We start from the raw sequence: 72,089 nt of genomic DNA, 5'->3' as shown, positions 1-72,089 counted from the left end.
GCTTCATCCATGTCCCTACAAAGGACATGAACTCATCATTTTTTATGGCTGCATAGTATTCCATGGTGTGTATGTGCCACATTTTCTTAATCCAGTCTATCATTGTTGGACATTTGGGTTGGTTCCAAGTCTTTGCTATTGTGAATAGTGCCGCAATAAACATACGTGTGTATGTGTCTTTATTGCAGCATGATTTATAATCGTTTGGGTATATACCCAGTAATGGGATGGCTGGGTCAAATGGTATTTCTAGTTCCAGATCTCTGAGGAATGGCCACACTGACTTCCACAATGGCTGAACTAGTTTACAGTCCCACCAACAGTGTAAAAGTGTTCCTATTTCTCCACATCCTCTCCAGCACCTGTTGTTTCCTGACTTTTTAATGATCGCCATTCTAACTGGTGTGAGATGGTATCTCGCTGTGCTTTTGATTTGCATTTCTCTGATGGCCAGTAATGATGAACATTTTCTCATTTGTCTTTTGGCTGCATAAATGTCTTCTTTTGAGAAGTCTCTGTTCATATCCTTCTCCCACTTTTTGATGGGGTTGTTTTTTTCTTGTAAATTTGTTTGAGTTCATTGTAGATTCTGGATATTAGCCCTTCATCAGATGAGTAGATTGCAAAAATTTTCTCCCATTCTGTAGGTTGCCTCTTCACTCTGATGGTAGTTTCTTTTGCTGTGCAGAAGCTCTTTAGTTTAATTAGATCCCATTTGTCAATTTTGGCTTTTGTTGCCATTGCTTTTGGTGTTTTAGACATGAAGTCCTTGCCCATGCCTATGTCCTGAATGGTATTGCCTGGGTTTTTTTCTAGGGTTTTTATGGTTTTAGGTCTAACATTTAAGTCTTTAATCCATATTAAATTAATTTTTGTATAAGGTGAAAGGAAGGGATCCAGTTTCAGCTTTCTACATATGGCTAGCCAGTTCTCCCAGCACCACTTATTAAATAGGGAATCCTTTCTCCATTGCTTGTTTTTGTCAGGTTTGTCAAAGATCAGATGGTTGTAGATATGCAGCATTATTTCTGAGTGCTCTGTTCTGTTCCATTGGTCTATATCTCTGTTTTGGTACCAGTACCATGCTGTTTTGTTTACTTTAGCCTTGTAGTGTAGTTTGAAGTCAGGTAGCGTGATGCCTCCAGCTTTGTTCTTTTGGCTTAGGATTGACTTGGCAATGTGGGCTCTTTTGTGGTTCCATATGAACTTTAAAGTAGTTTTTCAATTCTGTGAAGAAAGTCATTGGTAGCTTGATGGGGATGGCATTGAATCTATAAATTACCTTGGGCAGTATTGCCATTTTCACGATATTGATTCTTCCGACCCATGAGCATGGAATGTTCTTCCATTTGTTTGTATCTTCTTTTATTTCATTGAGCAGTGGTTTGTAGTTCTCCTTGAAGAGGTCCTTCACATCCCTTGTAAGTTGGATTCCTAGGTATTTTATTCTCTTTGAAGCAATTGTGAATGGGAGTTCAATCATGATTTGGTTCTCTGTTTGTCTGCTATTGGTGTATAAGAATGCTTGTGATTTTTGCACATTGATTTTGTATCCTGAGACTTTGCTGAAGTTGCTTATCAGCTTAAGGAGATTTGGGGCTGAGACAATGGGGTTTTCTAGATATACAATCATGTCATCTGCAAACAGGGACAATTTGACTTCCTCTTTTCCTAATTGAATACCCTTTATTTCCTTCTCCTGCCTGATTGCCCTGGCCAGAACTTCCAACACTATGTTGAATAGGAGTGGTGAGAGAGGGCATCCCTGTCTTGTGCCAGTTTTCAAAGGGAATCCTTCCAGTTTTTGCCCATTCAGTATGATATTGGCTGTGTGTTTGTCATAGACAGCTCTTATTTTTTTGAGATCTCTCCCATCAATACCTAATTTATTGAGAGATTTTAGCATGAAGAGTTGTTGAATTTTGTCAAAGGCCTTTTCTGCATCTATTGAGATAATCATGTGGTTTTTGTCTTTGGTTCTGTTTATATGCTGGATTACCTTTATTGATTTTCATATGTTGAACCAGCCTTGCATGCCAGGGATGAAGCCCACTTGATCAAGGTGGATAAGCTTTTTGATGTGCTGGTGGATTCGGTTTGCCAGTATTTTATTGAGGATTTTTGCATCGATATTCATCAGGGATATTGGTCTAAAATTCTCTTTTTTTTAATGTGTCTCTTCCAGGCTTTGGTATCAGGATGATGCTGGCCTCATAAAATGAGTTAGGGAGGATTTCCTCTTTTTCTATTGATTGGAATAGTTTCAGAAGGAATGGTACCAATTCCTCCTTGTACCTCTGGTAGAATTTGGTTGTGAATCCATCTGGTCCTGGACTTTTTTTGGTTGGTAATCTATTAATTATTGCCTCAATTTCAGAGCCTGTTATTGGTCTATTCAGAGATTCAAATTCTTCCTGGTTTAGTCTTGGGAGAGTGTATGTGTCAAGGAATTTATCCATTTCTTCTAGATTTTCTAGTTTATTTGCATGGAGGTGTTTATAGTATTCTCTCATGGTAGTTTGTATTTCTGTGGGATCGGTGGTGATATCCCATTTTTTATTGTGTCTATTTGATTCTTCTCTCTTTTCTTCTTTATTAGTCTTGCTTGCTAGAGGTCTATCAATTTTGTTCATCTTTTCAAAATAACAGCTTCTGGATTCACTGATTTTTGCAGGGTTTTTTCTGTTTCTATTTCCTTCAGTTCTGCTCTGATCTTAGTTATTTCTTGCCTTCTGCTAGCTTTTGAATGTGTTTGCTCTTGCTTCTCTAGTTCTTTTAATTTTGATTTTAGGGTGTCAATTTTAGATCTTTCCTGCTTCCTCTTGTGAGCATTTAGTGCTATAAATTTCCCTCTACACACTGCTTTGAATGTGTCCCAGAGATTCTGGTATGTTGTGTCTTTGTTCTCATTGATTTCAAAGAACATCTTTATTTCTGCCTTCATTTCATTATGTACCCAGTAGTAATTCAATAGCAGGTTGTTCAGTTTCCATGTAGTTGAGTGGTTGTGAGTGAGTTTTTTAATCCTGAGTTGTAGTTTGATTGCACTGTGGTCTGAGAGACAGTTTGTTATAATTTCTGTTCTTTTACATTTGCTGAGGAGTGCTTTACATCCAACTATGTGGCCAATTTTGGAATAGGTATGGTGTGGTGCTGAAAAGAATGCATATTCTGTTGATTTTGGGTAGAGAGTTTTGTAGATGTCTATTAGGTCCGCTTGGTGCAAAGATGAGTTCAATTCCTGGATATCCTTGTTAACTTTCTGACTCGTTGATCTAATGTTTACAGTGGGGTATTAAAGTCTCCCATTATTATTGTGTGGGAGTCTAAGTCTCTTTGTGAGTCTGTAAGGACTTGCTTTATGAATCTGGGTGCTCCTGTATTGGGTGCATATATATTTAGGATAGTTAGCTCTTCTTGTTGAATTGATCCCTTTACCATTATTTAATGGCCTTCTTTGTCTCTTTTGAACTTTATTGGTTTAAAGTCTGTTTTATCAGAGACTAGGATTGCAATCCCTGCCTTTTTTTGTTTTCCATTTGCTTGGTAGATCATCCTCCATCCCTTTATTTTGAGCCTATGTGTGTCTCTGCACGTGAGATGGGTTTCCTGAATACAGCACACTGATGGGTCTTGACTCTTTATCCAATTTGCTAGTCTGTGTCTTTTAATTGGAGCATTTAGCCCATTTACATTTAAGGTTAATATTGTTATGTGTCAATTTGATCCTGTCATTATGATGTTAGCTGGTTATTTTGCTCTTTAGTTGATGCAGTTTCTTCCTAACCTCGATGGTCTTTACAATTTGGCATGTTTTTGCAGCAGCTGGTACTGGTTGTTCCTTTCCATGTTCAGTGCTTCTTTCAGGAGCTCTTTTAGGGCAGGCCTGGTGGTGACATAATCTCTCAGCATTTGCTTCTCTGTAAAGTATTTTATTTATCCTTCACTTATGAAGCTTAGTTTGGCTGGATATGAAATTCTGAGTTGAAAATTCTTTTCTTTTAGAATGTTGACTATTGCCCCCCACTCTCTCTGGCTTATGGAGTTTCTGCCAAGAGATCTGCTGTTAGTCTGATGGGCTTCCCTTTGTGGGTAACTCGACCTTTCTCTCTGGCTGCCCTTAACATTTTTTCCTTCATTTCAACTTTGGTGAATCTGACAATTATGTGTATTGGAGTTACTCTTCTCAAGGAGTATCTTTGTGGCATTCTCTGTGTTTCCTGAATTTGAATGTTGGCGTCTCTTGTTAGATTGGGGACTTTCTCCTCGATAATATCTTGCAGAGTGTTTTCCAACTCGGTTCCATTCTCCCCTTCACTTTCAGGTACACCAATCAGATGTAAATTAGGTCTTTTCACATAGTCCCATATTTCTTGGAGGCTTTGTTCGTTTCTTTTTATTCTTTTTTCTCTAAACTTCTCTTCTCACTTCATTTCATTCATTTGATCTTCCATCACTGATACCCTTTCTTCCAGTTGATTGAGCCAGCTACTGAGGCTTGTGCATTTGTCATGTAGTTCTCATGCCATGGTTTTCAGCTCCATCAGGTCCTTTAAGGACTTCTCTGCATTGGTTATTCTAGTTAGCCATTCATCTAATATTTTTTCAAGGTTCTTAACTTCTTTGCCATGTGTTCAAACTTCTTACTTTAGCTCAGAGTAGTTTGATCATCTGAAGCCTTCTTCTCTCAACTTCTCAAAGTCATTCTCCATCCAGCTTTGTTCCATTGCTGGTGAGGAGCTGCGTTCCTTTGCAGGAGGAGAGGTGCTCTGATTTTTAGAGTTTCCAGTTTTTCTGCTCTGTTTTTTTCCCATCTTTGTGGTTTTATCTACCTTTGGTCTTTGATGATGGTGATGTACAGAAGGAGTTTTGGTGTGGATGTCCTTTCTGTTTGTTAGTTTTCCTTCTAACACTCAGGACCCTCAGCTGCAGGTCTGTTGCAGTTTGCTGGCGGTCCACTCCAGACCCTGTTTGCCTGGGTATCAGCAGCGGAGGCTGCAGAACGGTAGATATTGGTGAACAGCAAATGTTGCTGCCTGATCATTCCTCTGGAAATTTTGTCTCAGAGGAGTACCCGGCCATGTGAGGTGTCAGTCTGCCCCTCCTGGGGGGGGGTGCCTCCCAGTTAGGCTACTCGGGCATCAGGGACCCACTTGAGGAGACAGTCTGTCCATTCTCAGATCTCAAGCTGTGTGCTGGGAGAACCACTACTTTCTTCAAAGCTGTCAGACAGGGACATTTAAGTCTGCAGAGGTTACTGCTGCCTTTTGTTTGGCTATGCCCTGACCCCAGAGGTGGAGTCTACAGAAGCAGGCAGGCCTCCTTTAGCTGTGGTGCGCTGCACCCAGTTCGAGCTTCCCAGCCGCTCTGTTTACCTACTCAAGCCTTGGCAATGGGGGGTGCCCCTCCCCCAGCCTCACTGCCGTCTTGCAGTTTGATCTCAGACTGCTGTGCTAGCAATGAGCAATCTGTGGGCATAGGACCCTCCAAGCCAGGCGTGGGATATAATCTCCTGTGTGCCGTTTGCTAAGAAAATTGGGAAAGCGCAGTATTAGGGTGGGAGTGACCCGATTTTCCAGTTGCCATTTGTCATCCCTTTCTTTGAATAAGAAAGGGAATTCCCTGACCCCATGCACTTCCTGGGTGAGGCGATGCCTCGCCCTGCTTCGGCTCATGCTCGGTGGGCTGCACCCACTGTCCGACACTCCCCAGTGAGATGAACCTGGTACCTCAGTTGGAAATGCAGAAATCACCCAACTCCTGCATCACTAACTCTGGGAGCTGTAGACTGGAGCTGTTCCTATTTGGCCATCTTGGCTCCACCACCCTTTTTACATTTCTTATTTTGTTTTGTTTTTTCCATGCTCCATTGCCTCCCTTACTATACCTGGTCCACCAGAAACATATATTTGGAATGCAATGTTAGTAGAGATTGTATGTATAAGGTAGGAAGAAAAATAGAAACACATCCAGAAGACAGGGAAGTTGAGCTATGAGAGAAGGTTGGGGTTTTGGAGAGAAAATATTGGGGAATATTTATAAGAACAAAAATAAGATGTTTGTCAACCTGTTTGTTTTTTAATGGGTAGTTTCTTTTGCAAAGAAAAAAAGACTTTGCATTGCTTCATCAGTTTAGATTATTAGAGGTCTATAAAACATGGACCACATGTGCCAAAATACAAAAGAACAATGGACACAAAGTCAGAAAGCCCAGCCCTGCTCTCCTACCTTGGGGAAGTCACTTTACCTCCATTCATTTATAAAATGAGAATAAAAATTATCTGTGTAACTTACATAGAGTTAAGTTGCTTCATGGGGCATAACATCACGTTATTTAAGTGTAAATCTGGCCAGGCGTGGTGGCTTACACCTGTAATCCCAGCACTTTAGGAGATGGTGGTGGGCGGATCACGAGGTCAGGAGTTAGAGAACAGCCCGGCCAACATGGTGAAACCCTGTCTCTACTAAAAATACAAAATTAGCTGGGTGTGGTGGCACACACCTGTAGTCTCAGCTACTTGGGGGGCTGAGACAGGATAACTGCTTGTGCCCGGGAGGTGGAGATTGCAGTGAGTCGAGATTGTGGCACTGCACTCCAGCCTGGGTGACAGAGTGCAACTCTGTCTCAAAAAAAAAAAAAAAAAAAAAAAAAAAAAAAAAAAAGTCAATCTAACAGCCTAAATATACTGAAAGGCAACTTTGTTCTTTACTGAAGTCTCATTAAAAGATGAAGAATCCCACTCATACCTTATAAAACTTATAAACTTCTTTCCCCATTTCCCTTTTATTATCCCCACCAAAGAGCAGCTGCCTTCAATCTCTAGTCTTTCCACCTTCAAAATTCCAACGCTCTCTCAAAACAACCTCCTCTCCTCTCCTCTTCTCCCCTCCGCTTCTCTTGTCTCCTCTTCTTTCCTCTCCTGTCCTCTTCTCTGGTTATTCTTCTTTCCTTCCTCCCTCCTTCCCTCCTTCCTACACTTCTCTCCTCCCACCTTACACACATTGTCTGCTAAAACAACCTAGGCTGCCAGATTTCTCCAGTTCTCTGCCTCACCTATAATCACAGGCATCATAAGAAAAGGGTCAGGCACTGGACAAGCTAATGGAGACCTCTTTTCAAAAGACCAAGCATAGAGGAGATAGTGAATATATACATATCACTGTGTTTTATCCTTGTCACATGGTTATCACACTAGACTGTTGTGAAGGCCAGATGACATTATGCTACAAAATGCTCCCACCAGGAAAGGATATTGATTATTCTTTTCTCCTACGTGATGACCCCTCAGCACACTTTTCTCCATTGTGCTTTAAGAGTTCCATACTTCAATTTGTATTTGGAAAGATGCCTATAACTACTATATCAGAGAGGAAAAATATCTTTTCCTCTATCTTCCTACGTTCAGTATCTGGAGGTCAGCGAATTAAATTGAAAACAGGCAGATTAGCAGGATAAAAGTTTATTGATGTATGCTGCATACATACACATGAGGTGCTCAGTGATTAGTAAGTCAAAGGGATGGTTAAAATTTGGGGTGGATACACCTAACTTTGTAGGGAAAAGGAAGGAGAGGGAAAAGGCTCCAATGGGAAGGATATGTGGGTTTCTTTAGGAAAGACAAATGGGTTTTTAAAAGAACAAATGAGAGATAAGAAAGTTTGTGATAATTTTTGCTATGCATATACCATTGGTCTTTCTATCCACTTTAGGGCCATAAAACTGCTCCAGGAAGAGAACTGTGGTAAGTTTTATTTGCATTTTTCATTCTGAGAGTGGATTCAGTCTGAATTTATAAAAGCTTCATTTTCCAAAAGTTGCTGCTTTTAGTCAAAGAAGGGAAACTCCAAGAAGTCTTCTTTCTGCATCTGTCTTCAAATCTCAGATGTCTTCAGCTTAAAATAATCATTATATTAATGATATCAAGAGACAGAGTAAAAAGATATGTCTCAGCTTATCCTTTTTTAAAAAAATGTTTGAGTAAATGATAGTAGAAGAATATAAAGATGTCAAAATCATGATGATGGTTCGTGAGTTACCAAGTGAGAGATGTCATCCTCAGCCTGTTATGAAACAATGCATTGATAGAACAATCTGAATTAATATCTTGACTCATGACTGGAGCTGCACCTGAGACAGATGGTGAGGCCTAAGCTGTCGCTCCTTTGCTCTTAGAGAAGAAAAGGCAATCACGAGTCTTCTCTCTAGCAAGGACAACACCCAGGACCACCCTTTTTAGATCCTATGAAACTTTCAAGTCTTGCAGCCTCCAGTGTCCCTTCCTCTGAATTAACACAGTAACATTTTTGCTTTTATTAGCTTTTCTGACACATTAATCCCCCACATCTGAATTACCAGATAGGTAGAATTTGCCATATGTGAGCCAACCATACTGGGTGATTATAAAGCTGTAAGAGATTAGAATTCACCCTGGGATTCTTTGAAGAGATCTCAATGTTGATGAGCCATAAACATCCTCTTTTTCTTTCCAGCTAATTACTGAAGTGCTATCACCTCTTTGATAAGATACTAACAGTGATCGTGGCTGTGGACATAATTAGGAAGCTCCCCAAATATTTCATGTTGTCCAGGGATGCCATATTATTCTTCTAGACTGTGTCAACACAGCTGGGTATAAAAAGCAATGCTACTAGTTCCAAACTCCCTGTTGATGGGGACATTTTGTTTCATCATCAATAAGAATACAGAAATTGTTCAGTCCTCAATTCTTAAGACCATAACTGTCTTTTAAATGAAACTATCACATCACCTCTCAGGATTTCTAAGTTTCTTGTTTTCTTTTTTCTTTTGCTGCTTCTGGAAATTTTGCTGAGGGGTTTGTAATTGCTTAAACACAGAGGCTGTAGCAATAAGGACTTTAAGCTCATGATAAAAAAATACATTTAAAATACACACATACTGCCAGATTGTTTTTGTTTGTTTGTTTGTTTTGAGACAGTGTCTCACTCTGTCACCCAGGTTGGAGTGCAGTGGCATAACCATGACTCACTGCAGCCTTGGACTTCTGAGCTCAAGCCATCCTGCCTCCTCAGCCTCCTGAGTAACTGGGATTTACAGTCATGTGCCACCATGCCTGGCTATTTTTAAAAAAAAATTTGTAGAGATGGGGTTCCACTATGTTGCCCAGGCTAGTCTCGAACTCCTGGGGTCAATGAATCTTCCAACCTCAGCCTTCCAAAGGGCTGGGATTACATGTGTGAGCCATGCTGTGCCTGGCTTTTTTTTTTTTAATCTTACTTTGGTTTATTTAGAAAACTGATTGTTTTCAAGGCAATAGAAAATATTTTTTTCATCTTTGACTTAGGGCATTGTCTTTGCTTACCTGTACATTTTTTAGAAAAGTTGCAAGGTTTTATAGCTGACCTAGTTCTTCATAAATACCTTTCAGGCAAAATTCAAAAGTATTAATGAAATACGAAACACTCCATTATCTGAAATTTGGTAAAAAGGATAAAATACATACATTTCTGGGCAACATTTTTGGAAAAGTTGCTCTTGGTGACTGAATTTTAATCACCTGTTTAGAGACTTCAGTTTTCCCATGCCAGTCCTGAAGACCCAGAAAGTATTCTTAGCAAGCTGCACTGCCTCACATTTTTTGAGTCTTTGCATTTTCTAAAGGACTTCCACATGTATTATAATGTTTAGGTGTCACACAGGCCGACCAAGGTACCAGTTTGTCCAGGACTATCCTGGTTTTGCACTGAAAGTCTTGTGACCCAGGAAACATTCAGTCCTGGGAAAATTGCGATAGTTTTTACTGTAGCACAGCCACCTCATGAGTTAGAGAGGGAAGAGTTTATGCTCATTTTAGACTGCTAGCAAGACTAATAAAGAAGAAAAGAGAGAAGAACCAAATAGACACAATAAAAATGACAAAGGGGATATCACCACCGATCCCATAGAAATACAAACTACCATCAGAGAATACTATAAACACTTCCATGCAAATAAACTAGAAAATCTAGAAGAAATGGATAAATCCCTCAACACATACACTCTCCCAAGACTAAACCAGGAAGAAGTTGAATCTCTGAATAGACCAATAACAGGCTCTGAAATTGAGAGCAATAATTAATAGATTACCAATCAAAAAAAGTCCAGAACCAGATGGATTCACAGCCAAATTCTACCAGAGGTACAAGGAGGAATTGGTACCATTCCTTCTGAAACTATTCCAATCAATAGAAAAAGAAGGAATCCTCCCTAACACATTTTATGAGGCCAGCATCATCCTGATACCAAAGCCTGGCAGAGACACAACAAAAAAAGAGAATTTTAGACCAATATCCTTGATAAACATTGATGCAAAAATCCTCAATAAAATACTGGCAAACCGAATCCAGCAGCACATCAAAAAGCTTATCCACCATGATCAAGTGGGCTTCATCCCTGGGATGCAAGGCCGGTTCAACATACGAAAATCAATAAATGTAATCCAGCATATAAACCAAAACAAAGACAAAAACCATATGATTATCTCAATAGATGCAGAAAAGGCCTTTGACAAAATTCAACAACTCTTCATGCTAAAAACTCTCAATAAATTAGGTATTGATGGGACGTATCTGAAAATAATAAGAGCTATCTATGACAAACCCACAGCCAATATCATACTGAATGGACAAAAACTGGAAGGATTCCCTTTAGAAAGTGTCACAAGACAGGGATTCCCTCTCTCACCACTCCTATTCAACATAGTGTTGGAAGTTCTGGCCAGGGCAATCAGGCAGGAGAAGGAAATAAAGGGTATTCAATTAGGAAAAGAGGAAGTCAAATTGTCCCTGTTTGCAGATGACATGATTGTATATCTAGAAAACCTCATCGTCTCAGCCCCAAATCTCCTTAAGCTGATAAGCAACTTCAGCGAAGTCTCAGGATACAAAATCAATGTGCAAAAATCACAAGCATTCTTATATACCCATAACAGACAAACAGAGAGCCAAATCATGAGTGAACTCCCATTCACAATTGCTTCAAAGAGAATAAAATACCTAGGAATCCAACTTACAAGGGATGTGAAGGACCTCTTCAAGGAGAACTACAAACCACTGCTCAATGAAATAAAAGAAGATACAAACAAATGGAAGAACATTCCATGCTCATGGGTCAGAAGAATCAATATCGTGAAAATGGCCATACTGCCCAAGGTAATTTATAGATTCAATGCCATCCCCATCAAGCTACCAATGACTTTCTTCACAGAATTGGAAAAAACTACTTTAAAGTTCGTATGGAACCAAAAAAGAGCCTGCATCGCCAAGTCAATCCTGAGCCAAAAGAACAAAGCTGGACGCATCACCCTACCTGACTTCAAACTATACTACAAGGCTAAAGTAAACAAAACAGCATGGTACTGGTACCAAAACAGAGATATAGAACAATGGAACAGAACAGAGCCCTCAGAAATGATGCTGCATATCTACAACTATTTGATCTTTGACAAACCTGACAAAAACAAGCAATGGGGAAAGGATTCCCTATTTAATAAATGGTGCTGGGAAAACTGGCTAGCCATATGTAGAAAGCTGAAACTGGATCCTTTCCTTACACCTTATACAAAAATTAATTCAAGATGGATTAAAGACTTACATGTTAGACCTAAAACCATGAAAACCCTAGAAGAATACCTAGGCAATACCATTCAGGACATAGGCATGGGCAAGGACTTCATGTCTAAAACACCAAAAGCAATGGCAACAAAGCCAAAATTGACAAATGGGATCTAATTAAACTAAAGAGCTTCTGCATAGCAAAAGAAACCACCATCAGAGTGAACATGCAACCTACAGAATGGGAGAAAACTTTTGCAATCTACTCATCTGACAAAGGGCTAATATCCAGAATCTACAATGAACTCAAACAAATTTACAAGAAAAAAAACAAACAACCCCATCAAAAAGTGGGCAAAGGATATGAACAGACACTTCTCAAAAGAAGACATTTATGCAGCCAAAAAACACATGAAAAAATGCTCATCATCACTGGCCATCAGAGAAATGCAAATCAAAACCATAATGAGATACCATCTCACACCAGTTAGAATGGCGATCATTAAAAAGTCAGGAAACAACAGGTGCTGGAGAGGATGTGGAGAAATAGGAACACTTTTACACTGTTGGTGGGACTGTAAACTAGTTCAGCCATTGTGGAAGTCAGTGTGGTGATTCCTCAGGGATCTCGAACTAGAAATACCATTTGACCCAGCCATCCCATTACTGGGTATATACCCAAAGGATTATAAATCATGCTGCAATAAAGACACATGCACACGTATGTTTATTGCAGCACTATTCACAATAGCAAAGACTTGGAACCAACCCAAATGTCCAACAATGATAGACTGGATTAAGAAAATGTGGCACATATACACCATGGAATACTATGCAGCCCTAAAAAATGATGAGTTCACGTCCTTTGTAGGGACATGGATGAAGCTGGAAACCATCATTCTCAGCAAACTATCACAAGGACAAAAAACCAAACACCGCATGTTCTCACTCATAGGTGGGAATTGAACAATGAGAACACATGGACACAGGAAGGGGAACGTCACACACCAGGGCCTGTTGTGGGGTGTGGGGATGGGGGAGGGATAGCATTAGGAGATATACCTAATGTTAAATGACGAGTTAGTGGGTGCAGCACACCAACATGGCACATGTATACATATGTAAGAAACCTGCACGTTGTGCACATGTACCCTAAAACTTAAAGTATAATAATAATAATAAAAAAGAAAAAAAATGAAGTAAAGTTGTATTATATCACTTCCCCAAAGTCACAGAATATGTCTTTTTACTATGGTCCAGTTCTTTCTCTACTGAAATCTACACTATTAATCTTTCTTTGGGGCTCTGGGTTCTTCATGGGCAGGAATTTTATTATTTATCTCTGTATCCCTGCCCTGGGACAGCTCCGGGGTCTGAGGAGGCTCTCCACAAATGTGTCCACATGTCTGTTGAAAGAAACACACTGTTACAATATTGGGGATAATGGTTTTTCTTTTTAAAGGCTACAGTATAATTAATGGAAATCAAAGTGAAACACTACAAAAAAACTTAAATGAAGGGAAAAGCTATCATCCAGTTTGGTCTTCATCTCACCTCTCCTACCAGAGGACTCCACTGTCTGGCTGCTACATTTCTTACAAGAGTTATCATCAACCTCTTCTAGATGTTGTTTTTTTCATTATCCATGTTAAATATATCAAATCCAGTCACCTGTATCTTGAGAACTTCTCTCATTTCACATCCACATCTCCATTCTCACTGCTGAATTCTCATATGAGACCTTACTTCCCACCCTCCCTCCATTTCTGCCTTCATTTCCTCTCCTTTCCAGACTCATCTTCCTAAAATCTTCCTCTGCTATGTCACTCTCCCACTCATGAACTCACAATGGCTCCCTATTGCTTACCAACCATTTGACATTGTCTTCTTATCACCCAAACTCCCTAAAAATCTCTTCCTGACCTACTTGATCTTACTTCCCACTCCTCCTGAAGTAAGCCTTCTATCTAAATCAAGAATCTTCCTGACAATACTCTTATCCTGCCTCTGAGCTTGAAATATTTATGAAGCATCTGACAGATAGTTGGAAAAATAGATATAAGACCAGAGAGAGTAGGAGCTGGCTCTATTCTGAGTGGTGAGTACTTGGGGTCATTGGAGTAGATGAGGTCACCCAGGTCAAGTATCTAAACCACAGCTCACAAAGAGATGGCCTTTGTTCTGAGTCCAATTTTTATTAGGCCCCCCAGATAATTTTAAAAAGAAACATTGAAGTAGTTGGTAATATTTTCAAACATGGCCTTTTCTATAAAAAACACATTTCCAACTTCGTTTGGAAGGGTTTTAGATCTGCGGCCAGTCCCCTCACCTGGCCACAATTAGCTGGACATGGTTTGTATTTGAAGTGAAATCCATGATCATCGAGTTCACACGAAGTCTCCTTTCCCCTTCATCTTCTCTACTTGGAGTCTGTGACCCTTTGTGTAAAAGAAGTAGAAGAGAGAAGAAAGGTGGAAAGAGAAGTCAAAGAAAAAGGGGAAGGAAGAGAGAGAAAAGGAGAAAATGGGAATGGAGAAGCACAGAAAGAAGTGAAGAAACCCAAGAAAAGTGGGGTGTACAGGCTTTACTGCAAAGCTCAGGGTCTGAAGGAGGGAATCAGATGCTTAAGCTGGCCCAGGAGTAAAATTCCCCCAAAAAAGAAAAAGAATGATCACATCCAAGATGACATTGAAGCACATGGTCAAAGACTGAGAGGCTATGAAATCAGAGCCCATCTGAAATACACATTTCCCATTACCTTTGTCTGTCTCCACCTGTGAAGGCTTCAGGCATGTCAGGCATCAATTTGCATATAAGTGTCTGCCATTAGCAGTATGCTCTGTCTTCCATTCCTGTACATAACGCTCACTCACTGTCAAAACTAACACCTTCACACCAGGCCTTTCCCTTTGTCCACATGCTGTGCTGTGACCACAGCCAGAAAATCAGATCTGCTTAGATGAGGGTAAAAATAAAATCTGCAATGGAAATATTGTCCCCTCCACTATCCACTCCGGTGGCTCATCCAATTATGTCAGTATCTTTCCTTCCCAGGAAAGATACTGAAGGAGGTGACCTTCAGAGCATCATGGCTGCCATAGTCATGTCCACACATACAATGCAATATTTCAAGATACTTACAGCCTCCAAATCTAGGTTTTCTGTGACGCTGCAGGATGTTTGGAAGTTTCAGAAAAGTGTCAAGAAGGCGAGTGATTTGGACTATAGAATGTACAGGTGCAACAAGGCGAAGCTATCAGACAAGCTAAGAGTTAAGACATAAAATAAATCCTGCTTCAAGATAAAGTGGAAGAGTGGCTGGGCTCTCTAACTCGTGTTTCTTGGCACAAGGCCTTCATTAAATAAATCCCTACGAAGTGATGGATTGGATGAGTAGAATTGCAAACTGGATACGCTGCCTACTGTTGAAGAGATAAACAGAGTTTTCATCACCTATTTTATCCTCTAAATGTTATAGTTTGCCATTTCTGACAACCTCTGACAAGCTCTCTTATTAGCCTAACAGGAAAAATCTTGATAAACAAGTAAATATGGTTAGATCCTTTTGGGCTGTTTGCCTAAAATCTGGATTCATTGATCCATGCTCACACTTAGATGGGAGGCACCGACTGTTGTAATCTACATGTAATAGGCATTATGAGATTTAAGAAAAATAGCTCAGCTGCAGTTGAGTCAGTTTAGGACACATCATTATAAAATTCCATTATCGCCGCTACAAGTTGGACTATTTGTCACCACAGAAGAGATGACAAGCTCAGAAATACTACATTTGTTATTATCAGATGATAAATGATATTCCATTAAAGCTGCAATACATCATCAGCAAAACTGCAAAGAAGATATCAAACCTATCAGGACTTGACTTATAATTTAATTTTCAAAAGCTGTCAACTAAAATTCTAAAGGCTAAGCATTTTCATTTTTAAAGTTCATCTTATTTATTTTCCTCATCTGTTAGTCTAATTTCGGTGATATGGCAAAAATAACTGATTATGTGCAATGTATAATTCTCTTCTTTTGATTAGGTAATATATCAGGTGTCACTTAGGTATTAAAAATTAAATGACAGATAATAAAACAAGAGAGTTCCATAAAACACATCTTATTTTGATTTACTCACGTTTTGAAATATAACAGTAAAGGACAGGTCAATATTTGTTAAAGGCACACACATGCAGCAAAAAAGCATATTTACCCATTATTAAGCACTCTTTCATGCCATCTATAGGGGAGCTGAACATGCTTTTCTGTTTGGTGTTTATAAAATCTTTTCACAGATGGACAACTATTCTTTAGTTCAATTCTATAAATCATAATCACGTATTTCTTCTACATGTGCAAGTGCTCATTATTTTCTGTTATTTTCATCACTACCAACATTAAGCACTCAAATGCTGACTGGGACAGGAACAATTCTTATCAATTTTTACTGGCATGAGCATAAAGACACAACCTTTCAATTTATGTGTCTTGCTCACACCCACAGCCTTGTAGACATATTTGAAAATATTTCTGGACCACCTGAGACTAGCTATAAGAATAGAATCAGCACATTTGGGAGCTGGAGAGCAACTTTGAGATCACCTGAAAAGCTGAGAGAAGGGAATCAACTTGCCCGAAGTCACACAGTGAGTAAGTAAAAATGATTGGAGAAGAAGCCGTGATCTTGGAAGCCTACTCTAATTTATTTGTTATAACACCATGCTGATTTTTGGAGTCTTATAAAAAATGTGATGCTTATTACTCAGTTTTTGGCTAAAAGTCTGGCTTATAGTTGGTACTCCTTAAAGATTTTTTAATAAAGTGGACATACAAATGGATGGATGGATGGATGGATGGATAAGTAGATGGATGGGAATGGATGGATAGATAGATCAATGGATGGGTGGGTGGATGGATGGATGAATGAATAATTGCCTACTTCTCTAATCCACCATATGAAGGTCTTGTTCATGTAAATAAAACCTCCAGAGCCTAACCCAATCCCACCTTTTAAAAATATAGAATGTAAGATATTTTCCACAGAGACTGTGCCCATGACCTTTCAGGTCTTGTAGAGCACTCCAAGGTACTCTAAAAAAGAATCTCTTTGCCCAACACTGAGCCAATCACAAGTATATGGCTTCACACCACACAGGGAAGCAAAGGAGCTAGTGCTCAGAGGCACCTTCCACTACTCAGAGATAGTGACACAACCACATGTCCAAATAGGTAAAGCTGCAGTTACATCTCACTGGCCGTGTGAGGCACTGGGGATGCCACACCTCTGTGACACAACAACGTATAGGCAAAATGAGAAAAAGAAGGGAAATAGAGTGAGTTTCCCAAAATCCAAATGAATTCATCCTCCTCCTCCAGTACTACTTCTTCTTCTTCTTCTTCTTCTTCTTCTTCTTCTTCTTCTTCTTCTTCTTCTTCTTCTTCTTCTTCTTCTTCTTCTTCTTCTTCCTTCTTCTTCTTCTTCTTTCTTCTTCTTCTTCCTCTTCCTCTTCCTCCTCCTCCTCTTCTTCCTCCTCCTCCTCTTCTTCTTCTTCTTCTTTCTTCTTCTTCTTCTACTTCTTCTTCCCCTCCTCCTCCTCCTCTTCCTCCTCCTCCTTCCTCCTCCTCTTCTTTCTTCTTGCTGTTCTTCTCCTCCTTCTTTTCCTCATCCTCCTGCTCCTTCTCCTTCTTTTCTATGGTACAATATACATAATATAAAATTCACTATTTTAACCATTTTTTAAGAATTCAGTGACATTAATTACATTTTCGGTGCTGTGCAACCATTGTCACTATTTTCAAAACTTTTCATCATGCCAAGCAGAAATTCAGCACTTATTAAGCATTAACTCCTAATTTTCCCCTCTCCCAAGTCCCTGAGAACCTTGAATCTATTTTCTATCTCTATGAATCTGCCTATTTTATATATTTCATATAGGTGAGATTATATATTCTCTCTTTTGTGAAAAGGACTGTCTTTTTAACTATTAAACTGATATGTTGCAAATACATGAATCAATATATTAATTTAGAGTAAGAAATAAATGTCTCAAACTTACCTTTCCCCCCTACTCCAGCCCATCCTTTATCTTTAGATGTAACCTCTGACAAGAGTGGTGTGTGCTCTTCCCTGTATTTTTCTAGGTTTGGACACCTAAGTTGTATCATGACTTCTAGAACAGGCTCTGGAATCAGACTACCTGAATGTATGATGCTGGGAAAGTTATTTAACCTCTTTAAAACTCAATTTTTGCATTTATAAAATGGCATGGACAACAATATCACTCTCTCAGCATTGTGAGCATGAAAGGAGATAAGGGTTTTTTTTTTTTTTTAACATTTTTTTGTTGTGTGTTTTTGTGAGATGGAGTCTTGCTCTATCATCCAGGTTGGAGTGCTGTGGTGTGATCTCGGCTCACTGCAACCTCCGTCTCCCAGGTTCAAGCAATTCTCCTGCCTCAGCCTCCTGAGCAGATGGAACTACAGGCACACGCCACTACACCGGCTAATTTTTTGTATTTTTATTTTTAGTAGAGACAAGGTTTCACCATGTTGGCCAGGCTGGTCTCAAACTCCTGACTTCAGGTCATCCATCTGCCTCAGACTCCCAAAGTACTGGGATTACAGGCATGAGCCATCATACCCAGCCAAGATAAGGGTTTTAAAAGCACTTTGGCTAGTGCCAGGTAAACACTAATAACTTATCAAATGGTAGTTGTGTATTATACGGAAGTTTGGTTTTTAAAAGCAAAAATGTGATCACATTATTCATATTGTTCTCCATCCTGCTTTTTAAACTCCTCCTTACTGGCACACATACGCCCACCTCATACTTTCTTAACTGCTGTATAATCTTAAGGCTCTATAGTTTGTTTGCAAATACATCCTTCTGGTATTTTAATTTTATTTTATACAATTACTGGAGCTTGGCATTCTGGAGCCAGCAGTGTTCCCAGGTGGGTCAACACAACTTGAGGATTCTAAAAATAATGATAAATAGGAGAAGATGAATCATTTAATGAATTTCAACTGTGTTCCCAGTATTGTGTTGGTGACTTTATATGTCTCGTTTCTGGCCCTCACCACACTGTTCTGCCTCCGTGGAAATGATCTCAAAGGTGAAGGGCCCTGTCTCCTGCCTGCAAGCTGGTGGATGTTTCTGGCACTTGGAGAATTGCACCATCCAACAGCCTTTCATTGGGCCATGAACCAGTCCTCAGTGGAATCCATCAGTCTTAGTTTGCTTTGTGTGTGTGTGTGTGTGTGTGTGTGTGCGCGTGTGTGTGAAGTTTTGGTCCTAGTCCAAGGAGTGGAGAGGAGAAGGTGGTGGAAGATGGCCAGTGAACGGGAATTTGAGAAATGTGAGTGAAGAGATACTCAGTGGGGAAACTGGGGTCAGGACCTCCTGAAGATGTGCTTCAGAGAAAGATAGGAGATCACTGTTTTCTTTCTCTAGTTTATCTTCTAGTTTCAACGGGGAAGCTGAGAAGCAGGGTCTTTTCTTATTAAATGAGTGAGATCTTACCCAGAAGCATAGGTGAAAGACAGGCAAGCTTTAAAGCCTACTGCTGTATTCCCAAGCTCCTGTGTGGAAAAAATAAAGTGTCTCTGTTAAGAGGCAAGTTCAGGCAATAGTTCCCCAGTGCTCTAGACACGAAGCTGCTCATGTTGAATGCAAAGAAGTTGCAGCAATCGCCATCCAATAGCCCACAGGGTCCCAAGGCGGCCCTGTCTAGCAAGGGAGAGAAAAAGCGCATCTACCATACCATGAAGTCTCGGCAACGAGGATGGAGTTCCTACCCCGTTGTCCTACTGCCCCCAAAGAGCGGGTTGTTAGGCCCTTAGGTCAGCTGAGTGTGATGGTCCTGACTATAGTTAAGAATGGTTTTACCTTCTGGGACTGGGCTGTCCACACACAAATAACTTGCTGGTCCTTATAAAAAATAGACATAGACAAAAAATAATTACCCTTTTTTTATATTAGATATTGAATTTAGATATTATATTATTTATATGAATATCTATTTTGAATTTTTATGTTAAAACATAGCATTATTATTATACTTAGTATTATACTTAGTACTATTATGATCACTACATATTAATTAATAATTAATCATATAGTAATATTAGTACTATATTCCACAGTATATATCATTATTATATACAACTAATAATTAATAGTTACTTATTATAATAATATAAGAAACAAAAATATCATTATATATAGGTATAGTAATTATTTATATCAATTTATTATATACTAATCCTAGTATATAGTATAATTAATTAATATATATTAAAACACAGTAACTATATATTAATTAATTAATATATAGTAATTATAATAATTACTATCTTAATATCAAATACCTATTAATATCTAAATTCAAACTCCTGACATATAGTTTAGTTGCAGCAGTCAGTTTAATATTGAAAGTTTCCAAGCTTCTTCTACTTCTGATGAAATTCTAGTGAACAAAGATACTCTTCATATACAGGAACATTTTCCTGGAATAGCTAAGGCCCAAGAAAAAAAATTTCCCAGAGGCCCCTTGTCAAGAGTTAGTTTTTTAATTGCCTGGGGCTCCATTTATCCTCTTATCTTTTAAAAATTCTTCCCAATTTTCCCAGCCATATTTAAGTCCCGCTAACTCCATGAAATCTTCCCACATCTTCTCCAATCCATGGATTTCTTCTTTTGATTAATTCTCACAAGTGCCATATTCTAGGCAACATTGTTGGAGCATTAACCCTTTCTCTATTAATGTTAGTTTTGCTGGACTGTAAGTGCAGCAAAAACAGTGACAGTTTATGATTTTCTTTTGACATCCATTACACGACCTAGAATCATCTCGAGTGTATACACTGGATTCAGTAAATATTTTTGGGTTCTAATCTCAAGTCAATAAGAACAACAAAAATCCCTACTTGTAAAAAAAAAAAAAAATGCCCATTTTTTTCTTTTTCTTTCCTAACCCAATAATGAAATCCTTGGGAAAATATTTTTACATAGGAATCTTAATCTTGCCATGCCAGTTTGAGAAAAGGATATTCTTTATTTGGTGTGTCACTGGATTTGTGTCAGTTCTTATGACCCATGACTTGAAATGAGATAGGTTAGTAAACATTTACGAGTTTTTCTATGGTCTCTAAACAGAGCCCTTTGAAAAGAGCAAACTCAGATTCTGGTAAACTTTAGATAACTTCAGACAGAGAGAGAAAAGCTCTGTCCAAAGCAGTATTTACCAAATTTAGTTGGAGTTATTTGTAAAAGAAAAGGTTTTGATGGTCAGAGAAGGCTTGAGAAATCATGATTAAACAAAGTTATTTGTGGTTCTTCATCACAAAATTTCTCAGTACTTTTAATATGCTAATAACTTCTTATTTTTTATTTATTTATTTTTTTTTGAGACGGAGTCTGGCTTTGTCACCCAGGCTGGAGTGCAGTGGCGCAATCTCGGCTCACTGCAAGCTCCGCCTCCCCGGTTCACGCCATTCTCCTGCCTCAGCCTCTCCGAGTAGCTGGGACTACAGGCGCCCGCCACCACGCCCGGCTAATTTTTTTTGTATTTTTAGTAGAGACAGGGTTTCACCGTGGTCTCGACCTCCTGACCTCGTGATCCGCCCGCCTCGGCCTCCCAAAGTGCTGGGATTACAAGCGTGAGCCACCGCGCCCCGCCTTAATATGCTAATAACTTCTAAGAAGGAAAGCATTTCCCAAACTTATTGAAATCCTCTTCGCCTGAGCCCTCTCCATGGAGTGTCTATGGGTCTATTATTTTGTGAGTCATTTGTTTTTACCTCTGCTCACCCATCTGTCACTCACTTGGTACAGAGCCCTCCATGGAGGCCTTTTGACTAAGCACAAGGGTGCCCTGATTTCCATCAAGACACGAGTAATGTTAGTTCCCATCCACCCCATCCCCATCCCCTACCTTTGTAGAATCCTCTTTTGTAATAATGACAGTGTGTTTAGGAGACCTTTGTTTAGCTAAAGTATTTCTTTTACTAAGCCTGTCTATTTTGCAAATTAATATTTTTCTTTCTTCTTTTTTTTTTTTAAACAGACGTGGTCTTACTCTGTCACCCAGGCTGGAGTGCAGTAGCATGATATAGCTCACTGCAGCTTCAAACACCTGGGCTCGAGTGATCCTCCCACCTCAGCTTCCCAAGTAGCTAGGACTACAGGCATGTGCCACCGTGGGTGGCTCTGTAGATTGATTTTTTGATGGCATAGCAAATCCTATTTCTCAATTGTCATAATGGTATTTATGTGTAGTAAATATGTCAATATGAAGTTATTATACAATAATCCATCCAGTTGGCATATAAGACATGTGTTTAGGCCTGCCAAAAATGTAACTCCTGCTCTCAGAACCAGCTGCCCAAGTATAGAGTGGGGAAAAGGGGTGATTAGGAGTTGACAGCAAAACAGTAAAAGCCTACAGTTCTCCACTGAGTTTAAGGTAAATTTGTGCCACTATGATATTGCTAAAAACAAATACAAATGATGATTTGAGGCTAAATTAACATGTTTATATGTAGAAGTTAAAGTACTTTTGCAGATCACTCAGGTACCAAGCAAGAGGAGGGACTGCCCACTCTATGCTGGTCAGACCACTGACACAGAGTTCTGTAATCAGTTATGAGTCCTATATTCTAAGAAGCCAAGTGACAATTGTCAAAGTATAAAGAGGAAAATGAGGGCAATCAAAAGGCGGTTGCACAAGGAGCATTAGATCTGGTACGATGTGGACATTTCTAAGGCTGTCTAGGGAGCTGCCTTCCGATCTCAGTTCTAAGTACAAAGCCAGTGGGTGGATGTTACAGACAGACAGCTTCTGACTGCACACAGGAAGATATGGTCAGAGGCATAAAAAAAAGAAGGTGTGGCCTCTCACATTCGTAAACATCTCATCAGGAAGGATATTTAAACAACTCCTTGGCCTCTACATTTGAAAGTAGGTTTAATCATAAGGTAAAGATGGAACCAAGGCCACTAGTAATGTATTTAATGTAAAACTCTTTGCAGCTCCTCTAGCAAAGGCAGATGTGCCAAAAATGTTCACCCAGGCCCTGTTCTGGCAGGGTGGGAAATGTGTACTTGGTTCCCCCACTTCCTGTGTGCCCTGGATCAAAGGAACTTGCTCCAAGATTCTGTCCCAGCTCTGAGATCTTTTAACAAATATATGATAGACTCCTACCAGCTTGTCATGAGGTCACCTAGTCATGACCTCAAGGAAGTCCCATCTTTTCTCTGAGCCCTGATTTACAGCTCTGTGAACCGAAGACATTGAATTAGATGAGCCTAAGATTCCCTCCTGTTCTGATAATTTGTGATTTTATAGACGAGCATGAAGCAGAGCAGGAGAAGAGCTTAGAAATCCACTTACTTTAGCTAAAACAGTTTAGCTTTAGGAATCCTTCACTGAAAAATATACCATTTTCATCCATTCTCAGTTCAAAGCATCAGAGTACAGATTAGGGTTTTTTTTTTTTGTGGTAAACAGGGATTCAAGGAAATAAAACATATTCAGGAAGTTTTATTTTATTTCATTTTTATTTTTTTGGTTTGTTTTTTGAGACAGGGTCTCACTCTCTTGCCCAGGCTGGAGTGCAGTGGTGCCATCACAGCTTATTGCAGCCTCAGCTTTCTGGGCTCAAGTGATCCTCCCACCTCAGCCTCCAAAGTAGCTGTGACTACAGGCTTGGGTCACCATGCCTGGCTAATTTTTGTAATTTTTTTTCTTTTTGGAGATGGGGTTTCGTCATATTGCAGTTGAGCTCCAGAGCTCAAGTGTTCTGCCCACCTCAGCCTCCAAAAGTGCTGGGATTACAGGCATGAGCCACCACACCCTGCCTCAGGGAAGTTTTACAAAGCAAGATGGGAAAGGGGTCAGGGGTCTGGAGAGCAGGATATGAGCTGTTTGAGGAACAAAGGATTTGGGAATGGGAGTTGGGGTTGGAGGGAGAACATTTCCCAGTCAGTCCCAGCAAGGGTCGGAGTCCACCAAACATAACCCAAAGGAAGTGAATAGAAGAAGCGGCATTCCAAAGCCATTTCTGGGCTGCCTCTTAACCACAGCAGGAAGCCTTCTCTGATAACCATTCCTCCTCTGGCTGAGTGCCATTGTGTGATGTCTGTTGCTGACACTGTTTCAGTTTCCCTAGCTGGACTAGACTGTCACTCGTGACCAGTTTCTACTCTCTACAACTCTTGGATGTGATGGGGAAGGCAAACCTGGAGTTTGGAGTTCCAAAAGATAAATGGTGAGCTTTATTCTCTCTACCATCCACCTCAAAAAAGAAACTCTAGACTTCACACCAACCCCCTGTAGCTGAGCTGAATGGGTCCTGCCCATTCTCAGGGACTTATCCAGGAGCTAACATGTCCATAGCTCCCACCTGCAGATCCTGATGGGTCTACCTGGGCCTGAGCTCAGGGCTAGCTGGAAATGGGAGCCAGTACCCTTCCACGAGCAGCACTCTACCAATTTAGGAAAAGAGCTGCTGGAGGACGGACCAAGGTTTCCTGGCCCCTTAGGTCCCCTTGCAGTGGTTTCTTAAAGGGTTCCAAGTGGGATTGGGCCTACCTATCCACAGCAATACCTCATGTGTGACACTCTTCATTGGCCCTTTTCCTTCTCTATCATGTGAGACTCCCTAACAGTGTTCCCTGGAATCAGCTTCCAAATGAATTACCGGTTCGCAAGTCCCCATCAAGGGGGCTACTTTTAGAAGGACCACAGGCTAGATGCCCATTAAACTCCACAAAGGCCATTTTGGCTCCTGCTGGATGCAGCTATATCGCTAAGTCCCGTTTCATGGAACTTACAAAGGAAAACAATGGCAGGGCCCCAGTGGAAGTTGCTGTGAAAACTACAGCCCTGGGCACCATGTTCGTCCCCCCACCCCCATCCCATGCATTCATCTCTGTCTTCTTTTTCAAATTTGATTTTAAATATTTACAGCATCATACATCTTCCCCCACCAGATATTACTAATGAACTGTTATTGTCTGCAAAACCTCCCAGATGAGTGATGGCCAACTTAAAAAGAGCATCAATGTTTTATTCGTAAAATAGAAGCTGGAAACAGAAAATGCTTATGCGCTTTTAGGCCTTTGATCATTATTATTATTGATACTTCAGTACAAAGGAGGCACTTGGGCAATTAGCAAAATCAAACAGAACTGAAGATTCTATATAGCAGCAATAAAAATTATATAAATATGTAAATGTTTACAAACATTTAAATCAACAAGTAGGGCACATTTCAAGAAAATGTAAATGTTCAACCTGTACATTTCAAGAAAAATGTCGAATGCGAAATGCCTTTTCTGAGGGTGAATATCTCAATGGCAAAGAAGAAACTCCAGATACTGCACTATCCTGCCAGAGAGAGGGCTGTGCCACTGTGAATTTGTATTTCTGGATTGAAATGAAATTTCAGAGACCCTCATGGCCATTAACATCAGCCTTCTGGAGTTGACTTGCATTCTGTCTCCATCTGTCCTGCCTTTCTTCTCTTACTGCTTGTTCACAATGTGAACCCCAGATGGAGGTTCCTCTTCTGATTCTGGCAGGCAGCCTGGTTTAGCAGACAGCAGAGAGTGCCTCTTGGTGACTGGATTCTGGGAGCCACAGAAATTAGAGTGCAAATCTTAGCTGGCCTTTCCAGCTGTGTGACTTGGAGCACACTAGTTAGTCTCTCTGAATCTCAGTTTCTTTATCTTTTAGGTGGAGATAAGAATACCAACCTAAGCTAATGCAGACCACATGCTTAGTGTGGTGACTGGTGCCTCATAAGTGCTCAGTATGAGTGGCTATTCCCTGCCCAGCATACAGTAAATGAGCACAATTTCTACAGACTCTGCAGTCTCTGCTTATGGGAGGACCTGCATTTTTAAATGGTTTGTCTTTGCCCAGTAAATCTGTCATCCCAGGTATCCCAGCCTAGATGAGATCATGGCATTCAAGTAAGCTAGAAAATTCTCATCACCACAGATTTAAGGCTTTCACTGGGAATAGTTTCCTTCTAGGTTGATAGGCAGTGGCTGAGAGCCCATGCCCACCACTCAGCCTCCTTGAAGTGGCAGCCAGCACAACTTCTCCAGACGTCATTTTGCTAAGTAGGAATTCAGGAGGATGAAGACCGTACTGGGAAAATGAAGCAATGGAGAAATACTAAAGGGTGGGAGTCAAACACTTGGGTTACCCTCCCAGACCCACCACTCATGGCTATGTGACCTTAGGATAAAATAAGATAGCCAGGTCTCTAAAGAGTGTGAACCTGGCGTCTAAAAGTCCTGGTCTAGAAATTCGGCTTTACTACATCTTTATCTGTGTGTCTTAGGGAAAAAGGCCTATCCTTTCTTGGCCTCAGTTTCCTCATCTGTAAAAGTTCAAAATGCCTGGTATATGGAGGGCACTCTGGACAGCAGCAGACTCATAGGAAGTGTTCATAGCCATTATTGCTCGAGTCTTGTTTCCTCATCTGTATAATAGGATGGTCATCTCTTGCCCTGCCTACCTCAGAGGCCTCCAGAGAAACTCTTCATAAGCTAGCTCTTTATAGGATGAAATCATCTGCAGTCTCAAATAATGTTTGATGTTCTTACTGTTTCTGCTGCAGACTCTGGGTGACCACTTGAAAAATCATGCTTCAAATTAGCACTCACGAATTACAATAACGAAAGAACACACATATGTGATTTCATTTAACTGTGTCCTAGCTGAGGTCATTGCCCAAGTTATGGAAACCGATCAACTTCTGCCCTCATGACAAGTTCTTATCTCTCTATTCTTCCATTTTGCTGCAATTTTCTGAAACAAGAGGCCCAGTCCTCTCCAGAGGGAAGAATCTTCAGCTAGACCTTGGGAACAGTAAAGCAGAAATAGAGGCATCCTGGGAAATGGTCAGCTCTCTGTTGAGATGGGGTAGGGGAGGAAGGTGGTGATATTCCCAGTGCTAATGTACCCTTCCTTCGAGGTTAGGCTGATTATAAAGCAGCTTAGATTCAGTCACAAAGCTTAACAGTGTGGGTGACAGAATAATTTAATGTCTTCTCCAGGAGGGCTAAGTAAGCCCCAGCATAGACTTTTCACAATCACTGTGCAGACAGAGCCTGAATGCCCCTGGCTGTTGAGCATGTCATGGGACACAGGAGGTTGGCTATTTGCTAGAAGCTCTCAGTAACTAAGAAATTTCCACCCTTCTCTGATTTTTTCTAGGTCTACCTTGAGACTGAGTCACTTATCTCTGTGTCCCCTAAAACAGAGCCCAGTATGTGGCACATATGCATAAAACAAGTGTTTGTTGTTTGAAGAAATAAATTCATGTATGGGGGGGATGAGTATGGCAGAAAGGATGAATGGATTGATGACTCCTAGGCAGAAAGCAACAAAAATAAAAAGAGAATATACTGAAATGTCTTGGAATGTAGTCTAGAGGCAGTGTTCCTGGATTGCAGATCATGTACTAAGCTAACTGCAAGGAACCCTGCAGTATTTGGCTCCACAAGAGGATCAATTCTATAGAAGCTCCAGCAACCAGGATATAAATGCTGCCATGCCCCCTCTGGTCCATGTATGTGCCAAGAATCTGAGGCAGAATCAGATGTTGGGAGTAGGATGAGGGGCACAGGATGCATTGCTGACTATCACTTTCCAGCCCCACGCACTAGGCTCCTTCTCTTCTGCTCTCCTGTCCTTACTGCTGCACAAGTGAATCACCTGTATTGGACCTCCAGGGCAAGGCAGAAGTCATAGAAGCCCACTCTGTCACAAAGATAGAAAATTGAAATAATAAGTGGGGGCTTTGAAGGGAGAACATAAAGAGGATGAGAAGAATTGTAGCCTCCACATGACTTCCCTGTTCCAGCTGTACCTCCAAGGAGCCCCAGGACCCATTTCTCTTTCCACTATTCTCACCAAGCTTCGGCTCAGTCAATTCCCATTTGCAGCAAAGGATGCTTGAGTACCGCAAGGCACAATGCTCCCTCTTTTTATCTGTGTAATTCTCAGCAATCAAAGCAATCTTTAATAAGCTAGCTATTGCTGCTCTTTTCTCCTTGGAGAGAAAATAAGTAAATCTCATAAAGATATTTGCCTTCTAAACACCTGATCTACTCCTTTCTCTGGGAGTATTTAGCCAAAACCTATTATATGTCTTCTCCTTTCTCAGGGAGCTGGATAAATGGACTTTGCTGAGGACCTGGATGCCAGGAGAGAGAATTATGGAGGTGACAATTAACATGTTTCCTCATCCATGAGGCACTCTGTGCCTCCAAGTGATGGGTAACAGGCATCTAGATCTCCACAGTGGGTTAGGAAATCAAAGGTTCTCAACCATCACCACCACATACCCCAGTGAACCAGCTACCCTGGTAACTAGATACAAATTCTGCCACAGTCCCTTTGGCGTTTAATTTTCACGGGTCTCTGGTTACAAATCATCAAAGAAATTTGAACCAGTGGCAGTGCACATATAGTTAATTGAGTCATTTTTTCCCAGGATGTCAGCTTTTGTTGCTATTTCTATTCTGAAACACTGACTCACACTGTTAATTTAAACTGTGTGTGTAACCGTGGAGATCTCATTACCTTTGGCATTCTTTTTTTTTTTTTCTGTCCTAGAAAATCTAATTTCAGAAAAGAGAGGAGAAGGTAAAAGTCACTTCCACCCCCTGCACTCAAATCTTTCATATACACAAAAGTTTCCATTGGTCTACTGGAAGAAATCCCCACTGGTGCCATTTTCTACTTTGTTGCCTAATGAAATAAGAAAGGTGTGGCTCTGAGAGATGCCAGCTGATGTGCCATTCCTGCCAAGTGAGATAGAAGAGCCAAATCTGCAGCAACCTTAACTCTGAGCTGTGGGTTACCAGTCCATAAGAGAAGAAAGTTGAACCAGGTGATCTCTAAGGAAATTTCCAGCTTGGACATTCCAGGAAAATCACCCCATGGTAGCCTTTTCCTGAGTGTGCATCACAGAATACTGGTTTAGTCCTTCATTGGGCCATTCAAAAGGTATTTACTGAACACCTCTTTTGGCACCATGGGGTGTCTAGATGCTTGTAAACTGCAATGGTCAAGAGCATGATTCTGGTGTCAGAGGTTTATGTCTGAGCCCTGGCTTCACATCACTTACTAGCTGCAGGAACCTGGACAAGTTCTGTGCCTCAATTTTCTTATCTACAAAATACAGTAATCATCATATCTGCCTCATAGGGTTATTGTAAATATGAATGAGTTAGCTTATTTATTGTAAATATGAAAGAGTCACGTGCCAAACTACTTAGAACTCTGCCTGGCCTGCAATAGGTGTTGTTTTTTGTTGTTGTTATAACACTTGGGAGCAAAAGCCAACGAGGTCACTCTCTTCATAGAGCTTACAGTCTTATATGGGAGACAGATATTTGTCAAACATTCATTCAAACAAAGATAAAATTGCAATTATGGCAAGTTTTATACATGTATATGTTGCTATAAGCTTATAATATGGATATTTTGACCCAGTAAGGGAAGGTTTCCCTAAGCTTGAGCTTAGATGCAGAGAATAACGCAGGAGTTACTTCAAGGAATGGAGGGTGTATTTTAAGTAGGGCATCATTGAAAAAAATAAAAGAATAAAAGGAAAGGCATTTCAGGCAGAGGAGTCAGCTTGTTTAAAGGCCTGTGGGAGAAGGAAGCAGGTGCAATGTCCTGATGCAGATTCTCTGTCCTCCTGGGTACCTAGGTACATGCTGGGATTGCATGTCCCTGCCTCTGTGAAGGTGGATGTGGACATGTGACTTTTTCTGCCCAATGGAATGGGAACATATGTGTGTGTATGCACACCATGCCTGCATGGAAGCCTCAAGAGCTAGCGTGCAATTGGCTATGCTTTCTTCTAGTGCACGCACACCCCTGCAGGGTGCCACTGCTAATATTTACTGGATACGTACTGTGAGTAATAAATGAGCCTTTGTGCTTTTAAGATGCTGTGATTTGGGGGTTGCTTGTTGCTGCAGCTTAACCTACCATATCCTGATTCATAGAGAAGGTCAATAAAACTGGCAATAAGAGAGTAAAGAGGATGAAGGGGTAAGGTAAGATAGGGCAGTGTTTAGGGTCAATAGTAAAGAGCTTTGTTTGTCAAGTTAAGGAGAGGTGATGCCATCCTAAGAGCAAAGGCAAGTTACTGAAGGATCTGAAATGTGGAGAAATGATGGGAAAAAGGGCAAAGAGTAAGGAAGCAGGAATAAATAGACCTGGGGAGTCAACTTCATGGCCCAGGCAAGAGACCATGATAGTTTTGCTATAGTGGTGGTAGCAGACAGGAAGTAGTGGATATCTTTGAGATCTATTTGGGAGGTTGGAATTGATGGGACTTTGGTGATGGACTGACTATGAGCAGTGAAACAGGAGGAGGCTTCCATATTGCTGGCTTGTCCAACTGGACAAATGATGGGGCCGCTTACTGAAATGGCTTATAATAAAAGAGGAGCCAAAAGCAGGGTTTCAATTAGCAAAACTTTCTTGTGTCCAACAACAGTTTCTAGCAGAAGGCTTATACCAACATTAATTCATCAGCAAGAAAAAAGTTAATTCTAACTGACAGTGCAGGTATTTCTAAAAATAATTCCAAGTACTCTATCATGCAAGCAAAGAATGTGCTTCAGAAAAAGAATTTCTCCCCCCACCACCCAAAGAAAACATCCAGAAAAAATATTATTCCTGTCATTTTGGTAGAGGGGGGTGTTTTTTCCTCATGATGTATTATGATAAATATACCATGCCTATTAAGAGTCCAAAAAGAGAAGTAAAATTTGTTTGTTCTATTTGACTTTATCGAAAGTAGTAGAAACAACACAAAACTTTGAGTCAGAGGAGCCTGTGTTTGAACCCAAGGTTTTCCACTTATTAGCTGGGTGAACTTGGGTAAATTATGACATTTCTATACATCCCAATTCACTCATCTGTACTACTAATACAGAGAATTAATGTCCATATCTCAGCTGATTTTATCAGATAGGATAGTATATATGACTCACTGAGCACCTATGTCCTTAGGATATAGAGGGGCTCATTAAATGTTAACCTCGTACTGGAAGGATTATCTGATAGAGATATTAACAGGGGGTTTGTAATAGAGGTGTGAGACCTGGATAAGACTATTCACTTCTCTTTCCCTATGAAGATCTTGTTCAAAGAATTCTAAATAGAAGATACAGTAGCTAATTGGGATTATGACTCCCACTTCAATTCCTTCATATAGAGGTTAAAGCTGGGTTGAACAACATTGCTTAAGCCAAAAAGCTAAAGTAGGGCTCTGGCTTTCTGCTTTTGCTTTGAATCTGAGGCGGCTAGTAGTCACAGACAGCAGAGAGGAATAGAAAGAGAGAGAGGGTGGCCAGTCCTGATTGGGAGGCTGGCTCTTTCCAGATGTTCCTGCCTTGTGCAGACAGAGCATGCAAGAGGAAAGTTGTATTTCCCTTTGATCCCTTACCTAAGTGAGTCTGTTACCAGTAACACACAGGCCAGTAACATTAATAAGATCTACTGGTTAATCTAATAGCTACTATGATTTTGAAATGCCATTGAGCATAAATAATTTTTCTCAAATCCCTGAGGTAACTGTAATATAAAATGAAAATATCAGGGATTTCTACTGGTGAATACAATCACAGGTACCATTAGTACCATTGCAGTTTGTTATGTACATTCATAACAGAAGATTACAATTCTAACAGGTAGAAGTTAGCAGAGGTATTTTTTTCCTCATCCAAGTTTATTCCCATACCCTACTGGGATTCTACCCAGGTACCCACCCCCTTCCCCACCCCACCACAGTGTTCAGTGCCTGCAGAAGCCTTTTTTTTTTTCTTTTTTTTTTTTGAGACGGAGTCTCACTCTGTCACCCAGGCTGGAGTGCAGTGGTGCCATCTTGGCCCACTGCAGCCTTCGCCTCCCGGGTTCAAGGGATTCTCCTGCCTCAGCCTCCCGAGTAGCTGGGATTACAGGCACCCACCACTATGCCCAGCTAATTTTTTGTATTTTTAGTTGAGACGGGATTTCACCATGTTGGCCAGGCTGGTCTTGAACGCCTGACCTCGTGATCCACCCGCCTCAGCCTCCCAAAGTGCTGGTATTACAGACGTGAGCCACTGCGCCTGGCCCATTTTTTTTAATGTAATAGTTTTATTCAGGTGTAGTTAACATACCACACAATTCATCCATTTAAAGTATATAACTCAGAGGTTTTAGTGCCTTTCAGAGAGGTGTGCAACTGTCACCACGATTTTAGAACAGCTTTATCATCCCCAAATGAAACCCCATACCTGTAGCAGTCACTTCCTCCCCACTTTCACCCAGACCTAGGCAACAACTAATCTACTCTACAATTTTGCTATTCTGGACATTTTATATAAATAAAATCATACAGGCCAGGCACGGTGGCTCACTCCTGTAATCCCAGCACTTTGGGAGGCTGAGGTGGGCAAATCGCTGGAGGTCAGGAGTTCGAGACCAGCCTGGCCAACATGGCGAAACCCTGTCTCTACTAAAATACAAAAATTAGCCAGGCGTGGTGGCAGGCACCTGCAATCCCAGCTACTCAGGAGGCTGAGGCAGGACAATCACTTGAATCTGTGAGGTGGAGCTAAGATCGTGCCATTGCATTCCAGCCTGGGTGACAGTGAGACATCATCTCAAAAAAAAAAAAAAAATTATACAATATGTGGTCTTCTATAACTGGCTTTTTACACATAGCATGTTTTCAGGCTTCATTCATGTTGTAGCATATATGAGTACTTCATTTCTCTTTTTTTGCTGAATAATATTCTGTTACATAAATACAACAATGTGGTTTATTCATTCATCAATTGCTAGACATCTGAGATTTTTCTGGTTTTGGCTATTATGAATAATGCTGTTATAAATATTGGTGTACAAGTTTTTGTGTGGACATAAGTTTCTCTTGGGTCTGTATCTAAGAGTGGGATTTCTGGATCATGCGGTAACTCCATGTTTAACTTTTGAATAGTCATTCAAATATATAAAGTGACTGTACCATTAGTTATTCAAATATTCAAATAAAGTGACTGTACCATTTTACATTTCCACCAGCAGTATATGAGAGCTTCAGTTCTCCACAACTAATCTAACACTTGTTTTACCTGTCTTTTTATTATAGCTGTCTTAGTGAGTGTGAAGTGGTATCTTATTATGGTTTTGAAGAGCATTTCTCTGATAGCTAATGATGCTGCACATCTTTTTATGCACTTATTGGCCATTTGTTTGTCTTCTTTGGAGAAGTATATATTCAAGTTCTTTGCCCATTCTAAATTGGACTGTCTTTTTATTATGGACTTGTGTATGTTCTTTATACATTCTAACACAATTTTTTTTATCAGATATTTCATTTTCAACTACTTTCCCATTCTGTGGATGTCTTTTCATTTTTGATAGTGTGCTTTGAAGAGCAGGATTTAATTTTGATGAGGTCTAATTTATCTATTTTCTCTTTTGTTCCTTGTGCTTTTAATATCATAGCTAAGAAAGCTTTGCCTAATCACAGATCATGAAGATTTACTGCTATATTTTCTTCTAGCAGTTTTATAATTTTCACTCTTATGTTTAGATATTGAGTTACTTTGGGTGTATAGTATGAGTAAGGGTCAAACTTTATTCTTTTATCTGTGAATATCCAGTTTTCCCAGCACCTTTCATTGGAAATACTGTTTTTCCCCATTAAGTTATCTTGGTACCCTGATCAAAAATCAATTGACTATCAATGTAAAGGTTTACTTCTTTATTTAAGACTTTGTTTTTTTCTAGCTTTATTGAGGTTTGATTGACAAATAAAATTGTATGTATTTAAGGTATACAATACAATATTTTGATATATGTATACATTATGTAATGAATACAAAAATCAAGCAAATTAGCAGACCTGCCATCCCAAAATCTCACATGGTTATCTTTTTTATAGTAAGAACACTTAAGATCTACTCTCTTAGCAAATCTCCAGTATACAATAGGTATATATTATTAATTATAGTCATTGTGGTGTGCATTAGGTATCTAGAACTTTTTCGTCTTGTAACTGAAAATTTGTACCCTTTGAACAGCATTTCCTCATTTCTCCCACTCCTTTGCCCTTGATAACTACCATTCTCCTGTCTTCCTATGAGCTGATTTAAAAAAAATTCAACATATAAGTGAGATGATGCAGTGTCTTTCTGTGTCTGGCTTATTTCATTTACCATAATGTCCTCCAGCTTCATCATGTTGCAAATGGCAAGATTTCCTTCCTTTTTAAGCCTGAGTAATATACCACATTTTCTTTATCTGTTTTTCCAATGAGAGATACGTAGGTTGCTTCCATATTGTAGTTATTGTGAATAAAACTGCAATGAACATGGAAATGCAAATGCCTCTTTGACATACTGATTTCAGTTCCTTTGGATATATACCCAGACACAAATAAATTATTGCTGGATCATATGGCATTCTATTTTTAGTTTTCTGAGAATCCCCCATCCTGTTTTCCATGATGGCTGTACTAATTTACATTCCTACCAACAGTACATAAGGGCTCCTTTTTCTTTTCATCGTAACCAACACATTACATTTTGACTTTCTGATAATAGTCATCCTAACAGATATGAGATGATGTATCAGTGGGATTTTAATTTGCATTTCCCTGATGATTAGTGATGTTGAGTACCTTTTCATATACCTACTAGTCATTTGTATGTCCTCTTAGGAAAAATGTCTCTCCATGTTCTTTCTCATTTTTAAATTGAGTTATCAGGAATTTTGCTGTTGAAAAGTTTTCAGGTTTTCACTACAATGTTGACTGTGGCCTTAACACATATGTCCTTTATTATGTTGGGGTTCACTCCTTCTATACCTAAATTATTGGGAGTTTTTACACATGTAGGTTGAACCATCCTTGTATCCCAGGAATAGATCCTATTTGACCATGGAATGTGATCCTTTTAATATGCTGTTGAATATGGTTTGCTACTATTTTGATTAGGATATTTTGCTTCCATGCTCATCAGGGATATTGGCCTATAATTTTTTTTGCAGTGCCCCTGTCTGGATTTGGTATTAGGGTAATGCTAGCCTGATAACATAAATTTGAAAATATTCCCTCCTTTTCAATTTTTTTTGGAAGAATTTGAGCAGAATTGGTAGTAGTTCTTGTTCAAATGTTTGGTTGGATTTATCAGTGAAGACATCTGGTCCTGAGATTTTCTTTGTTGAGAGATTTTTGATTATTGATTCAATTTTCTTACTCATTATTCATCTCTTCAAATATTCTGTTTCTTCATGCTTCTGTCTCTGTAGGTTGTATGTTTCTAGAAATTTATTCGTTTCTTCTAGCTTATTTGATTTGATGGCATATAACTGTTCATAGTAGTCTCTTATTATCCATTGCATTTCTGTGGTATCAGTTGTAGTATCTCCTTTTTTCTTTATAATTTTATTTATTTGAGTCTTTCTTTTTTCTTGGTAAGTTACATAGAATCTTGTTGGTTTTGTTTATATTTTCAAAAACGCATTCTTAGTTTCATTGATCTTTTCTATTGTTTTTGTATTTTCTATTCCATTTATTTCTGCTCTGATCTTGTTATTTACTTCATTCTTATCTAGTTCTTTGGGGCTTAAAGTTAGATTTTAAAAGAATATTCCTTTATTCTTAATGTATGCGTTTGTTGCTACAAACTTCCTTTTTTGAACTGCCTTTTCTGCCTCTTATGTTTTGGTAAGTTGTGTTTCCATTTTTGTTTCTCTCAAGATATTTTTTATTTCCCTTTTGGTTTCTTCTTTGACCCATTGGTTGTTTGAGAGCATGTTGTTTGATATCCACATATTTGTTAATTTTTCAGTTTTCCTCCTGTTATTGATTTATAGCTTCATACTACTGTGGTCAGAAAAGATACTTGATATGATTTCAATATTCTTAAATTTTTTGAGACTTATCTTGTGGCCTACATGTGATAGATCCTGGAGAATGTTCCCAGTATACTTGAGAAGAATGTATATTCTGTTTCTGGTGGTTGTCATGTGTGTATGTCTGCTAGGGCCATTTGACCTAAAGTGCCATTCAAGTCTAATACTTCCTTATTGATTTGCTGTCTGGATGATCTACCCATCATTGAAACTGGGATATTGAAGTCTTCTCCTGTTATTGTATTGCTATATATTTATCCCTTTATATCCGTTAATATTTGCTTTATGTAGTTATATGTTCCCATGTTTGGTACACATATATGTGTAATTATTATATCATCTTGATAAATTGACCTCTTTATTATTATTATATAATGACCTTCTTTTGTCTCCTTTTACAGTTTTTACTTAAATACTATTTTGTCTGATATAGGTATCCTGCTCTCTGTTTCCATTTGCATAGATATCATTTTTCATCCCTTCACTTTCAGCCTATTGTGTCCTTAAAGCTGCAAAGTTGCTGAGGCAACTTATAGTTGGGGCTTGTTTTTCTTATCTACTTAGCCTTTTTATATCTTTTGATTACAGAATTTAATCCATTTATATTTAAAGTAGTTGTTGATAGTTAAAGACTTACTATTCTAATTTTGTTCATTGTTTTCTGGCTATTTTGTAGTTTCTTCGTTTCTTTGTTCTTCTTTTAATAAATTTTTTTGTAGTTTGATAATTTTCATGTCACAGTATGCTTTTATTCCATTATGTTTCATGTATCTACTATAGGTTTATGATTTATGGCTATCATAAGGCTTACATAAAACATGTAACAGTTATAACAGTCTATTTTATGCTTAAAACAAGCTAACTTCGATCACATACAAAAACTCTACACTTTTACTTCCCTTTCCACATTTTATGCTTTTGATGTCACAAATTTCACATTTCTAAATTGTGTATTCATTAACAAATTATTGTAACTATAGGTTTTTTAAATAATGTTGTCCTTTCGCTTTTTATTTTTTGAGACAAGGTCTCAGTCTGTCTCCTGGGCTGGAGTGCAGTGGCACAGTCATAGCTCACTGCAGCCTCAAACTCCTGTGCTCAGCCACCCATCCTTTAACTTTCATGCTGGGTTAAAAGCAATTTACATACCGGTATTACAGTACTACAGTCTTCTGATTTTGACTACGTACATATCTTTACCAGTGAGTTTTATATTTTCTTATGTATTCATGTTACTAATTGGTATACTTTCAGCTTGAAGAACTCTCTTTTAGTGTTTCAGGTTTAGTAGTGATAAACCCTCTGAGATATTATCTGTGAAAGTTTTAATCTCTCCTTCATTTCTGAAGGACATCTTTTCTGGGTAAAGCATGCATCCTTGACAGGTTTTTTTTTTTTTTTTTCTCTTTCAGCACTTTGAATAAATCATCCAACTCTCTTGGCCTGCAAGGTTTCTACTGACAAATCTAATGCTAGCCTGTTGGAGGGTCCCTTGCATGTGACAAGCCTCTTTCCTCTTACTGTTTTCAAAATTAATTGTTTTATGTTTTTTGATAGTGTGATTATAATGTATTCTCTTTACATTTAACCTGTTTAGAAATCTTTATGCTTCATATAACTAAATGTATATATTTCATCCCCAAATTAGAAAAATTTTGTCATCATTTTTTCAAATAAATGTCTGCTTCTTTCTCTTTCTCTTTTCCATCTAGAACTCACATAATATATATTAGTTCTTTTTATGGTATTCCATTATCCTATAGACTATTTTTTTATTCTTCTTTGTTCTTTTTTATTTTTTTTCCTCTGACTGGATAATTTTAAGTGGACTGTCTTCAACCTCACAGATTCTTTTTTTGTAGCTTGATCAAGCCTGCTCTTTATGTTATTTATTGCATTTTTTATTTTATTCATTGTATTCTTCAGCTCCGGTATTTCTGTTAAGTTCTTTTTGTTTTATAAATTCTATATCTTTGTTGAACTTCTAATTTTGTTCATGTAGTTTCCTTATTTCCTTCAGTTTTTTATAAACACTATTATTTTTAAGTCTTTGTTAGGCTATTTGCAGATCTCCAATTCTTTGGGGTCAGCCACTGATTATTGTGTTCCTTTTGTGATGCCATGGTTCCTTGATTTTTTTCATGTTTCTTTTTTTTTTTTTTTTTTTTTTTGATGGAGTCTCACTCTTATCACCCAGGCTGGAGTGCAGTGTCATGATCTTGGCTCACCACAACCTCCGCTTCCCGGGTTCAAGAGCTTCTCCTGCCTCAGCCTCCCAAGTAGCTGGGATTACAGGTGCCCACCACCATGCCCAGCTAATTTTTTTTTTTTTTGAGACAGAGTCTCGCTCTGTCACCCAGACTGGAGTGCAGTGGCACAATCTCCGCTCACTGCAAGCTCCACCTCCCGGGTTCACGCCATTCTCCTGCCTCAGCCTCTCCGAGTAGCTGGGACTACAGGCGCCCGCCGCCACACCCAGCTAAAATTTTTGTATTTTTAGTAGAGACGGGGTTTCACTATGTTGGGCAGGCTGGTGTTGAACTCCTGACCTCAGGTGATCCACCCACATCAGTCTCCCAAAGTGCTGGGATTACAGGTGTGAGCCACTGCACCTGGCCACTTTTTTTTCATATTTCTTAAAGTCTTGTATTGCTGTATTCTCATTTAAAGAAGCAGTCATCTCCTCCAGTCTCTACTGACTAGGTTTTAGAAGAGAAACAACTTCATCAGCCAACCTGGCTAGGAATTCTTGGGTTCTCTAAGATATTTTCTATGGATGCACATGCTTCACACTTCTCCTCTTTTGGATGGTAGTTCTTAAGATTGTATTCCTTCTCTTGATGCTAAAAGATCATACCAGGGTCTAAGAGTCTCCTGTTTGTTTTTCCTAAAGAAATGTCCTGAAATGCTCAATTTTGTATGCATTCTCCAAATCCCGCAGAGTCAATCTGGCTACCTGTATGTGTCCACAAGATATCTGAAAAAGCTCACACTTGCCATCTGCAGGAGTGCATGCAGGGGGCTGGCCACAGGGGGAAGGCATGTGTGAGACACATGGAGCATTGGGAGTCTTTGTGGGTCAGTTGGCAGGGTTGACCGGCTAGACATTCCAAGAGACTGGTGAGCAAGCTCCCTGATGGAGTCTGGGATCCACTGCCCTTTGTTGACTTCTGAGCCCTGGTTGCATTGAGAACCTGCCCTCTTCCCTATTGCTAACCTCTCTCAATCACTCAGCCATGCCAATCCCCTCAGTGTTCTGGGTGGGGCAAGAAATAATTGGGTCTTTGGGCACAATGTCCTGCAGAGCTGAGGAAGCTAGATGCTTACTCACTGCACTCTAACTTTCCTCCCCGGGAAAAACTGCAGGCCAAGGGGGTGTCTCTTAACACTGATCTGTGCAGCCTTGGGAGAGGTGATACAGATAAAGTAAAACTGTTTTTCTTATGCTCTTTAATATATCTATTCTTGGAGTTTTTTGCTTTAATAGTGTGCTAAACTTCTCCACTGGACTCCTATACTCCCACAAATGTGCTCTTTTTCATGAATGGTTGTCAAAAATCTTTCTATACGAAGATAACAGAGAAAACTTATATTTCATCATTTTGCTGACATTCCTCCACTTAAAGAAGCCAATTTTATCCTCACAACAGTCTTATGAGGCAAGCACCATTATTTTTCTCATTTTCCAGACAAGAAAACTGGTTCAGACGTGGTAAGTTAATATTTAAATATCAAATACCCAGAAAGAGGTGAAGCTGGAATTAGAACCTATGCATGTGTCGCTACAAGCCCTGTGCAGCTTGAGATTCAGCAATAGCCTTGATTCTGGCCATTCAGCCAATCAATAGACTTAGGCTTGATTTCTTTCAGAACAGAGTTTGGCCTATCAATATTTCAAGGTAGGTTTAATGTCCTAGAAATATTCAAATGTTGTTGACACCTTGAAACATGTTTAAGCATGTTTCAGTGGGGAACTAAAACCTCATAAGAGCATTACTTTCTCATTGCCAACCTCAGTGTTCACCCTTAACTGCATTTAGCTGTCCAGTGCCAATAGACATAAAAGCTCAAAGAAATTTCAGCAGCAGAAACCTCCCTCTTCCCCAGGTGCCTACCCTCAGGTTAATGGAAAACAAATTTTTAAACTGGCATTTTCAAGGACTTCTCTTCTTGATTTGCTATTTGAAAAATCAAAATATTGTAAACTTTCAAAGGTTGCTTTTCTGATGACAAGCACAGAGATTAATGGATTTTTTTTTTTTTACTGTTTTTTTGTTGTTGTTTGAGATCTAAAGGATATTTTACATCCCTGAGAAATTCCAAGTTGCCCTCCAAGCTCTTATCTGACATCTAACCAATCTTTGAGTTTGACTAGGCTTATCCAGGATATAACTACAGATTGTTCATTGCCAGAGGAAAGATTTTTGCCCCCAGAAATATATATGTATGTCTCTCAGAGGATGCTAGAGCATAAATGATCATTCAGAGAGAGCTGTGTGCTCATTCACAAATGATGGTGCATACTTTTTCTCCAGCTGACTGCCAGTTTTCTCTCAAAGTTAAAGAAGAAAGGAAAGTTATAAATTCTCATCTTACTTGGAGCATGGCTAAACAGGGGTCATAAAAATATACTGATAAATTAATACCAAATTTCCAAATATCTGTGACATTCTTGTTTATGTTCTTGAATTATTATTAATGGTATGCATGCCTTAATTTCCTATGGAGTATAAAAGCATAATTGTTTTTATCATGGGGTCATAATTATCTATTGTCACATTGCCTTAGTTCATCAGATTAGCTGTTATCACACCTAGGAGATAATAAAGTAAGAAATGTTAACAAGACTAGGAAAATTGTGTTTGCTTATTCTAAGGTGAAAGGAAGAAAAGAAATGTTCATTACTTTGAGTATTTTCCAAGTGGACTCTTGCAGATGGTGCTCAGAATTGGGAGACACCGGAAAGTTAGATATATTGAAGAGACTAAGGGATATAATACAGGTAAATCCTATAGCACAGTGCTTAACTGTGGTAGGTCATGGTAATTAATTGTTTTCTTTTTGGCTATACATAGAAAATATTTGCCAGAGCCGAGCCGGTTTGATCTGGCTTGTCCCAGGGAAGATAATTGTCAAGAGAGTTCTAAAGATGCCCTTACAGTGATGCCATGTTACTTCCCTCCCAGGAGGTGTGCAGAACCACTTAGGGCCGTACAGTTTTTTCCTAGACTATGTAACCTACAAGGAGATTCCATTGAGGGGTACTTCTTGGACCTTCTAAGCTCCAAAAGGTCAAGGACAAAGTCTCTTTTTGCTCACCATTGCATCTTCTACAGCACCTGGCCCAAAATAGGTGCTTAAAAATATTTTTTCAATTTAAGAATGCTGAGTATGGACAAATCATATTGAACTGAACTGCTGGATCAGATGTCACAAGATAAACTATCTGCTTCATCGTCATGTGCAGGGGAAATTTATGTTTGGGTTCTGGGACAGTCTCATTCTTCTTCAATTAAATGGCAAGAAAGCATACCACACATTCCTAGTTCTTAGAAGACCAAGAGTTCCCTTCAAAAAGGAGCTCTCCTTAGTGGTGTTTACTGAGAATTCCACTGATATCATGCTTGATAAGACTCTCTGACAGCACAGCTTCAAGAGATCTGACCATAAAATCCTCCAAAATATGCAGATATTAAGCCCCTGACTCACTCAGGCAGTGGAAACGTAATTTCCACCATCTTGGCTCTTCCTCTTCTCCCTAACCTAGGGAAGGTTTGAGGAGTTGACTGGGTGTAAGTAATTTGAAGCTATTGATAGCATGGAAGGGAGAAGGAAGAGAGGAATCTGGTTCTATTATTTTCTGTCCCTGCAGGAATCCTCTTAGACACCAGCCACCTTCTGCTTTCTGGCCATTGTTCCACACAGGTCTCGATTTTCCCTTTGGCTCATGCCTCCTTCAGGTTGGGTGGCTCTCAGGCTACTTGAGACATGCTTAATATTGTGAGATTTATTTTGCTTCTTCCATGACACTGGGGCATGGTTATCTCAGCAAGCCTGTTTCAGGCCCTTCTTTGAGTTATCTAAATCCTCCCCTCTGTGTCCTCCTTGACCCTCACTTCCATTCCCAGCCCAAGGAAATTTTACCTAATCTAAGGAGAAGCTGACTCAATACACTTTTTTTTATAACATTTTGTCTTCGCCTTGTTTCTCCCACATCCTAAAGGCTTAGTCCCTTAAAACAAAAACCTGGAAGACAGTCACTTTTCTTCTCTGCTTTCCACTCTTTCATTTCCTCTCTTCTATGGCTCCTTTTGGAGCAGAGAAAACCTAGTTTCTCGAATGAGGTGGGGTGATGTGTTTAGGGTGAGTAGGGGGACAATAGAGGGAAATTGTGGTAGATATTTTTTTGAGAAGATGACCACAGTAAACCTTTCCATCCCTTTGCCCTGTCCCTCTGCAATGTGACTGCTGCTCCCCCAACAAGAGGTAGAATCTATTTCCCAACCTCTCTTGGATCTGGGCTGACCCTTTGTTTCACTTTGACCAACAAAATGTAGAGAAATTGATATTGTGTGATTCTCAAGGCTAGACCTCAAAAGTCCTTCCAGGTTTCACTTTCATTCTCTTGGCATGCCGTGGCATGATGTGAAAGAAGCCAGGCTAGTCTCCCCAGAGAAGAGAGAATGAGTGAAGGGAGAAACTCAGCTGATGGCCAGCACCAACCGCCTGACGTGGGGTGAGGTCATCTTGGACTTCAGCCCAATTAAGCCACAAAATCACTGAAGACGCATGAGCTCACCTCAGGCAAGACCAGCAGAAAAACCCATTGCTGAGCCCAGCCTACAAGGCTTACCCACAGGATTATGAGTAAACAAAATTACAGTTGTTTAGGCCACTAAGTTGTTGCACAATTTTTTATGAGGCAAGATACTTGATAGAGACATAAACACCAGGAAGAAAAAAGTTGGGTAATGTCTCAATGTATTATTACAGTACAGCTATGCCTTAAGTTTTACTTCCAGAGATTTTAGCATTTTCTAATGTCACACTTATGGACTATATGTTAGGAAAGTTTACAACATTTAGAATTGGGGTTTCCCCGAGGACAGTGGGGAAAAAGGAAGAGGGTGGAAATGGCAGGGATGACATAGAAGTAGCAATAGTTTCTGAGAAGTGTAGAGAATAATGGTCAACTCAGCAAGAATATAACTGATATGCCTATTATATGCCCATGTCCATGGTACTGGGATGCCAAAATAATCCCATTCATCAAAAATTTATAATCTACTTGCTGGTAGGGTGACAAATATTAAAACCAGTTTTCCTTCAAAACCAGAATTACATCTTCTCAACTAATTGTGTATGTATGTTTCATGTTGAGAACATGTCCCTAGGGGTCGGTCTGACAGGGCACACACTGTCTCTTCTATCACTTTTGGTATATTACTGTAGCTCCCAGAGAAAGAGCTATCATCAGGAAGCATTTATAATACGTTCATTGAAATATACCCAATAATTTACTTTCTGTGTAACTTCTATTGATCATGAAAACTCTTATGTGATCTGTTTGTTAGGTCTGGGCTTCTTTGGTGATATTGATCAAGTGGATTCCTCTGTGAAAAGCTACATTGATTAGTTTCCTGACAAGCTGTTAAGGCCACTTGCAAAGCTGTCACTGGTGATACTTGTAGTCGGAAGAGTGGGGCTCACCCATGATGTCTTTCTGAAGGGAGATTGAATGGAAGATGGATGAATGCAGACAACATTCTCTGTGCTGGGTAACCACTCAGTGATTCATCTCCCAGCTACTTTTTCTATGGGGAGAAAATTAATATCCAGGCAGTGAACAATTTATACAACAACCATGATTTGCATGTTTGCTGAAAAATCCACATGAAACACAGAAGGCTAAGGGGAGACGGGTCTGGTCATTTTTAGCTGCCTTGCTCAGGCATACCTTTGGCAAAGCCATGCTCCCCTGCTCCTCCTCAGAATGGCAACTGCCCAAAACCCCACAAACAGAACTTAAAATCTGGATGGAAGACAATAAATATGCTTTGTCATCAGAAATTCAATGTGAACATGGGAAGGGTTAGAACAATAAGACTCAATGCTTTTTGACAAAAGAACACCAGATCACAAGCACAACGGACAGTTGGCAATGCTCATTTCTTTACAACTGAAATTAATTAATAACTTGTCTACTCAAAAGAGAACAAGAAGCTATATTTAAGTGCTGCATGTTACAAGAGCTAAGCAAGGGTCTCTAGTGTTGAAAGAGAGAGGGAGGAAGAGGGTAGCTGGTAAAGAGTCTGACTCTAGCTGGAGCAGCTTTTCCCAAAGCATGTGCTTTAGAACTTATTCCCCTGAAATGGTCTTCAACAGGGTTCCATGATTGACTAGGTTCAACTAGCAGTTGGAATTCCTATTAGTTTATCTGAGAAATCCCAGATAAAAGAAGTCTTCTTGGCTTACATGGGGTAGATATTGGTTAAGCTAGTTGTCCCTTGGGTCTAGTTGATTGAATTATTAATTCAGTTAGTGATCATTTCATTAACTCTGTGTTAACATAGTTTAGGTTGCTCACCTAAAAAGAATGACTGAGGCCCTAATTCTGTCACTCACTAACAATGTGACCTTGGGAAAGTTAGGTACTCGCTCTGAGCCTCTGTTTTGAGGATTAAATAAGAGAATATGTGTATAAGTGATTATTTACCTGAAGATAATAGATTAACATTGATTATTAATTCTAAAAATGAACTTGTGCTTTCAAAGATGCTATTTTAGTATGTAGAATATTCCTGTTATTAAGGCAATGCCTCTATCTCTGAGGACGGAGCAATTGTATAAGCTAGGATGCTTAACCAAAGATGGGACAAAGAAACAAAAAAACAGATTGCGCATCTAAGTAAAAGCTGAAAATATTACAGAAAGGGATTATTTTCTTGTTGTTACCCAGTGGACAACAGATACCGTAAAAATGAAGTCAGAGCTGATGAGTTAGTGGTTTTGTTTTTATCATGGGCTTGTTGACTGCTGTAATAGAGGAGACCATGGGAACACTCAATCTTCACCTAATAGGCAAGAGGCCTGAAATTTTCTTCTATAGGTCTGTAGAGTTTTGTCTGACAGCAACCATCCTAAACTTTTCCTTCTGTTACACAAACACCAGAGGCAGAAAGACCAAAAAGCATACATTATTTCCCAATGGGACCCTCATCTAGGAAAGCAGTAACTTTTTCTTTTTTTTCAAAAAGAAGGTAATCATACAAATCAATAATTTCTATGATAAAGCATCATAGAGAATTGAGACTAGTAGTTAAATTCCAAATTTGTAAAGCCTATAAAATAATTTTACAACCCCTATGCATTACATAAACCTCCTACTACTGTCCTGGGTGGGATCTGATAAAAAGGCATCTCTGTGTCCACTCCATAGCTGACAAATCTAAGATTAGTAGTTATTTATCCAAGGTCACATAGATGGTACCAGAACATTCAACTCAAACCTGTGTCATGGACCCACCAAGTCCAGTCCTTTTATTGATCTCTAAAAAGTATAGCAATAACTCAAATTCAGAAGGCAGCAGAAAGAAGAGAGGCTAAAAATTTGCTCTGAAACTGTTGGGTTTGAGCCATCTTAACCCTCAGTGCATTAAGTGACAGGTGAGTCACCAGGGAAATGGGTGCAAGGGAGAATCTATCTCAGGAGAAATAAAGGTAAAGTCACCACAATCCAAGACTAATAGCTCTAGGATTCTCCTCTTCCAGATTGGACCTAACAGCCTCTCCTTTTCCTGAATTGTCCCAGCTCTCACCCAAATTGACTATGAGCAGAACACTACAACAGACTGTTCTCTGTACATGTGTGCAGCTCCCAAAATATCTGACACCACAGTTTTCAAATAGAGAAATAACAGTTTTACTTGTCTACTTGTTTTATTTTTGAAAATCTTTCTGTCAGATGAAATCTTTTGTCAAGTTACAAAATTGACATGTGTCTACCACAATCCTAAAAACCAGTGAAATAATATAAAACCATGTAAAGAAAATGTTAATCATACTTCTACCCCCAACAAGAGTAAATAATATATCAGTCTGGTGTCTTTCTATGTAAACTTTTTGTTTTTTGTTTTGTTTTATTGCGGCAGAGTTTCACTCTGTCTCCCAGGCTGGACTGCGGTGGCGGGATCTCCGCTCACTGCAACTTCTGCCCCCTGGGTTCAAGCAATTCTCCTGCCTCAGCCTCCCGAGTAGCTGGGATTACAGGCGCCCACCACTACACCCAGATAATTTTTGTGTTTTTAGTGGAGACGGGGTTTCACCATGATGGCCAGGCTCATCTCGAACTCCTGACCTCAAGTAAATCCCAAAGTGCTGGGATTACAGGAGTGAGCCACCACTCCCAGCCACATCTTTTTACATTAAAAAAAATTGATATAAGGGATTTGGAGTTGTTATTGCCATTTGATGCCTTTTTCACATGACAATGCATTATCAACAGTCCTCCGGGTCAATAGAGAGAGGCTTATCCATTTTAGGAAACATTTAATGTTCCATAAGAGGATTATACCAGACTTTATTCAGTATCTCCCTCATTAATGTACATCCATGTGTGTGTTTTTTTTTTTTGTACTTGCTTTGACAAATAATGTGATAAACATCCTTGTTTATTAAAGTCCAGCTGTTGTTTCATTAGGATAGATTCCTGTAAGAGAGATTTCTGCAACAAAAGCTATGGATATATCTTAAATTTAAGATATGTTGCCACATTACCAAAATAAAACCCAGGAGGATTAAAGATTTAAATTTTATACATAAAGTAATAAAATCTTAGCTACACAGAAGGGCTACCACCAGCTACTTGAAGCCTCTGATTATAAATCCTAAGTAAATGTGAATCCATATGAAAACAAAGATGAAATTCTATCCTTGAACTAAAATTAGACTTTCAGATGAGTTAGGGAGATCGGGGGAGGGAGAGAGAGAAAAAGGAGCCCACAAAACCTCAGTCATTCTACTTTAATTATGACCCAGTAGAACACCAAGATGCAATGAAGTACCATCATTTTGGGTTTCTGGGATGAAGTACCAAAAAACTTAGATTTATTCTCATTCAAATTTTGCTATATTCCTATAAATCAGCAGATCTGGTGTGGTGATCTGGTCTTGTGGTCCCAAAAAGTGTGTCTGAGGAACAGTCAATGGCCTTGTTCAGTTATCTACAAGGACTTTGTTATTCAGAGTAAGATTTCCAAAGTGAGGGAGAATCTGAGTCATTCTAACTTATAGAGAAAAGTCTAAAAGCCTATATGGGGAAGACAGAAAGGAGAAAAAGGTCACCAAGCATATGACAAACTAGAAAAGAATTGAAAAACAAAAAAAAATGCTGTTTTTGCTGAAGAGTGATCAACATGACTTGCTGAGTTTTCTACAAAACCTTCAGAATAGTCTACTTTATTTGCTATTCTTTAGAGTCTGAACTGTATTGGAAGAAGGGCAGGAGATGGTGGAAGAAATAAGAAGAAGTACCCACTCTGGTCTCAGGGTGGGCAGGAGCTTCCCAAGGGAGACTATCACATTTGGCCAGAGTTTGAAGTGTGGCTCACAAGTTGGATTAAAAATGAAACCACATTCCAATCGTAAACCCCTAAACCTCTCAATCAATCATAGTTTACAAAGCATCTAAAGAAAGGAAATTTTTGACCAACTGATCAAAGCAGCACTCAGAATGGAACCCCTGATTGAATATTGACCTCAGCAGGCACTGTAATTGCATCTTATTGGCAAATCATTACTAGTTTATCTTAGTATAGAAAGCACAGATTGAAAGTAGAGAAGCACTTACTTCTCTGGGTCGAGTGAATAATTAGCAGGGAAAAATCTCTCTGGCCTTTTAAAACATGGCAGAAGTGTTAGGTAAGGGGGTGAGTACTTCCTTGCTGGGAAGATTAGAGGTCAGCTTAGCCGGCCTCCCTGTAACTGCAATAACAGTATCTCCACTACCAGCTGAGTCCTCACCGTCTCTTCAAAAATACAATTCTAGTCACACCCTCCACAACAAAACTTCCTTGACATCCCTGACCCTCATCCACCCCCATGTCCCTCTATGTGGTTCCAGCACAGTACAGTGTAGTGGTCAGGTTCACGCTATGCAAAATATTCACTTTTAATCTTCACAACCACTCAGTGAAGTGAGTATTAATAATATCACCACTCTATCACTGCTTCTGTGCTTTTTGGCTAAGATCAAGTGTCGTAATATCACTACCCTAGAGATGAAGAAATTAGTGCATAGAGTTGGTTAAAATTAAAAATAAATGTGATAAAAATAAATATATACAGAAGTTCAAATACACCTTATAACCCCAGTAAGTAAAGATGCACTTTCTGAGAAGTATGCAGTAAACTTTGCCATCTACTTCTTATAAAAATTGGCAAACTTTTTCTATAAAGGGTCAGATAGTAAATATTTTAGGCTTTGCAGATCAAATAGTCTCTGTCATAACTAATCAACTCTGTTGCTGTAGGGCAAAAGCAACCCTAGACAATAACTAAATGAATGGGCATGGATGCATTCTAATAAAACTTCATTTGCAAAATCAGGCGAGAGGCCAGATGGGACCCACAGCCATAGTTTGCTGACTGTGTTCTAGATAATAGACTCCTTCCAGGCTCAGCATTATTTCCAACAGGTATAAATGCAATCTCTAGTAAATGCAATCTGATTCCAGAATGTACGTTGGTCATGACCTTCAATAGGAAACAAGACCATCTTCTGCTCCTCTCCTAAGCATTAACTAGCTCTGCTAGATGATTATTCAGCCACAGCTCAAACATCTCTAGCAACAGAAAGCTCATGCCTGCACAATTTACTCATTTTCATTAAGGGACAGATGAAGATTTGGAGCACTTTTGTATTAAGATTTCTGTTTGTTTGACTCATATAACACTAAATTTATAACTTTCCAAATATTGAAATCTTAATAAAGTGAACACCTTCTGTCCAAGAAGGCGCTTGAAAATTTTTTCTGCTGAGCAGGCTTGTGTGGGGTATCCTAAAAATATTCAGACCAGTGAACATATCAGACTTTAAAATAAACTCTCACCCAGCTGGAGGGATTAGTAACACTGATTTTATTTCCATTGCTCCAGTGAAAAAGCATGTATGAAATACATATGTATGCATATGGCAGGTATGCCTACTCAGACTATTTTTTCTATTGTTTCCTTAGAATAAGAATAATAACCAGAGAAATTAAATTTACCTTGAATTTCCACAGATAGTAAAGTTTCCTACAACAACACCTACCCATCTTTCTTTTTATCCAAATAGTCTATCAACACATATTTATAAGCATCTACATTGTGCTTGATTCTGAGAAAGAAACAAATACACATACGTATTATAGTGTGACCTTAACATCTAGCTGGAGAGACAAGGCATAAGGTTGCAAAAATTTACAAACCTGCATATAGCCTCTTGGTCCCGTGCCAGTCAGAGCACTTCTGAGAACTTTTGCTGAAACTCAAATGCTAGATCAGCTCTTAGAAATGTTACTAGTGTAAAAGGCTGTATGATGAATGTATTTTTATTTGGCCAAATATAATAATGATGATTTGCATTTATATATTGCTTTGTAAACTTTTAAGTCACTTTAATTTGTATTATTTTTATATATCCTCCTTGTGTAAAAGAGATATGGTAAGCAATATTATCCCCACTTTATAGATCAGGAAACAGAGATCCAAAAGGGTGTTTTTGCCCAAGGACACAAGGTAAGTAAATTGTAGTACTGTAACTAAAACACATCACCTGATCTCTAACTATTAGCCATTCCCTTTAGACAAAGCTATCTCTCTCCTGACAATATAGATTAAACATTTATGAACGCTGCTGGAGTTCCAGTAATACAGGCTTGGGTTCTAATCAAGGCTGGAAAGAACAGAAAGTCTCTCAATCTAGCTCAAATGAAAGATGGAATGTATGTAACAGAACCATTTGGAGCACAAAAGCCATAGGGGCAGGTTTTATAGACATGAAAATTCTCAGTAATAGATAATTCTCAGTAATAGAAGAATCTCCCTCCATCTCTCAGGGTGGCCTCTCCCATTTCTGCTTCTTGGTCTCTATCTCTCACCCACCAGCTACTTCTTAAAAATGGCCTGATCTGGCCACCAGCCACTGACCTGAATCTAGAGGCTCTGCTACCCAGGCTCTCCTTCTATGACAATTGCCTCTAATTATCCTAGTTCAATTACTGGGACAGATAACCTGGACCTTCACCAAATCTTTCATGGTGAAGGGTTGAGCGTGAGGTTTATCCTGCATGTCCTTACAGAGGCTGCAGGCAGGTTCAGCAAATTGACCTTCTTCATGGGTTTATTGAAAAAAGTAAATGAAATGTTCCAACTAAGGCACTTACAACAAGAGTAACAATAGCCTGAGACATAGCAAAAGGCCAATAAATAATTACTCCAGTTAAGTTGCACCAAATATTTATTTTACTTACGTGAATTCAACCATGAGAATCTTGCACTGGAATGGAGGTGTCCAGGGAACACAGAGGCAGACTATAATAAAGATGGAAGAGACTCGTTAATCACTCCAAGAAAACAGCTGGTAATAGCCAAACCCCTTTTAAAATTCACCCCTCCAACCCCCTCCCCCCACCTCAACAGGAATACCTGAAAGTAATTAAGAGTGGATGGTAAAATGGAAAGGAGATTTAGGGTATGTGTGGCTATAAAAGTTGGGTTAATGGCCACCAGATGTGAAGCTCTCTGCTTCTTCCACCTCCTCTTGATTTCTCCATGCCTGTGTTGACCCATCCTTATTGGATATCAAAGAAAGAGCTCTAACTTTTAACCACTTCCTAATGCCTGGCACACATTTAAAATAAGTGTATATTCAATGAAAAACAATGAAATGAATGAATGGACAAACAAAAGAGAAGTCCAGGGCTCTCTGCCATCATTGTATAGGATGCCTGCAGGAAACTTTCAGAGTCATTCTGACTTTAGAAAACCTGAAAGTATGAGGGAGTTGACACCCCACAAGGCCACCCTTATCCAGTGAGGGACAGAAGCTGGCGGGAAGATAAACCTCCCCTCTGAGGTGCATTCCTCATGGCTCCTCTGTGAATCTCTAAGGGATCCACTCCAGTTGTTCACAATAGTGAACAGCTTGATAATCACCTTTACTTAGCTTTTCCTCCTTTCCTTCCACTCCAACAATGCCCCACTCTTGTTCTGTGAGAACACTTCCCAAAATAAACCAACTGCATGGAAACAACTGTGCCAGGCTCTGTTTTTGTTTGTTTGATTGAGGCTTTTTTTTTTGGGGGGGGGGGCACTATGGGAGGAAGGGGATGGGATGTATATCACACTTATGAAATCATTTGCTTGAATTTTCTCCTCTCAGTATATACTCTCCCTGCGTATTTCATTCTCTCCTGTGGATTTACCACCACCTACATTCCGCTGATTTCCAAATCTATAGCTGTAGCCAAGACCTCCTTGCTGAGTCTCAGACAAGTCAACTAGGTTTTACATAAGAAATTTGACTTCAATATGTGTAAAAGTGAATGTTCCAGCTCACCACCTACCGTCTTCCTTCTGCCATATTACACATTTCTATCCAAGGTATCACCATAAAGCTTATTATTTGGATTAAAAAATGCATACATGCTTGAATTTTTATTCTCCCCTGTATTGACTATATGTTCCAGCAGTGAGCTCAGGCTAGAGGGAGGAAATGAGCTGCAATTGCAATAGACAAATCTAAGGTTCCAGTACTTGGAAAAGAGAGCGCAGGCATATTTGAGATAGATTTGGGGAATAAATGCTCCTGCAAATGAGCAGAACAAAGAAGACTTAGAGTACTTACTGGTTTTTTCCTACTCACATAGCAAGATCATGGTTGAGATAGGCTGGAATCCTGGATTACCGACTACTCTCTGGTCCAATATTCTTTTCACTATACAATTCTATTTTGTCCTGAATTTTTAAAAGTTTTTTTTCCTGGAAATTTTAGAAGAAGCTCAAGGTAGCTAGGAAGCTACCCTTTTGGAGTAGCAATTATATCAAAGTACAATCCAATTAAAACCCATTAGATCGCAAAAAACTGGTCAAGGAAGCAGAGAGCAGGACCCATCAAATCTGCAGAATGGAGCTATGAACTAAACTGTTTACAGACCCTCGTGAAAACCAACTGTAATTCTTGCCCTTGAGCTCCAAAAGATGCCCTCATATCCTACCAATACTGTTTATTTCCTTTCTTTGGAATCAGAGCTGAAATCAAAGAGGTCTCTTAAATCCTGACCTAGTATATTTCAAAATGCCATAGTTTCTTTTTATGACATTCAAATTAAATCTCTAAATTGAAAGTTTTGTAAGGTGCTAATTACAGCTAGACATTTATTATTTTGTTTGTATGATTTTATCTAACTTGTGGCCCATGAAATTATCCTGCATATGGATACCAAAGGGCAAATATTAATCTTTGAGCACATATAAAATAATGAATATATAATAGACATCTCCTACATAATAAATATGTTGAAATGTATAAGGTGTACAGCTCATATGAATTCTAACAACTTTTCAATTATTTCATGGAAATCTTAATAATAAGAGAGTTAAATTATTTGAGTTGAGATTTTTTTCCAGTTGGTCTATTTATTTTTTTTAGAATAGGGTACATGTCTTCCAACCCCTCTAATGTTTATAAAAATCATCCAATAACATATTGGGTTACATTCTTTCTTATAACACCTTTGGACAACTTTCAACTTGGGATGTTTTAGCTAAAATGCAGCTTAAGTTATTTTAATAGAGAAGGGTAACTTGCTATTGGAGCAGTTAACTGTTACTCAATTTGTCATAATTTGGATAATTGGGAAAGTGTTTAACATATTTTAAAGGAAAAGAACATTTTAAACAAATTAGTTGCAAAACTAACATACAAATATGCTAACTGCAAAGAACTCCTACCTGCTTATTAGGTGAGTTATTAAAATATTATTGCATGTGCTATCCCCAAGTTAGCACTTACAGAATTTGATAACATTAATATTCTACCTTTAAAGTGCTATGCTTAGCACTTTGCAATTTATAACATGATGTAATCTAATAGTGATATTAATAGAAGTTAAAATTTGTTTAATGCTAAGTGCTTTACATGATACATCATTAGATCCTCAACAGCACTTCATGAAGTATGTTTATCATTATCTCTAAATTATAAATGAGGAAACTACAGCTAAGAGAAGGTGAGAAACTTACTCAAATCTGCCAATTACAGATGTATAAACTCTTTAATTCAACAATCCCACTTCTGGGATATTTTCCTACTGATACTTGCAAATATGTAAAATTACTTATGTATAAGGCCATTAACCTCCACACTGTAACAGAAGAGACTGGAAACAATATTGTGTTCATAAATAGGTTAAATAAATTATAACATATCCAATAGATATATCTCACAACTGGAAAAAATAAAAACAATAAAGGAGCCTTCTATGTGTACATAGAGAATGGTCTTCAGGATAAATTTTTAAGCAAAAAAAGAAAAGTGCAATATGATGTATATAAAATGCCACCTTTTGTGTAAAATATGAATTTCTATGTTTTGTCTTCAATTTCATAAGTCTGGAACATACGTAAGAAACTAAGAACAGTGGGTACCTATTGGTGCATGTCACAGGGAGGGGGTGGCAGGGGGAACTAGGCAGATATATGACAGAGTTAAGACAAAGACGTGTCACTGTTTGAAATTTTTTAATAAATTACTGGGTTTTAACACATGTGAGTGTATTCCCTGGCAAAATTTGCATGAAAAAGGAAAGGAAATAAGAAATGGAGTGGGGAAAGATAGGCAGGGTAAGCAGGAGAGAAATTCCCCAAAATGACACAGCCAGCAAGGACCACAGCCAGATTTCAAACCCTGCAGGTCACCCTAAAGCCCTGCTTTCGAGTACTGTAGAACAGTGACTCTGAGTTCTCACAATAACTCCATGAGATAGCATAAAAGAGTAAACAGAACCTGAAAAAAAAGGTGTTCTCAAGATTACACAAACATTAAAACTGCAAATATTGTTTTCTTCCTACTACACCACAGCCACAATAATGAACATGACAATTATACTGTAAAAATATTATAAAATGTTGACTTGGTACTAATTCAACTCACTTTCCCTCCAGTATGTTTATTTCACAGGTAATTGTAGAAGATCAAAAATAAGCAAGGGGTTTTTAAAGGAAGTATTAAAGCAGACAGTCTGTGTGTTAGTTTCCTGTTGCTGCTGTAACAAATACTCCAACCTCAGTGGCTAAAGCAACACCAATCTATTATCTTACACTTCTGAAGTCCAACATAGATCTCAACAGGCTGAAATCAAGGTGTCAGCAGGGCTGCATTTCTTCCTGGAGTCTTTAGAAGAGGCTCTAAAGGGCTCTCAAGAAATCCCTTTCTTGTCCTTTTCATCTTCTAGAGTCTGCTCACGTTCCTTGGTTCATGGCCCCTTCTTCCATCTGCATTGCCAGCAAGGGCAGGTCAAGTTATTCTCACATCATTCCGACCTGTTTCTATTTCCATATCCCATTCTCTGATTCTCTCTTCTGCCTCCCTTTTCCATTTTTAAGCCCTTGTGATGACATTGAGCCCTTCTAGTTAATTCAGGATAATTGCCTTATCTGAAGTCAGCTGATTAACAACCTTAATTCCCCTTTGCCATGTAAGATAACATATTCACAGGTTGCAGGGATTAGGACATGGGCATCTTGGGACCATGAGTCAGGCTGCTACAGACCCTTATGCAACTTGAAGGAGAGAAGCATGTCTGCATTGAGCCGTGTATTTTATGGGCTGTTAGTAGATAATACCTAAAAGTAACAGTGTGTTCCCTTGTCAAGTATGTTTGGGGAAACTGGTTTAAACCAAAACCAAGTTGCTTTACTATAGGACTGCAAAATTGTTGGTATGTTAATGTGCATGGTGAATCGCCAAGAGTATATTTTCTGAAAATATTTGACGTGGAATTCCCCTTAATAAATTTCTAAATATTGGCCCTTTCTAAAAATTTTAGAATAAAATGTTAAACATATATATTTTTTCATTTAATACATGGCTGTATTTTCTTTGCTAAAGTTGTATTAGATGTTTGCATTTTCATTTTTTTTTTTTTTATTATACTTTAGGGTTTTAGGGTACATGTGCACAATCTGCAGGTTTGTTACACATGTATCCATGTGCCATGTTGATTTCCTGCACCCATTAACTCGTCATTTAGCATTAGGTGTATCTCCTAATGCTGTCCCTCCCCCCTCCCCCCACCCCACAACAGTCCCCGGAGCGTGATGTTCCCCTTCCTGTGTCCATGAGTTCTCATTGTTCAATTCCCACCTATGAGCATTTTCATTTTTAAGTAAGATTAGGTTATAGCTTTCTTTTAGGGTGTAACTTCTATTAGGTTTTGATATTTTTTTCAAAGGAATTTGGAAGATTTGGCTTCTCGAAAATATTCTTGCATTATCTGGATAATTTAGGTGTTAGCTGCCCTTAAACGTTCAAAAAGAGTGCCCTATAAAACCATTCAGCCATGGTATCATTTTTAAATTTTTGTTCATTAATTATATATATATATATTTTTTTACAACATATAATTTATACATATTAAAATTATTAGACTTCATTTTAGGGCAATTTAAGTTTAGGGAAAAATTGAGGAGAAAGTACATTGAGTTCCCATAGGCCCCTTCACTCCCCACTTCACTCCGCTATGCAATTTTCCCTATTATTAACATCTTGCATTACTGTGGTATATTTGTTTCAACTCATGAGCCAATATTGATATATTATCATTAACTAAAGTTTGTAGTTCATATTAGGATTTATTCTTGGTGTTGTACATTCTACTGGTTTTGTCAAATGTATTAATGATATGTACCCACCATTATAGTATCATACAGAATAGTTTCATTGCCCTAAAAATTCAGGGCTCCACCTCTTCATTCTCCCCTCCCCTCCCTCTGCACAAGCCCCTGGCAAATGCTGATCTTTTGACTGTTCTCATAGTTGTGCCTTTTCCAGGTTTTCACATAGTTGTAATCATACAGTACATAGCCTTTTCAGATTGGCTTATTTCACTTAACAATATGCATTAATGTTCCTGCACATTTTTTTGTAGCTTGGTAGCTTATTTCGTTTTATTGCAAAGTAATATTGCATTGAATGGGCTTGCCTTCATTTGTTTATTCATTCTTTCATTGAAGGACATCTTGATCATTTCTGTGTTTTGACAGTTACAAATAAAGCTATATAGACACTAATGTACAGGTTTTTGTGTGGACATCAATTATCTATTCATTTGGCTAAATATCAAAAACAGCAGTTGCTGATTGTACTGTAAGAACATGTTGGGTTTTGAAACAACGGCCAAACTGTTTTCTAAAGTGGCTGCAGCATTTTACATTCCCACCAGGAATGAATGAGAGCTTTTGTTGCTCCACATCCTCCTTATCATTTGTCAGTGTTTTAGATTCTAGCCATTCTAATTTATAGATGAGTAGTGGTATCTCACTATTGTTTTAATTTGCAGGTCCATAGTAAACTATAATGGTAAGCATCTGTTTGTATGCTCATTTGCCACCTGCATATCTTTTTTGGTGAGATACCTGTTCAGGTCTTTTGCTCATTTTTAAATTTGGCTGTTTTCTTATTGTTGCATCTTAAGAGTTCTTTATATTTTGGATACCAGTCCTTCATTAGATATGTTTTTTGCAACTATTTCCTCCCATTCTATAGTTTGTCTTTTCATTCACTTGACAGTGTGTTTGTAGAGCAATTTTTAATTTTAATGAAGTAAGTCCAACTTACTAATTTTTCTGATGGATCACAATTGATGGATCACAATGTTGTTTTATGGATCACTAAGAAATCAATGCCAAACCCAAGGTCACCTAGATTTTTTGTTGTCTTCTAGGAGTTTTATAGTACTGTAGTTCACATTTAGATCTATAATTTATTTGAAATTAATTTCTGCAAAAACTGTAGGATCTGTATCTAGATTCATTTTTTTGCATGTGATGTTCAGTTGTTTCAACATCATTTGTTGAAAAGACTATTATTTTTTCATTGAATTGCCTTTGCTCTTTTGTCAAAGATCAGTTGACTGCCTTTGTGTAGATCTATTTCTGGGTACTCCATTTTTTTATACCAGCATATTTGTCTCTGTTTTCACCAATACCACAGTGTCTTGACTACTCTAGCTTTATAGTATGCCTTGAAGTTGGGTAGTGTCAGACCTCAAATTTTGTTCTTCTTCAATATTTTTTTGGCTATTCTGGGTCTTTTTTTATAATCTGCTTGTTGGCAACCATAAAATGATTTGCTGGTAGTTTGGTTGGTACTGTATTGGATATATTGATTAATTTGGGAAGGACTGACATCTTGATGATGTCCAGTCTTCCTATTCATGTACATGCAATATATGTTCATTTATTTAAATATTCATTAATTTTTTCATCAAAGTTTTGTCATTTTCTTCATATAGATCTTGTATATATTTTATTAGATTTACGCCTAAGTGTTTCATTTTCTTTTATAGAGCTAATGTAAATGGTATTGTGTTTTTAATTCAAATCCCAACTGCTCCTTGCTGGTATATAGGAAATCAGTTGACTTTTGTATAGTAGCCTTGTATCCTGCAACATTTCTAAAATTGCTTAATAGCTCTAGGAGTTATTTATTTATTTGTTTACTTATTTATTTATTCTTTGAAATTTTCTACGTAGACAATCATGTCATCTGTGAACAAAGAAGGCTTTATTTCTTTCTCCAAACCTTTATAAATTTTATCTCCTTTTCTTGTCTTATTGCATTAGCTAGGGGTTCCAATATGATGCTGAATAAGAGTGGTGAAAGCAGACATTATTACCTTGTTCCTGATCTTAGAAGGATACCATCTATTTTCTCACCATTATGATGTTAGCCATTGTTTTTTTGTAGAACTCTTTATGAAGTTGAGGAAGTTCCCCTTTATTCCTAGTTTACTGTGAGTTTTCATGATGAATGAGTGTTGGATTTTGTTAAATGATTTTTTTTTCCGCTACTACTTATTTGATATAACTGATTATATAATTTTTCTTCTTTAGCCTATTGATGTGATAGATTATGTTCATTGACTTTTGAATGTTGAACTAGACTCTTATACCTAGAATAAATCCCACTTGGCTATGTGTATAATTCTTTATATTGTTAAATATGATCGGCTAATATCTTGTTGAAGATTTTTGCATTGATGTTTATGAGAGATATTGGTCTTTAGTTTCCTCTTTTCATAATGTTTTTGTCTAGTTTTGGTATTACGTTAATGCTGGTGTCATAGAATGAGTTGGGAAATATTCCTTCTATTTTCTGGAAGAAACTATAAAAACGTAGTAGCATTTCTTCCTTAACTGTTTGAATTCACTAGTGAAAATATGCAGGTCTGGTGCTATCTGTTTTGGAAGGTTATTAATTATTGATTCAATTTGGTTATAGATATGGGCCTATTTAGATAATCTATTTGTCCTTGTGTGAGTTTTGGTTACATCATTCGCAAAGTTGGTTCATTTTCTCTAGGTTATCAAAGTTACATACAGTTATTCATAATCCTGGTATCTTTTTAAATAGTAGATCTTTGACAAATACTTACATATATTTTCTGGTTATTGAAATAGTATGGATGCTTCCTTGATTTATCTTTGTTGAGCCAACTTTAACAATTTATCTCCTTAGGAAGTTAGTATTTTGATCTATATTTTTAAATGTATTGGCATAATGTTGCACAAAATATTTCTTCTAGCTCATCTAATCTCTTAACATTTATATTTCCAGCTTCTGTTTTACTTTAAAAGTTGTAATTCTCTTTCTTCTCGTCTCTTCTTTTAAAGACTTTCAAGGAAGAGGGGGTAATTTTAATGCTCTGAGGAGGTTTTTGGTTATTAATTACATTTTGTTTTCTAATTTATTATATTCAGCTGCTATTATCATTAGTTATCTAATAATTTTACTTGGATTGTTTTGGTGTTATCTTTAGTTTCATAAGTTAAATATTTAATTTATTTCAATTTTTTATATCTTTCTTGTTTAATAACCAAAATATCCATGATGAGGCTACATACTTTTGTAAATGATTTGTAACCTTGGGTTTGAGTTGCTCTAAGGTTTGTATGTTATAGGATTTCTTAATATTTTCTTTATGGTAATATGATAAATATTGACAAATGTTTCCATAATAAAAAAGAACATGTCTTTGCTATAGATTATACAGTTTTGCATATATTTATTACATGTGCTGGTTAATAGTTTCCATTTCTTACTTTGCTTTCTCTTCACTTTCACTACATTTAAAGATCTAATTCTCTTCACTTTCTAGAAACACCTTTTAGAGATTTTTTACTTCAGAAGTCTAAAACCAGAGGATCCAGACATATGACCAATCATATTAGATTTTCAAAGTTTGTCCTAGCTGCCTTTCTCAGATGGAAGAATGTGTGATTGTTCTGATGGCCACTGGCAGTTTCCTGCCAAGGGAACACAGACTGATTGTTTACTGTATAAACGAGTTGCTGGGACACACTGAATTTTCTGGGGTAGAATTTGATCTCCACACAATATAAACAGCAAAGCAGAAAAAGGGGAAAAAATTTATTTTCTTCTGTGTTTCCAAGGAATGAGATCTCAAAGGCGACAATGTAGCCATCCCATGAAACAGCCAATAAACACTCAACAGCCAACATCTCATCTAGATTCTTTCTCTGTAATATCCTCATCAGCCTACTACTCTGCCTCCCACCATCATCTCTGGTCTGTCTCAAGGCCTAATTAATTCAGACTAGGGCCTGTATAAGAACTTCCTAACTGATGGTTCTGCTTTCTGTCTCTGTTCCTTCCTGTCATTTAACCCCAATAACCTATATTCCTAAAGCACTACTCTGAGAACAGCGTTCCCTTAAAATCTCCCTACACGATGAAGCCAAAACTTCTTAGACACCAGATTTCCTTGAGAATAGGACCAGCCCTCCTTTCTAGCCTTTTCAACCTACCCCTTTACATTAACCCTTATGACATCCCAGTCATAAACTCATGAACTGCATACCCATTTTTTACTTTGTCATCATGAAACATTGTCAAGCTGAAAATCTTTTGTTTCCTACATTAGAAATTGGGATACCTAAAGTCATGGTTCCATAAGTACCTTGTGATGTACTAGGCATTGTAGTGAATGTTCTACATGTATTATCTTCACTTAATCTTCACAACATTTCGATGCAATAGGCATTGTTATTATCACTGGCCATTTAACACACAAGGGCATGGACACTTAGAGCAGCAAAGTCTGAATCCAATGCATACTTGGTTAAGTATTATGCTGTACTCTTCCTTAATTACCCTGCCAGGACCAAGAGAATCCTTGCAGCCTAGACTAATGACTCACATAAAGTAGGCACTCATTATATAGTGAATAAATGGTTGAATGACTGAGGAAATGTGAAAAGACAGCTTAAAATGCTTTAGAAATGGTAAATTACTGTGCAAGTATTATATATCATCCACAAAATCACTATTATTAAGCTGCTTTTATGATGAAAGTTGATACCTTTTTTCATTTATATCTATGCCTTGTATTAATATTTGCTAAGTGAAAACATTGATCTAGGTTTTTGTCAATTGTTTTTCCTCTAAAGCCAAGCAGAAACTTCATCTTCCATCATGTGAACACCTTGTCCAATTGGCAAATATTACAGTAAGAAAACATCATGTTGAAATTAGCCTTCTATTCTTGTATATTATTGAAAAATCAGAAGTACAAGAGCAAAGGCTGTAGAGGAGCTGTGTGCATGCACCTGTGTGTGTGTGTATGTGTGTTTGTGTGTGTGTGTGTGTGTGTGTGTGTGTACGTTTGTCCAACATTTTCAAACATTTAGTTTTACTACATTTACTCTTTCTGACCTGGTACTATCTCAAACTGCATACAAGCAGCAGATGTCAGTGTTGTGCAACTTTCAGGCTGACTGCTTGCAGAGGCAAGCTGTTCTTTGTTGCTTAGAGACAGAATCAACAGTCATTTGTACCCACAAACAAACACCCTTAGGTGCTAGGTAAATCGTAGAGGTCTCCCACAAAGAAACTGTAATTTGAGAAATTACACAGCAACTTATAAAGATGTAGTTGTGATTCAAAGGTTGCAATGGATGGGCACAGCATAAATAGTGGAATCTATCATGTTTTGCTGGCCTAGAAGGAGATAGGGACACCCAGAAAGCACTGGTTTGGCTCCTTTGTCACAACTGCTGTGAGCCAGAGCAAAGAAAGTTCAGACTAAATCGGCCTTGTTTGATGAAAGAACAGTGCTTTCTATTTGCAACCCATGTGGTCAGATGGCCAAACTCCTAATATGTCCTCAAAGCCCAACATAATCTGGTTCCTGACTGCTTCTATAGCTTTCTTGGGAGACACTCTTTCTCCTTTTTCTCCGCTGCAGCCACTGCATTCTTCCGAGCTCACAGGCTCTGCTTGTAATGCTCTTGCCACATGCCCCTGTCTCTCCTTTAGTGTCTACTCTTCAGATGTCAGCTCAAATGTCCCTTTATCCTGAAAGGTCAGGCTCCATACATCAGGTCTTTCTTTTATGGTCTCAAAGTACCCTTTAATGCCCCCCCATAGACTTGTCACAATTTTCAATTATATATGTGTCTGATTCTTTAATTAATATCTGTGTACCCAGCTCCAATAAAAGTGCCAATTCCATAAAGGTAGATTATGTGGCTGTTTTGCCCATTAATGTTTCCCTAGTACCTAGCATGGTACACGGCATATGGAAGATTCTCAATATATAAATGTTAAGTAAAAAAATAAATGTTAAAAGGGTGAATGAATGGATAAATAAGTAAATTGGTGAATGAACAAATACATGAATTGAGTCCATCTACTCTTCCTCTGAATAGACATCCATGTACCAGTGAGCGAATACAAGGTAGGCTGGCTTAAGAAGAGGGGAGTATCTCAAATACCTGGAAATAGAGTGATCACTGTTGTTCCAGGATTCTGAGAATAACTCAGCAGGTTGAGAGATTGACCTGCACAAATGGATTGTGACTTGGGCCTACATTCTGGTGGCAGAGCTTGAGTTCTCCCCTGCAGCAGTGAATTTCTGTCTAGCACTTCTGAATGCACCCGTCACATACTGGTCTCCTATCAGTAAAGAAAGGGGATCAGGTTGCAAATATGTGAGGAATACGGGCCTTTCTTCAGAATCGTGTATTTGGGATGTATCATGTGACAGAAAAGAGCTTATAGACAAAGATAAAGAGAGATAAATGGGTTGATTTTTTTCTTCTAGGGTATATACCCAAAGGGGAGAATAATCTGGCTATTTTTCTTTCTTCCACAAGATGGGGCAATCGGAATGAATTTAACTACAAAGGAGAACACCAGTAAATGTCTTTTCCATGTTAAACAGCCCTATTCGGTCAGACCAGAAAAATGCGGCTGGTTTTGAACTTGTTTATGCGACTGTATAGCATTTCCTGAAAATGGTAGGCCTGGGGTAGACAACAGTTAGGCTGGAGCGGAAAGCCTAGGGCACATGCCCACTATATATTGGAGTCAAAGGGGTGCTGCCCAGCTTCCAGAACTCCCAGCATTCCAGCCCCAGGTAGTTGCAAGGGTCTCTGGCTCAGAAACAGCTGCTGCAAAATGGAGCAAATTTACCATGCAGAAACATTTTCTCACATTAGAAGGAAATTCTCGATGAGATATAATGATGTCTACTTTGAACTAAATTATTGTAATATAATAAATCACGGTGTACAAATTCTAGTTCTTAATATCTTAGTCTACTGCTTACAGTCTGCAAGATGATTTCATTCAGTGGAATATTCCACAATGCATTAAATCAGATTGTACATAAAATAATTATGACACTAGAGTTTTATTATTCTACCTATGACCTATTTGCACATAATCCTTCTTGCTTCTTTCTGGTTATAGGTCTATTACTAGATCATTGTAAATTTTTCTCTGGAAAGAAATTAGGGGAAATGGGCTTGACAACAATTTCTAGATTAAATTAGCACTGTTCAGAAAGATAATTAATATTGGTGTGGTACTTTTTTGATCATTGTCTCATTTGATTTTCCCAACAACCTGTAGGCTAAATATTACTTTCATCATCACTCTTTCGCAAATATACGACATGGGATATTTACTTATTCAAGTGTCAATATGGGATATTTATTTACTTAAGTAGGCACAGCAGGTAAAACCTGGAGATAGCCATGAACATGGCCTTCAGGTTCCAGTTCTGACAGGTCATGGAAGAGAGTGGGGAAAAGAGAGAAATTAGAGAAGGGAACTAGCACATGCTTTTATGAGGGCTAAATACACATTGTATAAGGTAGGAAACCCAGCCAAAGTGGCTTAAACCTCAAAAATAATGGATTGGCTCCCATAATAGAAAAATCCAGAAGTTCTAGTTCCAAAATATGTCATCGTGGATCTAGTCCTTGAGGACAGCTAGTTTCACCTGATATTTTCAGTTCATCCAGGTTATTTCCTTATGGTAACAAAATAATCTAAGCAGGTTCATGTCTCATAGGGTCCCACTGAACCACATTGTTCTGGAGAAAAGAGTGCCTCTTCCTGAAGTTCTCTCACCTGTGACTCACCCTCTCATTGGCTCAAACGGGCTTAAAGGTCCATCCCTGAACCAATCTCAGCTGGGGAGATAGGCATGACTTATTGTCTTAACCCAATCAGAATTCCTACGCTGAAGCCAATTGCACTCAAACCCTCCTTGCTAACAGTGGGACAGCTGTACATTATACAAAAAGAAAGCCAGGAGAAGGAGAAAATGGGGAAATCATAAAATATACCTACATTTTTTGGAGTTTAACAAATTAGAAAACATTGTCTCTTTTAATATATAAAAATTTATAAGAGTCCTAGGACAATCCTGGTTGATACACAATTATTTTTAAAAAGCAATAAACCATTGTAAAATGTTCTGAAGAAGGCCTTAAGCATTAGCTTTAGAAAACTTAAAAACTAAATTTATAGATATTACATGAGCAACACCTGATGCCTAAAAAGCAGAGGATTGCTCAGTAACCCTGGAGAATTTAGACATTTAGAGCAGGCAAGTGTTAAGAGGTGGGAAAAAATACCAAGAATAAAAACATCCACTTAGGTTGAAAACTTGCTAGGTCCTTTATATAAACATCTTCAAGAAGTACTATCCAATAAAACCTCCAAGGGCACTCTGTCTCCTCAACCACTAATTTTTTCAAGCAACTCTGTCCTCATTACTACAAGCGTTTGGAGTGATAGGACCTCCCTATATCACAGGGTTTTGTGACAAATAAAGGCAAGAATGTGCATAAAAGGCTTTGTTAATGTAAATGCTCACAAATGTAAGAATTATACTGCTTAGAATTTTATGTATAGTTTTTAAGATGCTGTAGAAAAAAAAAAGACATATCTACTAAAAAACAGGTTCTACATTGACCTTAACAAAATAGATAGATATCAGTTACATATAGCTCGCTTGCATCAACCTCCCATTTTCCCACTTCATCAATCTCAACTCTCTCAGATCTTCGCCTAATGCACTCCACATAGTATACTCTGAACTTTTTGCATGACCCAAATGGTATACATGGATCCATATGCCTGTTTTCAAGATTGGCTAATTGGCCTCATTTGCACAATAAACTATTAAGAACTCTCTAATAAAAGTCAAAAATGTTGCCACACTTTGTTAAAGAGCTAAAGGTTCTGAAATGCAATGCCTATCATCACTTTATAAAAGAGCTGAATTTGAGAGGAAAAACTCTTACGAACCCTTATTGAAGGATAATTTTCCCAATGGACACAGTCTTAGGAACAGTTGGGACCAGGGACTCCAATGCCACCAAGATTCTCTCTTTTTCCCAACTCTGCTTCTCTGTTTGCTGGCTTCATTCTTTCCACGCAAACCAGCTTTCTCAACATAGTGAAAAACATGGCTGTCTAAGCTTCCATGGCTGTAAACTTCTATCTCCTATTTCCAATTTGAAAAATTCCAGGAAGAGATTGGCCTACACTGGACTGGATGTCCAACCCTTTATCGATCCATCATGTCCAGGGTATAAGGTCTGCTAAATGCATTGTAACTGTAGACAAATATTTGTAGTTGGGAATGTAAGAGCTCCCCACCAAAAAGAGGGCCTATTTTTACAAAATAAATGAATAGTTTGTCCTGGTAGTGGTTGTCCTGGGTAGGCAAAAGATTAGTGTCCACATAAAAAGGCAGAGTTAGTAAAGACATGAGTCTGCCCCTGTAAAACAGTACCAGTCAAACATTTCCCCAGGTCCGAGACTTGTTTACTCTATAATAAGAAAAATAAACCTGCCTATTTCACCAAACTGTGGCAACAATTGCCTGAAACGTGAGTGCATAGTAACTTCAAAAATATTACAAAATTTCAAGGTATGACTGTTGCTATTACTATCTATATAGGTAACTAAATTTCCCATTTTTCACACTGATGCCTGGAGTCAGACTGACACAGCAAGTAGTTTGAACAAATTGAAGCTCATCTAACATCACAGGCTGTGAGTACACTCCTTCTCAAGCCATATTGCCGTCCAGCTGTGCATGGTTTATTATGCCAAATTCATCAAGAGATATTTGAGCTTCTCAGGGGGCAGGGGTAGGGGAAGACAGAATAAGACTCAGATGGAAGGAAATAACTCAACCAAAAAACCTCTGGTTAGTCTACTTCCTAGAGAACTTCCTTCTACTTTCCAAACTCTTAGTCACTGTTCTATCTTCCAGACAATTATCAGCTAATTAATTTCCATGCGGACAAAGATCACTGTTTAATAGGTCAGCAGTGTATCACCTTGAAGTGAAAATCAGCAAAGGAAAGAAGGGTAGATGATAAAAGGCATCAATAGTATGATGTCCGTCCTAAGTCAACACTGGGAATAGGGATTCAGTCACTGGGCACCAACTTCACTGCTAATGAATGATGAGTGACTGACTATGATACCTAAGGCTTGTTATTTCCGTGCTACCTTTCCCTTTACATAATATCAAAGGGAAAGTCCCCAAATAATGACAAAACACACCATTTATATTGCACACTATAATTTCCTGGGCATGTTCCCATATGCCATTTATCTAAAATGATGCACGTACAGTCTATTATAAACATTGCTGAACTTGGGAGACTTAAGTACTTGCCACTTACTCAGTTTGGTGGCCTTGGGAAAAGTCTTGACTTCCATTTCTTCATTTGTAAATTGGGGATAAGAGTATATTTTTCAACATGTTAGCATGAGGCTTGAATGCAATGATTTATAAGTTATTTGTAAAGTGTGACATAAACATGAAGAGTTTTTCATAAGGCCTAGTGAAAATCTCAGCAAAGGATGCAATGAAAATAAAGAAATCCTATGTTTCAACTTAATAAAACTTGGATTCAAACGATGCCAAGGACTTGACCCGAAGTCACCCACAGTTAGCTGAAAGGTACAAGGCTTCCAGTTCCAAGCCCTCTTTCCTATACTGCCTCACGGATGATCCACCAGGGGTGGACATCAATCTTTCCTCTGAAAATATGTCTTCTATTATGTAAGCTAGGAAAAGAAAATGTAACTGAAGACATAGAATGAGTCATCCAGCAATTAGTTACCCTACATAATGCCACTGATAATACATAGAACAATGGCTGTATTTCTTCAGCACACAATCTGTCTCAAGCACCAGACTAAGCAATTTACATGCATTAAATCATTTAATCCTCAGAATTAGCCTATGAGGTAGGTATGATTAGTGTCCCCATCTTTCAGATGAGGAAGATGAGGCACATGGGAATTAAGTATCCTGTCCCAAGTCACTTAGTGAGTGGCAGAGTGAGTATTCAACACAGACAAATTAGCTTCTGTGTCTGTAATCCTAACCATTATGCTAGGCCATCTCCCAAGGACACCAAGCCTAGTGCACTATCTGATTCTACCTTTTAAAAACTCAAACAAGAGAAAGATGGATTTTATCCAGAGTTTTGAGCTGTATCTCATGTATTTCCAGAGGTTTTCCCACCAGTTTCTGGCTTCATACTGTCCAGCATTGATCTCAAATATCCATCTTATCAACATTGATCTCAGGGGTTTAAAATCATTTTGAAGGCGACAAAGTGAAGCACTTGTCCTTCTGGACAGCCCACCTCCTGTCTTGGTTTGTCAGTTTTAGCAAATGTGTGTTCAGGCACAGTCGAAAGCCTGGAACAGAGACTCACCAGGCCCAGCACCATCCTTGCCTTTCCCATGTGGGAAGAATGCTTCTCCAGAAACAAGGTTGATCTCGGAAGTTAGCTGTTGCCCAAATGGCAGGAGAGAGCAGCTTAAGGGAGTCACACTGAAAGTGATTTTAAATTACACAAATTCAGCGAATACAGAAAGAGAAAGAAAATTTAAATCAATGATACTAGACCGTGCTATACATTAGAATCACCTGACAAAGCTTAAAAAACAACTACCAAAACTTGGCCCACTCTGGAACAGCTAAACCAGAATGCTTGAGGACAGCACCTTGCTTTAAATCCTGCAGGCATTTTCTGCACTTGGCTAGTGAACTTCAGATGGGAAAACTCTCCCTTTGGTCTCAGTTCCCAGGGGCCTTTCACAGTATGACCATCTCGCTGCACAGAGTGTAATTCATAATACAGTATAAAATTATATTTAGCATATTAAATTATTATGTGCTAAATATTACTGAATATATTATACATTTATAAATATATTCAGGTATATTTAGTTTTTTGTTTTGATTTGTTTTTTTTGCACCGGGACATCAGTGAGTACAGGTTTAAACTCAGAAGATGCAATAGGCTTTGCTACCGTATCAAGTTAGCTGAAGGACAAATAGAGGAAATGTACCTAGCACACCATCTTAAACTAAGTGGGAGGCTAGGCAACCACCTAAATACACATCTTTTTTTGTCCCCTCATCTATTCAGGACAAGTATAGCTACTGCACATGAGTACCAATGTGAGTTCACCATCTTTATATGGAGAACCTGCAGCCTCAGTTTGCTGCCAGTCTTTAGCCTTTCTGGCCTCATGAGTCATCCCCAAACTCATTGTTGTCCCTTTCTAGGAATAGTGTCACAGATGGGAGTTAAACAGCACACAGGTAGACATACCAACTCTGTAGTTTCAAAGAGCTGGTACTGTAAGAAGGCCTGGTAGCTCTTGACTCAGTTCTATCTCTATCTCTATTTTTATCTCTCTCTCTCTCTCTCTATCTCTAAATCTATCATCTATCTAGCTATCTATCTCTATAATTTATCCATCTATGAAGAGAGATACTACCAAGCAAGTAGGCTGTGAATACCTCTGTATTTGCAATATTTTGAAGAGTACTAGCTGCTGTGAAACCTAATCTCTAAGGGAGCTGCAATTTTGCAATTAAAATTAAAAATTTAATTCTGCCAGTTAGTTCTACTGAGATTCTATCTGTAAATTTAGCCTTCAGCCTGGCCGATGAGAGGTTCTAATTTAATTGGGCAATAGCAAGATAATTTAGAGATGCATGAAGCACTATAATGCTTCTCTGAGGAGCACATGTGATTGCTTACTTTTTTGTGCCCATTACACAGAGGCATTGGGAAAAGACCAGCCAGAGTTTAAGAGAAAAGGTGGCGCTGCAGCAGATTAAGCACTACCAGCCCCGACCTGACTAGGGGCTTTGCTGGCCCTGTCATTAATGAGCAAGACCTACACTTGGGCTCCTGAAGCTTCCTGGCCAGGCCAATCAACAGATGCCTAAGACTCCTGTCCTGGGTTTTGAAGGCCCCAGCCAGCCCTAGGTTCTTACTTGTCAAAGGGCACACATAAGGATCTCAGTCCTTTACACTTGGCGGTTACTGTGGCTGCGTGTCTCGAAGATAGTCCCTGCTCGCTGCTGGGCAAGAGGCCTTTCCTAAACATCAATTGTCAACATGAAACCAGTTTTGTTATGGGCAAAATGGTGTTTCCTTCTCCCAGCACCAGCACTTTGCTAAACCATATGTCCACAGGCCACACAAGTCTTATTTAGTTACTTGTTTATCTTTCCAGAAATGAACCCAATGAGTCTGCTGACACTCAAAGGCCAAAAAAAAAAAAAAAAATTATAAAAGCTATAGAGTACAAATAGTCCTGTTTTAAAAGCAGGGGGGTGGGGCCCCGCGTGGAGAACAAAGCCCTACTTTGAAGACTTACCGATTCTAATTTGGAGCCATTTCCCACTCCCAATTCCAAATCTGCATCATTAAACCATGAAAGAGTGAAGAGTAATAATCGTGAGCACGCTGAGTATTTCTTAATGATTTTCTGTCTTATACCCAAAGCAAATAAGCCAAATGCTTACTCAAAGCCTAGGGGGGGAGTAGGGTGGGACTTGGTTTTGCAATTTCTTTTTTTTTTTCTATAGTCTTTCTTCTTCCACTGAAAGTGTCTATAAAATTTTTAAAGGAAAGTAGGTTGCTAAAATGTACTTAATTTGCCATGATAGATTGAGTCCATGCTTCAGTGACTGTAATTGAATCTGTGACCTATTTCTTTAGTAAAGTAGAAATAGTCTCTGGGGTTTTTGTCACTACCATCTTTTAATGAAATTCAAAAAGACTGTCAAAATGTCTACACTTTTTCTGCTGGTTGTTAATGTTATTACTTTACAATTTGTTACTTTTTAATTAATCTTAATAAATGTGTACACACTCTACCTGGCCGTTGGAAATGCTAGACATTGATTCTTCACTCTTTTAAAGCCAAGCAAAATTAACAGGACAGAAAAGGCACAGCAGCCAGGAAAGGTCTTCATATATATTTGGCTGCACTTTTAAAAAATATTTTGAGGCATCAGTTTAAGGGTCTGCCTCCAATAAGAGGGGGTTGTGGAGAGTCAACAGCAAAAGGCTGAGGGGCTCTGCCCATGGCTGTCCTCTTGATGCCACCACTAACTGCTCCCACTTTGCTTGAGGGCTGCATATGTGGCAAGCCGACAGCCTGGGGGAGCAATATTTTATTGACAAAATGTAAGAGAAAATATGTTCGGCTGCTTTTAAGCAGTGGTGTAGGAGGGTGTTACAGAACCAGATGGTCTAAGTTAGTCTTTCATTTGCCAGGATGATGGGAAAGCACTGCCTTGCTCTGCAACTGAAATGGTGGTGGCCGCTTTGCCAATGGACTGTTGGCTGTGATTTCCAGGGACAGTTGTTCCTCCAGATGCAAAGTGCCCAAGGCTCTGGGTGAGCTCTGAAATTCATCTCCTAAGGTGTCTGTGGTGGGAGTGGGGAGAATGCCTTCAGGTCTTTGCCATGATGGTGTTGAAAGGGAAGTTTTGCAGCAGTTCTCAAACGTGGCCCCAGATCACAGCATCACTTAAACTACTAAATCTGAAATCTGGGGATGGGGCCCAGCAATCGGTGGCCCAGCAATAGTTCTGTTGATGACTCTTTTGTGAACCATTAGATTAGAGAAAGGAATTAAGGTGGCTGGAGCCTGGAAGTGGGGGTAATGGATGAAGATGAGTCACATTAGGGTCAGATTGTGAACTATCAGGAGTTCTCATGTTACCTAACTATACTCAGGGCTCTTCTATCTCTTTGCCTGTGATATTCCTGTGGCTAGAAAGCATCATCTCCCACTTCCTGTTTACCTCTTCCCTATCTCAGTTTTTCAAAATGTTAGCCATTTTCCAATGGCATTTGCAGTGTCTCTTACCCTATAGACTTTTCTCACTACTTCAAGAACATTTGGTCAGTCTCTTCACTGAAACCCCAAGGCTGTGACTTTTCTTGCAGCACCTAGATTTAGCTTTGTTTCTGTAGAAAAAAAATCTTTTGAGGGCAGGTGGTCTGCCTGGTCATTAGTGGATGCTCATAATGCCTATTATGATGCAAGCAACACAGGAGTTGTTAAAAAGACTTTTGAAACATAAAGATTTTTATTCAGTTGAATACGTAGACAACCACCAGCTAATCTCTATTGGCTTGTTAAGTAATCCAGTTCTCCCCTTTGTCTGGTAATCAAAGTAGACCTCCACTCATGAACCAATGAATGGATCACATGGTCAGAAGGTTCTAGAAACACAATGGTTCAGTTTGACACACACTAGCTGAGTAGGCTGCCAAGTCTAGTGCTAAGTGCTTGGAGATAAACAAAATACAGTCCTTGTCTTTGTAAAGCACACATTTCTAATGGAAAAAGAACACCTAATCAGATCATTTCAATGTCCTATGATAAGCAGAGAGCTACGCACAAAGATTGATGTGAGCACAAAGCATGACCTCCCTCTGATACCACTCTGGAATTACAAAAAAATGTTTATTGTAAAAAAAATGTATGAGTTAAATCTTGAAGAATGAGGAAGAATAGCAAGGAAAAGAGAGTATAGAAGGAAGTTCTAATAAAGAGAACAGCACAAAGGCATGGAGGTGTAAACGATGTCTTGGTAAGAGGGGGAGGGCCTCATGAATGGTAAGTACTCTGGCATTGGTAGACCACAAATTTCTAGTTGGAGACTAGCAGAAGGCTATGTTGCAGAGCAGGGAACCAGCCATAGAGGGTTTTGTAGTCCATGCAAGGAAATTTGGAATTTATTCTGGAAGACTTAGAGAACAACAGGAGTAGTGGTTAGATTTGCATTTTAAATAGATCATTCTGGCTCCAATGGGAGGAGGGGTTCAAGGGAATGAGGCTGGATGGTGACGAGAGAGGACAAGATGAGCCCTGGGCATTTGCAGATTTCCCCAGGGACACAAAGTAGGATTCACTCTCAAATCAATTACAACGAGTTCTTTCTCATTAGGGGGAAAACCTAAGCAGAGTACAAGTCTGAGTGAGACGTGGCAGGCCTTGCTCCTGGTAAATAGAAGGATAGCCAGGCTGGTTTGGATGAGAATAAGCTCATCTTGTATGAGTAGCCGCTCTGCCCCACCTCATTTGATTAATAAGAATTTCCAGCCTGTGGACTTGAACGTAACAGACCATGATGGCTTGAACAGGCATTCATCAATCACTATATCTCCCCAAACCTCCAGACAGACTGACTTGGAGTGATAACTATTCCCTCTCTCATTCTTACGATCTACACTTTATAATTTCCTAGTACATTTCACTTGATCAGCCAAATAGCCATTTTTTACATACTTCCTATAGCAAGTGCTGGAAAGAAAAAGAGATTTAAACTACATACAATAATAATCACAGCATTGGTATTGCTGCTGAGTAATCTAAAGTCTCAAAGGGCAGTTCGTTCCCATAATCAGGCCCCTGAGATCCTAGGTGTGTGGAGAGAGAAAAGAAGAATCCTGAAGAATCTCATCACTCAATGGAAAACTAACATTTAAAATGTTTCTTATAGGATTTTGTGGTTTGGAAAATACTCATCACCTGCATCGTCCTAATGATTTATGATCAGTGGGATCATAATTTGTGAGTGCTGGTGTCATCTGCAGGAACACAGGCTCAACATCTTGTTCAAGGGT

At 38.8% G+C, this 72,089-nt stretch overlaps 1 long non-coding RNA gene across 1 annotated transcript; it reads right to left on the bottom strand.

Moving 5' to 3' along the window:
• Positions 1 to 12,831: 12,831 nt before the first annotated feature.
• LOC129493049 (uncharacterized) lies at positions 12,832 to 70,416 on the bottom strand. Its single transcript, XR_008661019.2, has 4 exons — positions 70,324 to 70,416; positions 66,855 to 66,973; positions 50,036 to 50,096; positions 12,832 to 12,977 (listed from the first exon to the last, which is right to left on the bottom strand). It is a non-coding gene; the product is annotated as an uncharacterized lncRNA (long non-coding RNA).
• Between the last annotated feature and the right edge of the window lie 1,673 nt (positions 70,417 to 72,089).

Source organism: Symphalangus syndactylus, chromosome 11 (assembly GCF_028878055.3).
Source record: "Symphalangus syndactylus isolate Jambi chromosome 11, NHGRI_mSymSyn1-v2.1_pri, whole genome shotgun sequence".
In the NCBI taxonomy this organism is placed as follows: domain Eukaryota; kingdom Metazoa; phylum Chordata; class Mammalia; order Primates; family Hylobatidae; genus Symphalangus; species Symphalangus syndactylus.
The sequence above is the reverse complement of the archived record's forward strand: the minus strand, read 5'-3'. Positions and strand labels throughout refer to the sequence as shown.